At 41.4% G+C, this 66,299-nt stretch overlaps 1 long non-coding RNA gene across 1 annotated transcript; it reads right to left on the minus strand.

The window, feature by feature from the left end:
• Positions 1–31,488: 31,488 nt before the first annotated feature.
• On the minus strand, positions 31,489–60,146 carry LOC127947417 (uncharacterized). The gene is made up of 3 exons (XR_008151285.1): positions 58,493–60,146; positions 41,753–42,663; positions 31,489–32,038 (listed from the first exon to the last, which is right to left on the minus strand). It is a non-coding gene; the product is annotated as an uncharacterized LOC127947417 (long non-coding RNA).
• Between the last annotated feature and the right edge of the window lie 6,153 nt (positions 60,147–66,299).

A 66,299-nucleotide genomic window follows, 5' to 3' on the forward strand; every position in this document is an offset into this window, starting at 1 on the left:
GAGATATCGTTGACTCGACTGCACAGATACTATTTAAACTGAACTGAGCTGGGTGATGAAATCATTGAATTCAATGATGAACCGCCCTTTTGCTCTATTGACACACTATTTTCTTGTTTTGTTACAAAACTGTTTTGTTAAAAGCATAATATAATAAAGGTGACTTGACTTCACTTGACAATGCAGATTCTGAATCCAGAATTTGAAATGTTACCATCTGGAAGGACATTCAGAATGACGAGGTGTAGACTTTAGGTGTAGGTTTAAGAATTAATTTCATTCTTCTGCTATGAAGGCGCTAAACAGTATGTGTTCAGGGTTCTGTGCTCCAGGGTCACATTTGAAAAATAAAAATAAATGCATACCTGTTTTTGTCTTCTCTTCAGATTAGTTTTGTCTTCTCTTCTCTCTCATGCTGCAGTTTTTCACAAGTTCATCAAACAACCGCAGTAAGAATATTTCATCAAGCACGGTGAGTAATGGCTTCTCCTGCAATTGTTATTTGCACCTCTTGCCACATGTACAGTTTATCTATCTCTGTCGCTGATGAGGGATTCACATGTGATAAATGCAGGGAAATAGTTAGGCTGACAGAGAAGATTTCAGAATTAGATACACGCATCCAAACTTTAATTGAGGACAGTAAGAATGTTAGGGCTCTAGATACGGCTTTGGATGCGTCTAGCTCAGGGATTCCTGTACATTGTCCGGTTCCAGCAGAGCCCCTGCAGCAGGGCAACTGGGTGACGGTGAGGCAGCGTAGTCGTGGGTCAAAACACCGCTCTTCTGTTCCAATCAAAACATTAAACAGGTTCTCCCCACTCAGTGATGCACCCACTGAGAAACCTGATGAAAGTGCTCTAGTTATTGGTGATTCTATTGTACGGATCATGAATATAGAGACATCAGCCACCATAGTCAAATGTTTACCGGGAGCCAGAGCGCCTGACATCTTGGCAAATTTAAAAGTGCTGGCTAATGCTAAACGTTAATACAATAAGATTGTTATTCATGCCGGCGCTAATGATGTTCGACTTCGCCAGTCGGAGATCACTAAAAATAACTTTAAAGAGGTGTGTGAACTTGCAAGCACGATGTCAGACACTGTAATATGCTCTGGTCCCCTCCCTGCTTACCGTGGTGACGAGATGCATAGCAGATTGTCATCACTCAATGGCTGGATGTCTAAGTGGTGCCCACAGCATAACATAGGTTTCATAGACAATTGGACGAGTTTTTTGGGCAGACCTGACCTGTTTAAAAGAGATGGTCTTCATCCCTCCTGGGGTGGTGCTGCTCTTCTGTCTAGAAATATGGCAAATAGTCTTAGTGTTTATACTTGACTAACTGGGGCCCAGGTCAGGAAGCAGACAGACTGGCTAAACCGACCGTCTGCTAGCTGTCTCCCGTCACAGAGATCAGTTAATTCTCAGCACATAGAGACTCTTTCACCTAGATATCACACTATAGAGACTGTGTCTGTTCCCCGAACTAGAAAATACAAAAAACGTCCAAACCAAGTTAAGATTAACAATTTAATTGAGGTTCAACGAATAAAAAACAAATGCAATATGGATAAACAAATGATAAAGCTTGGCTTATTGAATATCAGATCCATTTCTACGAAAACACTTTTTGTAAATAATATGATAACTGATCATAATATAGATGTGCTCTGTTTGACAGAAACTTGGCTAAAACCTGATGATAACATTATTTTAAATGAGTCCACCCCCCAAGATTATTGTTATAAACACGAGCCACGTCTAAAAGGCAAAGGGGGAGGAGTTGCTTCAATTTATAACAATGTTTTCAGGATTTTTCAGAGGGCAGGCTTCAAGTATAACTCGTTTGAAGTAATGGTGCTTCATATAACATTATCCAGAGAAACAAATGTTAATGATAAATCCCCTGTTATGTTTGTACTGGCTACTGTATACAGGCCACCAGGGCACCATACAGACTTTATTAAAGAGTTTGGTGATTTTACATCCGAGTTAGTTCTGGCTGCAGATAAAGTTTAATAGTTGGTGATTTTAATATCCATGTCGATAATGGAAAAGATGCATTGGGATCAGCATTTATAGACATTCTGAACTCTATTGGTGCTAGACAACATGTTTCAGGACCTACTCATTGTCGAAATCATACTCTAGATTTAATACTGTCACATGGAATTGATGTTGATAGTGTTGAAATTATTCAGCCAAGTGATGATATCTCAGATCATTATTTAATTCTGTGTAAACTTCATATAGCCAAAATTGTAAATTCTACTTCTTGTTACAACTATCGAAGAACCATCACTTCTACCACAAAAGACTGCTTTTTAAGTTATCTTCCTGGTGTATCCGAATTCCTTAGCATATCCAAAACCTCAGAACAACTTGATGATGTAACAGAAACTATGGACTCTCTCTTTTCTAGCACTTTAAATACAGTTGCTCCTTTACGCTTAAGGAAGGTTAAGGAAAACAGTTTGACACCATGGTACAATGAGCGACGCACAGCTTCCTCACTCTCACCCACGACGCCCCCTTTCGCCAGCGGCCAAGAGGTCGCGGTTCGGAGACGCAACGCCTCTCCACGCGTCTCTGGCCAGTTCCTCCGGGAACACGAGGAGTGTGGTTGCGATGACCCAGGACGCAGTGCCTTCTGGGCCTTCCGGCACGACTCCCCATCGCTGCACCACTGCGGGTATGTCGACTGTCCCTTTGGTGCCACTTGTACGGTATCTGGGAGCGTGGCTTGCGCTGCCCAACCCGTCACGCTGGCTCATCCGGACGGTTTGAATCGGCTATGCGATTCAATTCGCCCGGCGACCCCCCAAGTTCAATGGCGTGCTCGAGACTTCGGTGGCAGTCCGGGACGCCTCTGTCTTGCGCGAGGAGATTGCTGTCCTCCTGGCGAAGGATGCAATCGAGCCGGTCCCTCCAGCCGAGATGAGAACGGGGTTTTACAGCCCTTACTTCATCGTGCCCAAGAAGAGCGGTGGCCTTCGACCTATCCTGGATCTGCGAGTCTTGAATCGGGCCCTAAAACAAGCTCCCGTTCAGGATGTTGACGCAGAAGCGCATTATCAAATGCGTCCAGCCCCAGGACTGGTTTGCAGCGATCGACCTGAAAGACGCGTACTTTCATGTCTCTATCCTCCCTCGTCACAGACCGTTCCTGCGCTTTGCTTTCGAGGGTCAGGCATGGCAGTACAAGGTCCTCCCCTTCGGGCTCTCCCTGTCCCCCCGTGTCTTCACGAAGGTCGCGGAGGGCGCCCTTGCCCCACTTTGGGAAGTGGGCATCAGGATCCTCAACTATCTCGACGACTGGCTCATTATGGCCCGGTCCCGAGAAGAGTTGTGCGATCACAGGGACTTCGTGCTTCGGCACCTCAGTCAGTTGGGGCTTCAGGTCAACCGAGAGAAGAGCAAGCTCTCCCCTGTGCAGAGAATCTCTTATCTCGGTATGGAGTTAGACTCGGTGAGTATGACGGCACGTCTCACCAGCGAGCGTGCCCACTCAGTGCTGAACTGCCTGAGTTCCTTCAGAGGCAGGACAGTGGTACCGCTGAAACACTTTCAGAGGCTCCTGGGGCATATGGCATCCGCAGCCGCAGTCACGCCGCTCGGGTTGCTTCATATGAGACCACTTCAGCACTGGTTACACTCCCGAGTCCCGAGATGGGCATGGCGCCGCGGTACACATCGTGTCACCATCACACTGATGTGTCGCCGCCTATTCAGTCCTTGGTCGGACCTTGCCTTTCTACGGGCCGGCGTGCCCTTAGAACAAGTGTCCCGGCACGTTGTTGTCACAACAGATGCCTCCAACTCGGGCTGGGGCGCAACATGCAACGGGCAGGCAGCCTCAGGGTCCTGGACAGGACCTCGACTGCTTTGGCACATCAACTGCCTGGAGTTGCTGGCAGTGCATCTAGCTTTGCGACGGTTTCGTCTGCTAGTGCTGGACAAGCACGTGTTGGTCCGCACGGACAAAACTGCGGCTGTTTCGTACATCAACCGACAAGGCGGGTTACGATCACGTCGCATGTCTCAACTCGCCCGTCATCTCCTCCTCTGGAGTCAGACGTGGCTCAAGTCGCTGCGCGCTGTCCACATCCCGGGGGAGCTCAATCGTGCAGCCGACGCGCTCTCACGACAGCTCACTTTTCCCGGGGAATGGCGACTCCATCCCCAGACGGTCCAGCTGATCTGGAGTCGATTCGGGGAAGCCCAGGTAGACCTGTTTACTTCCCACGAGTCCTCCCACTGCCAGCTGTACTATTCCCTGTCCCAGGCCCCCCTGGGCACAGATGCACTGGCACACAGCTGGCCTCGGGCTTTACGCAAGTATGCGTTTCCCCCAGTGAGCCTGCTCGCACAGACACTGTGCAAGGTCAGGGAGGACGAGGAACAGGTCCTGTTGGTTGCGCCTTACTGGCCCACCCGGACCTGGTTTTCGGAACTCATGCTCCTCGTGACAGCCCCTCCCTGGCGCATCCCCCTGAGGAGAGACCTTCTCTCTCAGGGGCTTGGCACCATTTGGCACCCGCGTCCAGATCTCTGGAACCTCCACATGTGGCTTCTAGACGGGACGCGGCAGACCTAAGTGATCTGCCCCCAGCGGTGGTAGACACTATCACTCAGGCTAGAGCCCCTTCTACGAGGCAGGCCTATGCTCTGAAGTGGAGTCTGTTCACGAATTGGTGTTCTTCTCACCGAGAAGACCCCCGGAGATGCCCGGTCAGAGTCGTGCTTTCTTTCCTGCAAGGTAGGCTGGAGCGTGGGCTGTCACCCTCCACCCTGAAGGTGTATGTGGCTGCCATTGCAGCACATCACGATGCAGTGGACGGCCGGTCCCTGGGGAGGCATGACCTGATCGTTAGGTTCCTGAGGGGTGCCAGAAGGTTACATCCTCCTAGGACACCCCTGATTCCCTCCTGGGACCTCTCTATTGTCCTGGCGGGACTTCAGAGGGGTCCCTTTGAGCCGCTGGATTCGGTTGAGCTGAAGTTCCTGTCTCTCAAGACAGCGCTCCTGATCGCGCTCACTTCCATCAAGAGGGTCGGGGACCTCCAAGCATTTTCGGTAAGTGAAGAGTGCCTTGTGTTCGGGCCGGCCTACTCTCACGTTGTCCTGAGACCCCGGCCTGGATACGTGCCCAAGGTTCCCACCACTCCCTTCCGAGACCAGGTGGTGAACCTGCAAGCGCTGCCCCTGGAGGAGGCAGATCCAGCCTTGTCGTTGCTGTGTCCCGTAAGAGCGCTTCGCATATACGTGGACCGCACCCAGAGCTTCAGAAGCTCTGAGCAGCTCCTGGTCTGCTTTGGAGGTCAGCAGAAGGGGAAGGCTGTCTCTAAGCAGAGGTTGGCCCACTGGATAGTGGACGCCATCGCCTTGGCTTACCATTCCCAAGGCGAGCCGTGCCCCCTGGGGGTGAGGGCCCACTCCACACGGAGTGTGGCCTCCTCCTATGCGTTGGCGCACGGCGCCTCTCTGGCAGACGTTTGTCGAGCTGCGGGCTGGGCGACACCTAACACCTTTGCGAGGTTTTACAACCTCCGTGTAGAGCCAGTTTCCTCCCGTGTGTTGGGTAACAGGTAATTGGCGGGAAGGGCTGGCTGGGTGTCTCGCTTGCTGCGCCATTCCCCCTAACACGGGGATGTGAGCGCCTTCTTCTCCCAGTAGAGTTCCCCGGTTGGCGTACCCTGGTCGAGCATCCTCCAGCACCCTCGGCGTCAGACTTGGCGGAGCAGTCTGTCGCCAGGCCCAGTACTGGCGTTAGCATGCCCGGAGCCGGTCAGCCCCTGTACTGGGCTAGGTGTCCATATGGCTGGGTTCCCTGCGGGTAATCCCATATGTGTATTCTTCCACGGTAAGGTTTCCCTCTTGGCAAACCCGTGTCTTCCCTTGACAGATCGCTCTGTCGGTCTCTTCTGGCAGCCGTTCCATCCCTATTCCAAGGTAGGACCTGCCTCAGAGACCCTTTCCATATGTAGTACTGCCCCCTGGGTCAGTCCATATCGGTATATCCACATGTCACCTCCCTACGGGTAGGATGTGGTCTCCGTAGCGACCTTTCCTAAAGGCTCGCTTCCCCATTGTCTTGCCAGCTGACAGAACAAATAGGGAAGATTTGAAGCAATCTTTCACTGAAGGTTGAAATCCCTTCCATTTACTTTATGTGGGCGGAACAGCAGCATGGCCTTCTCCAGCAGCGATGTACTCACCCTTTGGCCCCTTCGGTACCAAGGTCAGTGAATTTGCGCTGGGGCTTTGGGAAGGTTACGACCTTGAGCGTAGCTTTTGTGGCACGCCAAGGCTTGTCAACAATTGCAGCGCCTCAGGGTTGTGACGAGGTTCAGGTTATGGCGTTTTCCATAGGACCCCATTTGTCGGTCGACATAACTCGTAGTGACCGACAGATAGGGAACGTCTCGGTTACGTACGTAACCCTCGTTCCCTGATGGAGGGAACGGAGACGTTATGTCCCCATGCCACAACCTTGAACCATTCGCTGTTGCCGGGACACGTTCTCGGCTCCTCAGCGTAAAACCTAATGAGTGGATGCACCTGTCGCCCTATTTATACCCGCTGGCACGGGGAGTGGCTCAGGTGTGTTAATCCACTTGCCAATTTCATTGGCGTTTTCTCTTAAAATCAGAGATGATTGGCCTCCCAAGTGAGACCCCATTTGTCGGTCGACATAACGTCTCCGTTCCCTCCATCAGGGAACGAGGGTTACGTACGTAACCGAGACGGTATTTATTCAATACAGTGGCTAAATTAACGAAAAATAAAGCCTCCACAACACCACAACAGTAATGACTTTATGAAACTGCTTTACTTCTAAAATCGATACTATTAGAGATAAAATTGCAACCATTCAGCCGTCAGCTACAGTATCACATCAGACAGTGCACTATAGACCCCCTGAGGAACAGTTCCACTCATTCTCTACTATAGGAGAGGAAGAATTGTATAAACTTGTTAAATCATCTAAACCAACAACATGTATGTTAGACCCTATACCATCTAAGCTCTTAAAAGAGGTGCTTCCAGAAGTCATAGGTCCTCTTCTGACTATTATTAATTCCTCATTGTCATTAGGATATGTCCCCAAAACCTTCAAACTGGCTGTTATTAAGCCTCTCATAAAAAAACCACAACTTGACCCCAGAGAACTTGTTAATTATAGACCAATCTCGAATCTCCCTTTTCTGTCCAAGATACTAGAAAAGGTGGTATCCTCACAATTATATTCCTTCTTAGAGAAAAATGGTATATGTGAGGATTTCCAGTCAGGATTTAGACCGTATCATAGTTCTGAAATTGCTCTCCTTAGAGTTACAAATGATCTACTCTTATCATCTGATCGTGGGTGTATCTCTCTATTAGTTTTATTGGATCTTAGTGCTGCGTTTGACACAATTGACCACAACATTCTTTTGCATAGACTTGAACACTTTGTTGGCATCAGTGGAAGTGCATTAGCATGGTTTAAATTGTACTTATATGACCGCCATCAGTTCGTAGCAGTGAATGAAGATGTATCATATCGATCACAAGTGCAGTATGGAGTACCTCAAAGCTCAGTACTGGGGCTGCTACTCTTCACGCTTTATATGTTACCCTTGGGAGATATCATCAGGAAACATGGTGTTAGCTTTCACTGTTATGCTGATGATACGCAGCTCTATATTTCCTCGCAGCCCGGTGAAACACACCAATTTGAAAAACTAATGGAATGCATAGTCGATATAAAAAATTGGATGACGAGTAATTTCTTACTGCTAAATTCAGAAAAAACAGAGGTGTTAATCATAGGGCCTAAAAACTCTGCTTGTAATAACCTAGAACACTGTCTAAGACTTGATGGTTGCTCTGTCAATTCTTCGTCATCAGTTAGGAACCTAGGTGTGCTACTTGATCGTAGGGCTGTAGTACTCGAGTCCGGTCTTGGACTCGAGTCCGGACTCGAGACATTTTTCTGCCGTCTCGGACTTGTCTCTGACTCTTTGCATTTGCACTCGGACTTGTCTCGGACTTGGCCATTGGACTCGCCAAGTCTTCTAGTTGGTCTCGACCGAGTCCAGCAAAAAAAATAAATTCTCCTTCAAAACAAAAACACATTTGCATGATTTCGTGACTGAAAACGTGTGGAAAACACTAGGCGCGCCGCTCTCCTTATTTCCAAATGACTCTGTAATCTGCGCACGCGCTCCAATGCTGTTGCTGGGCAACCATGACTCGCTCTTCATGATGACGCAGAAGTTTCAGCAAAGAATAAATGGATTTCCAGCACTAAACATCCCTTGTAGTAACTCTGCTAATATATTCATTTACAAAATGGCTATCCTTGTAGAACTATGATCATCTATTTCTCCATCTTAGCTTTCAGTATTGTTCCGGGAAAGGATGTGCATGACCAGTGGTGCACTTACTGCGACCTGAAAAGTTTAGATGTTTCTAATTTAATTTCTACCTGTTAGATTGTGTTTTATTTATGTCTACACCCAGATACCCTTAAACGTACCCTTTACAATAATGAAATACTAATTATTGTTGTAGAGTATAGGGGTTGCAAGACTACTGATTTCTGCTAGTAGATTTTTTAAAGAAAAAAATGCTTGAGTTACTCGACTACTCGTGGTTCATGCTATTGTAAATGAAAACACATTCAATAGTTATTTTTTTATCAATCAACACATATTCATGTATAGCCTTATGCAACAATTACATATGTAAATTTTAAAAACTTTATAATTATGACATTACATATTTAATTTTCATGTAACAGCCAGTATTTGTATCTGTTACAATCACAACACTTTTCGTATCTGCATTCGGATACAACATCATTACAACATCAGTTACTTGATAAGACCCTTATGACTTTCTATATATTTTTTCGTTGTTATCACTGAACATGTCGTGTTAAAAACTAAAATAATTATTAATTTTTAAAATAATATTTATCATGCAAGCAGAGAGATGTCATGACAAACGTTAAGTGATCATTTGAACACGACTGGATCCATTCAATGCGCACATTTTCATTACGCAGAACAGAACACTTGAGCGAGTCTTGATGTTAATGAACTTCACCTAACAGATGTGTGTGCCGCGCAAACCAGCAAAAGGTAAAGATGCAAACATGTAGGACAAGTAGACAATGTATCAGTATCTAAGCTGATTATTAGCAGACTCTTGAACTGAATGGTTTTTGAGAGACTGAGACGCGCAACGCTGCTGTTTGATTGGTGAGTGCGCTGTGCTTATTCATTCATTTCACATCGTAGCCTAAACTTTAAATCATTGCCTTTTAAATATATACAAATAATATAACGTGTATGATGTACTGTTATAGGTAAAATTACTCTTGCAACGCTCTGATTTCTGAAAGATGCACAGAGAGGCGACAACGGCGTGTTTGATTTGCGCTCTTTTCACTCATAAAGTTTACATTCATTCACTTCTGGCGCTGATCCTCTGGCTCACCTGTTGTCTAGCAAACACCAGACTGTGTCAGCTTCAGTCGAGTATTCAGGCAGAATTATTCCTTGTCCGTTTTTCGTTTTTTAAGCCATTAACCTTGCCATTCCGAATAAAGCATTCGGCTTCAGGCACAACCCTAATTATTACATATTTTATTTTTTTACATGCAACATAGATAAGGTCATATAGTAACAGCTCCACGCAATATTGTAATTCTAAAATTCACATCGTACTTGCCAACACTTTGTATGCATTATGGTTAATGCATGCCGGAGAAGTCGATTGTTTCCGACAGTGCTCGACTAGTCTATGCAAACACTAGTATAGTATGACAAAAACGTCGCTGTATTTATGTGCGCATGCCCAGTAGAGCCAAACGCCTTGCCTCGCCTAGCTTTGCAGCGCACATTTATCATATCCCAAGCTTTGCGTGTGTCTGTGCACTGTGCCAAGGCATCAGTCATATACATCTTTGACCACAGACATAATGTCAGCAAAAGCAGCATTAAGTAAATAAAATGAAAATAAAGTACATACAAATTATTTGACCTTACAGCTCCAAACTTTGCTCTAGAGGGCCAGTGTCCTTTATGAATCTGAAATATATTTTATTTTACCTGGATATTTTCATGGGTGGGGGGCATGGGGGCCCATCAGGACTGCCTATGCATAGCAGTGTTAATTTTGACACGAAATTTTAATTTAGTTTTAGTCTTAGTCTTTTGACTATAATTCTTTTTAGTTTTAGTCAAGTTTTAGTCATCTGATTTGTTTTAATTTTAGTCTTATTTTAGTCGACTAAAATTGCTTGGTATTTTAGTCGACTAAAATTGCTTGGTATTTTAGTCGACTAAAATAAGACTAAAATCAATAACAGATTTACTAGACAATTTTTTACAGCTGGTATAGGAAACAAACTTAACCAAAATATATAAAACACAAATTCAACTTTATTTCAACACAACTGTGTCTTTATTTCGATTCAAAAGCTTTTATGCAGCAACAAACACTGTCATGATAATGTAAACAATAACTAGCTGCCAATTGACCATCAATAAAATAAAAATAAAGTTAGGTCCAGGACCTTAAAGCTTACAGCTGAGCTGAACAATAAGTGCATACATTTAAAGTAAATATTTAATAAGTTGGCAGCTAGGTGGATAAAAAAAGTAACAAGATTTTATAAGGTATTCATTTGTCAAGCAATATTGTATGTTTTAAATACTACATTATTGCTAGATTTGTATGTATAATGATAGGATGTGAACATTCATGTTTCACATGACTAATATAGAAATATTTGTGATATTGTCAACAGGTAGAACATTATAAAATATACTAAACATTAGTATTAATCAAATGTATTTATCATGATATTACGTATTAGTATTGTGCTCGCATCTAATTTGAAGAAGGGGCTATTTTACAGTACTTTTCAGTTCGTAATATTTAATGCTACAACATCTACGCACTGCACTATTCCAATTTTGCTTAGCTCAATAAACAAAAGAACATCGTTGTAAAATTACATTTCAGAAAATGTCCGGTTGGCTCGTCTGTTAATGTCTTTTCAAATTGGTTGTGTTCTTGCCACGAATGAGCGCTCTGCGTGCTTTACACTTTGTTTTGTTTTGTTCGTCGTCAAACGTGAAGTGAGCTGTGGACATTTTGTCGCTCTTTTAGACAGTAGGGACTTTAAGCAACAGCTGCGAATGGAACGGCTACAGCGACCGGAAGTTTGCCGTCACACCGCTGTAGCCAAGAACGTAAAAGTCACTAAGCAACGGTAAAACAGAACAGCGCAACGCAGCATTAATTCATTTATTGAGATCCAAAAAAATATATAATTTAAAAAAGCAGGAGAAGGATTGCTTTTGGCGTTAAATGACAATCTTTTGTCAGAAGAGGAGTTTTTAATATTGTATGATGTAAATAAGTCTAAAAACATAACATTTATTTACCTAACCTCTCACGTTGTAGCGACTCTGGCAAATCAGCTGTTCTCCCGTAGTAGACCGTTAAATTAGAACGTCACAAAGTAGCAGTTAAATTCGCGCAGGCGCAATACAACGCCAGAATGGCGTTGCCGTTCCACCAGAGGCTGTTGCTTAAAGTCCCTATCACCTCTTCGAATGCCGACTTCCCGGGAGCTCATAAAAACTGAAAACCTTCGCTTCACGTCTCAATAAGTCAGGCTCTGATTGGTTCTCTTCTCTCATGCAGTCTGTTCTTGTTTGCCGGTTCTTTTGCTCATTCCTCGCATCTCTCCCGTCTGCTGATTTGATTTTCGTCACAGTCTATTTTCGTCTCGTCCTTTATTCGTTGACGATAATGTCAATCAATTTAGTCATAGTTTTAGTCTCCATCAGTGCCTTATATTTTAGTTTTCGTTTCGTTTTCGTCAGCAAAAATATATTCGTGACGAAAATAATGACGAAAATATTTAGTCAACGAAATTAACACTGATGCATAGGACACGGGATCTTGTGTAACGCCCCTGTTAGCTTCAACCCTAATTATACACACTTGAACCATCTAATCAAGCTCTTAATCAATCAATCAATCAATCACCTTTATTTATATAGTACTTTAAACAAAATACATTGCGTCAAAGCACTGAACAACATTCATTTGGAAAACAGTGTCTCAATAATGCAAAATGATAGTTAAAGGCAGTTCATCATTGAATTCAGCTATGTCATCTCTGTTCAGTTTAAATAGTGTCTGTGCATTTATTTGCAATCAAGTCAATGATATCGCTGTAGATGAAGTGACCCCAACTAAGCAAGCCAGAGGCGACAGCGGCAAGGAACCGAAACTCCATCGGTGACAGAATGGAGAAAAAAACCTTGGGAGAAACCAGGCTCAGTTGGGGTCAGTTCTCCTCTGACCAGACGAAACCAGTAGTTCAATTCCAGGCTGCAGCAAAGTCAGATTGTGCAGAAGAATCATCTGGTTCCTTCCGGTGCTCCTCTGAGACAAGGTCTTTACAGGGGATCTGTATCTGGGGCTCTAGTTGTCCTGGTCTCCGCTTACTTTCAGGGCAGTAGAGGTCCTTTCTAGGTGCTGATCCACCATCTGGTCTGGATACGTACTGGATCCGGGTGACTGCAGTGACCCTCTGATCTGGATACAGACTGGATCTGGTGGCCACGGTGGCCACGGTGACCTCAGAATAAGACAGAAACAGACAAATATTAGCGTAGATGCCATGAGTTTTGAGAACGTAGCGGACATAGAGGAGTATAATGTAAAAGGAGCTCATTCAAATACTGAGGTGCTAAACCATTCAGGGCTTTATAAGTAATAAGCAATATTTTAAAATCTATACGATGTTTGATAGGGAGCCAGTGCAGTGTGGACAGGACCGGGCTAAAATGGTCATACTTCCTGGTTCTAGTAAGAACTCTTGCTGCTGCATTTTGGACTAGCTGTAGTTTGTTTACCAAGCGTGCAGAACAACCACCCAATAAAGCATTACAATAGTCTAACCTTGAAGTCATAAATGCATGGATTAACATTTCTGCATTTGACATTGAGAGCATAGGCCGTAATTTAGATATATTTTTGAGATGGAAAAATGCAGTTATACAAATGCTAGAAACATGGCTTTCTAAGGAAAGATTGCGATCAAGTAGCACACCTAGGTTCCTAACTGATGACGAAGAATTGACAGAGCAACCATCAAGTCTTCTAGGTGTGATAATGTTTGTGATGCGAGAGACGGCATATCTCCTATTCTAAGAAAATACCAGTGTTCTAGGTTATTACAAGCAGAGTTTTTAGGCCCTATGATTAACACCTCTGTTTTTTCTGAATTTAGCAGTAAGAAATTACTCGTCATCCAATTTTTTATATCGACTCTGCATTCCATTAGTTTTTCAAATTGGTGTGTTTCACCGGGCTGCGAGGAAATATAGAGCTGAGTATCATCAGCATAACAGTGAAAGCTAACACCATGTTTCCTGATGATATCTCCCAAGGGTAACATATAAAGCGTGAAGAGTAGCGGCCCTAGTCCTGAGCCTTGAGGTACTCCATACTGCACCTGTGATCGATATGATACATCTTCATTCACTGCTACGAACTGATGGCGGTCATATAAGTACGATTTAAACCATGCTAATGCACTTCCACTGATGCCAACAAAGTGTTCAAGTCTATGCAAAAGAATGTTGTGGTCAATTGTGTCAAACGCAGCACTAAGATCCAATAAAACTAATAGAGAGATACACCCACGATCAGATGATAAGAGCAGATCATTTGTAACTCTAAGGAGAGCAGTCTCAGTACTATGATACGGTCTAAATCCTGACTGGAAATCCTCACATATACCATTTTTCTCTAAGAAGGAATATAATTGTGAGGATACCACCTTTTCTAGTATCTTGGACAGAAAAGGGAGATTCGGGATTGGTCTATAATTAACAAGTTCTCTGGGGCCAAGTTGTGGTTTTTTTATGAGAGGCTTAATAACAGCCAGTTTGAAGGTTTTGGGGACATATCCTAATGACAATGAGGAATTAATAATAGTCAGAAGAGGACCTATGACTTCTGGAAGCACCTCTTTTAGGAGCTTAGATGGTATAGGGTCTAACATACATGTTGTTGGTTTAGATGATTTAACAAGTTTATACAATTCTTCCTCTCCTATAGTAGAGAATGAGTGGAACTGTTCCTCAGGGGGTCTATAGTGCACTGTCTGATGTGATACTGTAGCTGACGGCTGAATGGTTGCAATTTTATCTCTAATAGTATCGATTTTAGAAGTAAAGTAGTTCATAAAGTCATTACTGTTGTGGTGTTGGGAAATGTCAACACTTGTTGAGGCTTAATTTTTCGTTAATTTAGCCACTGTATTGAATAAATACCTGGGGTTATGTTTGTTTTCTTCTAAAAGAGAAGAAAAGTAATCAGATCTAGCAGTTTTTAATGCTTTTCTATAGGATATGCTACTTTCCCGCCAAGCAATACGAAATACCTCTAGTTTTGTTTTCCTCCAGCTGCGCTCAATTTTTCGGGCTGCTCTCTTTAGGGTGCGAGTGTGCTCATTATACCATGGTGGCAAACTGTTTTCCTTAACCTTCCTTAAGCGTAAAGGAGCAACTGTATTTAACGTGCTAGAAAAGAGAGAGTCCATAGTTTCTGTTACATCATCAAGTTGTTCTGAGGTTTTGGATATGCTAAGGAATTTTGTGGTAGAAGTGATGGTTCTTCGATACTTGTAACAAGAAGTAGAATTTACAATTTTGGCTATATGAAGTTTACACAGAACTAAATAATGATCTGAGATATCATCACTTGGCAGAATAATTTCAACACTATCAACATCAATTCCATGTGACAGTATTAAATCTAGAGTATGATTTCGACAATGAGTAGGTCCTGAAACATGTTGTTTAACACCAATAGAGTTCAGAATTTCTATAAATGCTGATCCCAATGCATCTTTTTCATTATCGACATGGATATTAAAATCACCAACTATTAAAACTTTATCTGCAGCCAGAACTAACTCGGATGTAAAATCACCAAACTCTTTAATAAAGTCTGTATGGTGCCCTGGTGGCCTGTGTACAGTAGCCAGTACAAACATAACAGGGGATTTATCATTAACATTGGTTTCTCTGGATAATGTTATATGAAGCACCATTACTTCAAACGAGTTATACTTGAAGCCTGCCCTCTGAGAAATCCTGAAAACGTTGTTATAAATTGAAGCAACTCCTCCCCCTTTGCCTTTTAAACGCGGCTCATGTTTATAACAGTAATCTTGGGGGGTGGACTCATTTAAAATAATTTAATCATCAGGTTTTAGCCAAGTTTCTGTCAAACAGAGCACATCTATATTATGATCAGTTATCATATTATTTACAAAAAGTGTTTTCGTAGAAATGGATCTGATATTCAATAAGCCAATCTTTATCATTTGTTTATCCATATTGCATTTGTTTTTTATTTGTTGAACCTCAATTAAATTGTTAATCTTAACTTGGTTTGGACGTTTTTTGTATTTTCTAGTTCGGGGAACAGACACAGTCTCTATAGTGTGATATCTAGGTGAAAGAGTCTCTATTTGCTGAGAATTAACTGACCTCTGTGACGGGAGGCAGCTAGCAGACGGTCGGTTTAGCCAGTCTGTCTGCTTCCTGACCTGGGCCCCAGTTAGTCAAGTATAAACACTAAGACTATGTGCCATATTTCTAGACAGAAGAGTGGCGCCACCCCAGGAGGGATGAAGACCATCTCTTTTAAACAGGTCAGGTCTGCCCCAAAAGCTCGTCCAATTGTCTATGAAACCTATGTTATTCTGTGGGCACCACTTAGACAGCCAGCCATTGAGTGATGACAATCTGCTTTGCATCTCGTCACCACGGTAAGCAGGGAGGGGACCAGAGCATATTACAGTGTCTGACATCGTGCTTGCAAGTTCACACACCTCTTTAAAGTTATTTTTAGTGATCTCCGACTGGCGAAGTCGAACATCATTAGCGCCGGCATGAATAACAATCTTACTGTATTTACGTTTAGCATTAGCCAGCACTTTTAAATTTGCCAAGATGTCAAGCGCTCTGGCTCCCGGTAAACATTTGACTATGGTGGCTGGTGTCTCTATATTCACGTTCCGTACAATAGAATCACCAATAACTAGAGCACTTTCATCAGGTTTCTCAGTTGGTGCATCACTGAGTGGGGAGAACCTGTTTAATGTTTTGATCGGAACAGAAGAGCGCTGTTTTGACCCACGACTACGCTGCCTCACCGTCACCCAGTTGCCCTGCTGCAGGGGCTCTGCTGGAACCGGACAATGTACAGGAGTCCCTGAGCTAGACGCATCCAAAGCCGTATCTAGAGCCCTAACATTCTTACTGTCCTCAATTAAAGTTTGGATGCGTGTCTCTAATTCTGAAATCTTCTCTGTCAGCCTAACTATTTCCCTGCATTTATCACATGTGAGTCCCTCATCAGCGACAAAGATAGATAAACTGTACATGTGGCAAGAGGTGCAAATAACGATAGTAGGCGAAGCCATTACTCACCGTGCTTGATGAAATATTCTTACTGCGGTTGTTGATGAACTTCTGAAAAACTGGAGCGAGAGACACACTAATCTTCCAGGTGTGTTAAGGCCAGTTGGAGCTAAACTTTTCAGGACATTGGCCATCCAGGATGTAGTTTGGAGACCCCTGTCATACAGAGTTTTTACTTTGCACATGCTTTTTGATCATTACAAATAATAATGTAAATGTATTTTCTTAGAATAGGAGATATGCCGTCTCTCGCATCACAAACATTATCAGTAGTTAAGTGTGTGGTCTTGAAGAGGACCCTTTTTTCTCTCATTTGGACTCGGTCTTGACTTGGACTCGAAAATTTTGGACTTGGACTTGACTTGGACTCGAACCTCTTTGTACTCTGTATTGACTCGGTCTCGACTAGTCCTGGACTTGGACTTGACTTGGACTCGACAAAGCTGGACTTGACTACAGCTCTACTTGATCGCAATCTTTCCTTAGAAAGCCACGTTTCTAGCATTTGTAAAACTGATTTTTTCCATCTCAAAAATATATCTAAATTACGGCCTATGCTCTCAATGTCAAATGCAGAAATGTTAATCCATGCATTTATGACTTCAAGGTTAGACTATTGTAATGCTTTATTGGGTGGTTGTTCTGCACGCTTAGTAAACAAACTACAGCTAGTCCAAAATGCAGCAGCAAGAGTTCTTACTAGAACCAGGAAGTATGACCATATTAGCCCGGTCCTGTCCACACTGCACTGGCTCCCTATCAAACATCGTATAGATTTTAAAATATTGCTTATTACTTATAAAGCCCTGAATGGTTTAGCACCTCAGTATTTGAATGAGCTCCTTTTACATTATACTCCTCTACATCCGATATGTTCTCAAAACTCAGGCAATTTGATAATACCTAGAATATCAAAATCAACTGCGGGCGGCAGATCCTTTTCCTATTTGGCGCCTAAACTCTGGAATAACCTACCTAACATTGTTCGGGAGGCAGACACACTCTTGCAGTTTAAATCTAGATTAAAGACCCATCTCTTTAACCTGGCTTACACATAACATACTAATATGCTTTTAATATCCAAATCCGTTAAAGGATTTTTAGGCTGCATTAATTAGGTAAACCGGAACCGGAAACACTTCACATAACACTGTACTTTCTACATCATTAGAAGAATGGCATCTACGCTAATATTAGTCTGTTTCTCTCTTATTCCGAGGTCACCGTGGCCACCAGATCCAGTCTGTGTCCAGATCAGAGGGTCACTGCAGTCACCCGGATCCAGTACGTATCCAGACCAGATGGTCGATCAGCACCTAGAAAGGACCTCTACTGCCCTGAAAGACAGCGGAGACCAGGACAACTAGAGCCCCAGATACAGATCCCCTGTAAAGACCTTGTCTCAGAGGACCACCAGGACAAGACCACAGGAAACAGATGATTCTTCTGCACAATCTGACTTTGCTGCAGCCTGGAATTGAACTACTGGTTTCGTCTGGTCAGAAGAGAACTGACCCCCCAACTGAGCCTGGTTTCTCCCAAGGTTTTTTTCTCCATTCTGTCACCGATGGAGTTTCGGTTCCTTGCCGCTGTCGCCTCTGGCTTGCTTAGTTGGGGTCACTTCATCTACAGCGATATCATTGACTTGATTGCAAATAAATGCACAGACACTATTTAAACTGAACAGAGATGACATAACTGAATTTAATGATGAACTGCCTTTAACTATCATTTTGCATTATTGAGACACTGTTTTCCAAATGAATGTTGTTCAGTGCTTTGACGCAATCTATTTTGTTTAAAGCACTATATAAATAAAGGTGATTGATTGATTGATTGATTGATTGATTAGAAAGTTTATTGTTTTATTGCATGGAATCTGTTTTCAAGTCTTACAAAGGGAATTCCATTTTACAAAAATATGTTCTAAGAATGTTTTGTGATCTTTCCCATTATGTTATAAAAACATAATTTCTGAATGGTCATTTTTTTAATGTTTCAACTTTATTTTTTTTCCTGGTCAGGCAGGCCTTACAGGAAAATTCCATTTTTCCAACAATATGGGAATGTTAATTAGGGGCCAAGCCCAGAGGGCTGTAGCCCCTATTGTATCTGTACGTTTTATTATTAGGGGCCAAGCCCAGAGGGCTGTAGCCCCTATTGTATCTGTACGTTTTCTTTATTAGGGGCCAAGCCCAGAGGGCTGTAGCCCCTATTGTATCTGTACGTTTTATTATTATTATTATTCTTCTTCTTCTTCTTCTTCTCGTCCAATGGGAGTCTATGGCAGCCCTATGAAGGGAACATGGGAAAATGATGAAATTTGGCACACTTGTAGAGATGACCATTATTAGTGATCTGACCAACTTTGGGGTCTCTAGGACCAACTCTACAGCGCCACCACCAGTTCAAAAATTCAACATTCAAAGGTTAATAACTCTTGAACCACTTATTCTATGAAAATAAAACTTAGTACATCTGTTTTGTCTCTTCATGGAGATTCCATTCCACACTTTACATTAAGACTCCGCCCATTACAGTAGCGGCCATTTTGAAAAGTACAGTATTCAGTCTAAACACTACTCCTCTTTCAAAATTGGTCCAATTCTTCTGAAAATTGGCTCAGATGTTCTTTGGACTGAGCCGCACAGAAATGACTGAACAGATTTTTGATTTTCGCCTTTGTTCAAAAGTTATTCAATTGTGAACTTAATGAGGTTGACCTAAAATCGGTTGAGATGCTGTATCTCGGCCAAACTTTGATCAATCGAAACCAAAATTGGTACACTTCATCTACACCATGAATTGGGGGTCCATGCCAAATTTGGGAATAGCGCCACCTATGGGTGTTGAGATACCAAAAATGCACTTTTTTGCTTATAACTTCTGAACAGTTCATCAGAAAATTATTATATTGATGTCTATGGATTCTTTAGATCATTCCGAATCTGTGGATGTCAATTTTGTCAAGACCACCAGGACCACCCGTCCGCCATTTTGAATTTTGTCATAAATTGCTATATCTTTTGATCTACTGTACATATCTTCACAAAAATCGATAGCCATCATCAACACCATGTGCCTGAGGTACCCCGGAAGTTAGAAGACAGCGCCACCTAGTGTTCAAGAGATATAACGATTCTTGCAAAACCCCTTATAACTACTGTAAATGTTGATCGATTTTTGTTATTTTTATGTCATTTTATTCCTTTGGTTATGCCGAATCTGATGATTTCTCATTTGCCATTTTCCAATATGGCGTCTGTCCGCCATATTGAATGGAATGAAATACAGTTTTTTCGCTACTCCTCCCTGAAATCTTGTTCAATTTTGTTCAAAATGTTATCAGATGAACTTCAGACTGGGCCTGACAGAAATGACTGAACAGATTTTTGATATTCACTCCCGTTACCGACGTGTACAGCTCCGAAGTTGACCGTGGCTGTGCTTGTTGATTTATGCTAGTTAGCTTAGCATGCTAATTAGCTAAAATGCTAACACGTTTCTATTGACTCTAATGGGTCTCTTGAGCTATCTGGTTAACTTTGAGCAACCTTAGCATTTTTTAGCGTAGCATGCTAATCTGGTTAAAATGCTGCTTCGGGCTTTTGAGAGTTAATTCTCACACCTTAACCTCTCTTCTGTGCCATGCAAACAGTGTGTCAACTAATGTGGCGCACTTAGCTAAGGCACTGGTCCCAAAACCGAGAGGTCGTGGGATCGAATCCGTGGTGGGTTAGTTTGATCTGATGTAACTCTCATTTTGGCCATTTTGCTCAGGCTACAGCCCTTCAGGGCTTGGCCCCGGTATCGCTGCTTGCAGCTATATTTAGGGGCCAAGCCCAGAGGGCTGTAGCCCCTATTGTATCTGTATGTTTTATTATTATTATTATTATTCTTCTTCTTCTTCTTCTTCTTGGCCAATGGGGGTCTATGGCAGCCCTATGAAGGAAACATGGGAAAATGATGAAATTTGGCACACTTGTAGAGATGACCATTATTAGTGATCTGACCAACTTTGGGGTCTCTAGGACCAACTCTACAGCGCCACCACCAGTTCAAAAATTCAACATTCAAACGTTAATAACTCTTGAACCACTTATTCTATTAAAATAAAATTTAGTACATCTATTTTGTCTCTTCATGGAGATTCCATTCCACACCTTACATTAAGACTCCGCCCATTACAGTAACGGCCATTTTGAAAAGTACAGTATTCAGTCTAAACACTACTCCTCCTTCAAAATTGGTCCAATTCTTCTGAAATTTGGCTCAGATGTTCTTTGGACTGAGCCGCACAGAAATGACTGAACAGAATTTTGATTTTCGTCTTTGTTCAAAAGTTATTTAATTGTGAACTTAATGAGGCTGACCTAAAATCGGTTGAGATGCTGTATCTCGGCCAAACTTTGATCAATCAATACCAAACTTGGTACACTTCATCTACACCATGATCTGGGGGTCCATGCCAAATTTGGGAATAGCGCCACCTATGGGTGTTGAGATACCAAAAATGCACTTTTTTGCTTATAACTTCTGAACAATTCATCAGAAAATTATGATCTTGATGTCTATGGATTCTTTAGATCATTCCGAATCTGAGGATGTCCATTTTGTCAAGACCACCTGGACCACCCGTCCGCCATTTTGAATTTTGTCAAAAATTGCTATATCTTTTGATCTACTGTACATATCTTCACAAAAATCGATAGGCATCATCAACACCATATCCAAGAGGTACCCCGGAAGTTAGAAGACAGTGCCACCTAGTGTTCAAGAGATATAACGATTATTGCAAAACCCCTTATAAGTACTGTAAATGTTGATCAATTTTTGTTATTTTTATGTCATTTTATTCCTTTGGTTATGCCGAATCTGATGATGTCTCAAGTTTCATTTTCCAATATGGCGTCTGTCCGCTATATTGAATGGAATGAAATACAGTTTTTTCGCTACTCCTCCCTGAAATCTTGTTCAATTTTGTCCAAAATTTTATCAGATGAACTTCAGACCGGGCCTGACAGAAATGACTGAACAGATTTTTGATATTCACTCCCGTTCCTGACATGTACAGCTCTGAAGTTGACCGTGCCTGTGCTTGTTGATTTATGCTAATTAGCTTAGCATGCTAATTAGCCAAAATGCTAACACGTTTCTATTGACTCTAATGGGTCTCCTGAGCTATCTGGTTAACTTTGAGCAACGTTAACATTTTTTAGCGTAGCATGCTAATCTGGCTAAAATGCTGCTTCGGGCTTTTGAGAGTTCATTCTCACACCTTAACCTCTCTTCTGTGCCATGCAAACAGTGTGTCAACTAATGTGGCGCACTTAGCTAAGGCACTGGTCCCAAACCCGAGAGGTCGTGGGATCGAATCCGGGGTGGGTAACGCCGATCCGATTGATGTTCCGTTTTGGCCGTTTTGCTTCGTCCCGCTCGTTGCTCTGGCTACAGCCCTTCAGGGCTTGGCCCCGGTATCGCTGCTTGCAGCTATATTAGCGATTGTTTTTGGTAGAATTTTCGAGCAAAAACAATCGATCACTATGCTAGCCCTATGAAGGGAACATGGGAAAATGATGAAATTTGGCACACTTCTAGAGATGGTCACCAATAGTGATCTGACCAACTTTGGAGTCTCTAAGACCAACTCTACAGCGCCACCACCAGTTCAAAAATTCAGTTTTTAAACTTTAATAACTCATGAACCCTTTGGTCTATCCAGATAGGACTTAGTACACATGATTACTCTCTTCATGGAGATTACACTCTATACCTTACATTAAGTCTCCACCCATTACAGTAATTGCTATTAAGCTAATTAAATGTTTCTGTTTAAACACTACTCCTCCTTCAAAAGTGGTTTGATTTTTCTGAAATTTGCCACAGACGATCTTCGGACCGAGCCGCACAGAAATGACTGAACAGATTTTTGATATTCGTTTTTGTTCAAAAGTTATTAAATTGTGAACATAACGAGGTCCACCCAAAATTGGTTAAGAGGCTGTATCTCGGCCAAACATTGATCAATCGAAATTAAACTTGATACACTGCATAAACACCATGATCTGAGGGTACATGCCGAATTCGGGGACAGCGCCACCTATGGGTCATGAGATAGCATAAATGCACATTTCTCCTTATAACTTTTGAACACCTTCTTCTATCAACATAAAACTTAGTACATCTCATTCCTCTCTTCACGCTGATCACATTTAATAGTTTACATTAAAATTCCTGCCATTACAGTGATGGCCATTTAGAAAAGTACAGTATTCCCTTTTTTCGCTACTCCTCCTTCAAATGTGGCCCAATTCTTCTCAAAATTTCCTCAGACGATCTTTGGACCGAGCCGCACGGAAATGACTGAATAGAATTTTTCGACCTACTGGTCAAAAAAAGAGTTATGATGCTCTGAAGTTAACACTATTGAATCGAAATTGTTCGAGAAGCTGTATCTCGGCCGTACTTTGATCAATCGCCACAAAACTTGCTACACTTCATCAACACTATGAACTGAGAATATATCCCAAAGTTGGAAACAGCGCCACCTATGGGTCGTGAGATACCAAAAATTCACATGTCTGCTTATAGCTTTTGAACAATTAGTTGGAAAATCATGATCTTGGTTTCTTTCTATTCCTCGGGTAATGCCGAATCTATGGATGTAAATTTTGCCAGGATTGACTAAACTACCTTAAAATGCTAGGCAACTTTCTTTAGTGAACTCATCCTCACACCTTAACCTCTCTTCTGTGCCATGCGAACTGTGTGTCAACTAATGTGGCGCACTTAGCTAAGGCACCGGTCCCGAGCCCCAGAGGTCGTGGGATCGAATCCGGGGTGGGTAACTTCGATCCGATGGAAGTTCCGTTTTGGCCGTTTTGCTTCGTCCCGCTCGTTGCTCTGGCTACAGCCCTTCAGGGCTTGGCCCCGGTATCGCTGCTTGCAGCTATATTAGCGATTGTTTTTGGTAGAATTTTCGAGCAAAAACAATCGATCACTATGCAAGCCCTATGAAGGGAACATGGGAAAATGATGAAATTTGGCACACTTCTAGAGATGGTCACCAATAGTGATCTGACCAACTTTGGGGTCTCTAAGACCAACTCTACAGCGCCACCACCAGTTCAAAAATTCAGTTTTTAAACTTTAATAACTCCCGAACCCTTTGGTCTATACAGATACGACTTAGTACACATGATTACTCTCTTCATGGAGATTACACTCTATACCTTACATTAAGTCTCCACCCATTACAGTAATTGCTATTAAGCTAATTAAGTGTTTCTGTTTAAACGCTACTCCTCCTTCAAAAGTGGTTTGATTTTTCTGAAATTTGCCACAGACGATCTTCGGACCGAGCCGCACAGAAATGACTGAACAGATTTTTGATATTCGTCTTTGTTCAAAAGTTATTAAATTGTGAACATAACGAGGTCGACCCAAAATCGGTTGAGATGCTGTATCTCGGCCAAACATTGATCAATCGAAACTAAACTTGATACACTTCATCTACACCATGATCTGAGGGTTCATGCCGAATTCGGGCACAGCGCCATCTATGGGTCATGAGATAGCATAAATGCACATTTTTCCTTATAACTTTTGAACAACTTCTTCTATCAAGATAAAACTTAGTACACCTGATTCCTCTCTTCACGCTGATCACATTGAATAGTTTACATTAAAATTCCTGCCATTACAGTAACCCGCATTATGAAAAGTACAGTATTCTGTTTATTCGCTACTCCTCCTTCAAATGTGGCCCAATTCTTCTCAAAATTTCCTCAGACGATCTTTGGACCGAGCCGCACAGAAATGACTGAACAGAATTTTTCGACCTACTGGTCAAAAAAAGAGTTATGATGCTCTGAAGTTAATAGTGTTGAATCGAAATTGAATGAGACGCTATATCTCGGCCGTACTTTGATCAATCGCCACAAAACTCGCTACACTTCATCAACACTATGGACTGAGAATATATCCCAAAGTTGGAAACAGCGCCACCTATGGGTCGTGAGATACCAAAATTTCACATTTCTGCTTATAGCTTTTGAACAATTAGTTGGAAAATCATGATCTTGGTGTCTTTCTATTCCTCGGGTCATGCCGAATCTATGGATGTAAATTTTGGCAGGATTGACTAAACTACCTTAAAATGCTAGGCAACTTTCTTTAGTGACCTCATCCTCACACCTTAACCTTTCTTCTGTAGCCCACTGGATGTGTAAAGACTCAGTGGTGCAGTGTGTTAAGCCGCTGGTTCTGAGCTTCTGAGGTCATGGGTTCGAATCCAGGACAGATAATGTTGTTTCTGGGTTCATGGGTTTGGATCAAGGGCAGTTAATGTTGCTTCTGTCCAAGCCTTTGCATTTCCTGAGTCTGTTTGCCTTGAATCAAAAATGTGTTTTTGGTCTTTCTCATCTAAAGTTCTGTTCAATTTCAAACTTCTCTACTTCTGAACCGATCGGTTGTCCTGACGTGCGTACCGTTTCGGCCGTTTTGCTTCGTCCCGCTCGTTGCTCTGGCTACAGCCCTTCAGGGCTTGGCCCCGGTATCGCTGCTTGCAGCTATATTAGCGATTGTTTTTGGTAGAATTTTCGAGCAAAAACAATCGATCACTATGCCAGCCCTATGAAGGGAACATGGGAAAATGATGAAATTTGGCACACTTCTAGAGATGGTCACCAATAGTGATCTGACCAACTTTGGGGTCTCTAAGACCAACTCTACAGCGCCACCACCAGTTCAAAAATTCAGTTTTTAAACTTTAATAACTCCTGAACCCTTTGGTCTAGACAGATAAAACTTAGTACACATGATTACTCTCTTCATGGAGATTACATTCTATACCTTACATTAAGTTTCCACCCATTACAATAATTGCTATTAAGCTAATTAAGTGTTTCCGTTTAAACGCTACTCCTCCTTCAAAAGTGGTTTGATTTTTCTGAAATTGACCACAGACGATCTTCGGACCGAGCCGCACAGAAATGACTGAACAGATTTTTGATATTGGTCTTTGTTCAAAAGTTATTCAATTGTGAACATAACGAGGTCGACCCAAAATCGGTTAAGAGGCTGTATCTCGGCCAAACATTGATCAATCGAAACCAAACTTGATACACTTCATCAACACCATGATGTGAGGATTCTTGCCGAATTCGGGCACAGCGCCACCTATGGGTCATGAGATAGCATAAATGCAAATTTTTCCTTATAAATTTTGAACACCTTCTTCTATCAACATAAAACTTAGTACACCTGATTCCTCTCTTCACGCTGATCACATTGAATCGTGTACATTAAAATTCCTGCCATTACAGTGAAGGCCATTAAGAAAAGTACAGTATTCTGTTTTTTCGCTACTCCTCCTTCAAATGTGGCCCAATTCTTCTCAAAATTTCCTCATACGATCTTTGGACCGAGCCGCACAGAAATGACTGAACAGAATTCTTCGACCTACTGGTCAAAAAAAGAGTTATGATGCTCTGAAGTTAATAGTGTTCAATCGAAATTGTATGAGAGGCTATATCTCGGCCGTACTTTGATCAATCGCCACAAAACTCGCTACAGTTCATCAACACTATGAACTGAGAATTCATCCCAAAGTTGGGAACAGTGCCGCCTATGGGTCGTGAGATACCAAAAATTCACGTTTCTGCTTATAACTTTTGAACAATTAGTTGGAAAATCATGATCTTGGTGTCTGTCTATTCCTCGGATCATGCCGAATCCATGGATGTAAATTTTGCCAGGATTGACTAAACTACCTTAAATTGCTAGGCAAATTTCTTTAGTGACCTCATCCTCACACCTTAACCTTTCTTCTGCAGCTCACTGGATGTGTAAAGACTCAGTGGTGCAGTATGTTAAGCCCCTGGTTCTGAGTTTCTGAGGTCATGGGTTCGAATCCAGGACAGGTAATGTTGTTTCTGAGTTCGTGGGTTCGGATCAAGGGCAGTTAATGTTGCTTCTGTCCAAGCCTTTGCATTTCCTGAGTGTGATTGCCTTCAATCAAAAGTATGTTTTTGGTCTTTCTCATCTAAAGTTCTGTTCAATTTCAAACTTCTCTACTTCTGAACCGGTCGGTTGTCCTGACGTGCGTACCGTTTTGGCCGTTTTGCCTCGTCCCGCTCGTTGCTCTGGCTACAGCCCTTCAGGGCTTGGCCCCGGTATCGCTGCTTGCAGCTATATTTAGGGGCCAAGCCCAGAGGGCTGTAGCCCCTATTGTATCTGTACGTTTTCTTTATTATTATTATTATTATTCTTCTTCTTCTCCAATGGGAGTCTATGGCAGCCCTATGAAGGGAACATGGGAAAATGATGAAATTTGGCACACCTGTAGAACTGGTCATTATTAGTGATCTGACCAACTTTGGGGTCTCTAGGCCAAACTCTATAGCGCCACCACCAGTCCAAAAATTCAACATTCAAACGTTAATAACTCTTGAACCACTAATTCTATGAAAATAAAACTTAGTACATCTATTTTGTCTCTTCATGGAGATTCCATTCCATATCTTACATTAAGACTCCGCCCATTACAGTAGCGGCCATTTTGAAAAGTACAGTATTCAGTCTAAACACTACTCCTCCTTCAAAATTGGTCCAATTCTTCTGAAATTTGGCTCAGATGTTCTTTGGACTGAGCCGCACAGAAATGACTGAACAGAATTTTTTTAACACTAGTGAAAAAAAAAGTTATGATGCTGTGAACTTACTGAGGTTGACCTAAAATCGGTTGAGATGCTGTATCTCGGCCAAACTTTGATCAATCGATACCAAACTTGGTACACTTCATCTACACCATGATCTGGGGGTCCACGCCGAATTTGGGAACAGCGCCACCTATGGGTGTTGAGATACCAAAAATGCACTTTTTTGCTTATAACTTCTGAACAATTCATCAGAAAATTATTTTCTTGATGTCTATGGATTCTTTAGATCATTCCGGATCTGTGGATGTCAATTTTGTCGAGACCACCAGGACCACCCGTCCGCCATTTTGAATTTTGACATAAATTGCTATATCTTTTGTTCTATTGTACATATCTTCACAAAAATCGATAGGCATCATCAACAACATGTGCCTGAGGTACCCCGGAAGTTAGAAGACAGCGCCACCTAGTGTTCAAGAGATATAACGATTCTTGCAAAACCCCTTATAACTACTGTAAATTTTGATCGATTTTTGATATTTTTATGTCATTTGATTCCGTGGGTTATGCCAAATCAGATGATGTCTCATTTGCCATTTTCCAATATGGCGTCTGTCCGCCATATTGAATGGATTTAAATACAGTTTTTTCGCTACTCCTCCCTGAAATCTTGTTCAATTTTGTTCAAAATTTTATCAGATGAACTTCAGACCGGGCCTGACAGAAATGACTGAACAGATTTTTGATATTCACTCCCGTTCCCGACGTGTACAGCTCTGAAGTTGACCGTGCCTGTGCTGGTTGATTTATGCTAATTAGCTTAGCATGCTAATTAGCTAAAATGCTAACACGTTTCTATTGACTCTAATGGGTCTCCTGAGCTATCTGGTTAACTTTGAGCAACGTTAGCATTTTTTAGCGTAGCATGCTAATCTGGCTAAAATGCTGCTTCGGGCTTTTGAGAGTTCATTCTCACACCTTAACCTCTCTTCTGTGCCATGTAAACAGTGTGTCAACTAATGTGGCGCACTTAGCTAAGGCACTCGTCCCAAACCCGAGAGGTCATGGGATCGAATCCAGGGTGGGTAACGTCGGTCCGATGGAAGTTCCGTTTTGGCCGTTTTGCTTCGTCCCGCTCGTTGCTCTGGCTACAGCCCTTCAGGGCTTGGCCCCGGTATCGCTGCTTGCAGCTATATTAGCGATTGTTTTTGGTAGAATTTTCGAGCAAAAACAATCGATCACTATGCCAGCCCTATGAAGGGAACATGGGAAAATGATGAAATTTGGCACACTTCTAGAGATGGTCACCAATAGTGATCTGACCAACTTTGGGGTCTCTAAGACCAACTCTACAGCGCCACCACCAGTTCAAAAATTCAGTTTTTAAACTTTAATAACTCCTGAACCCTTTGGTCTATCCAGATACGACTTAGTACACATGATTACTCTCTTCTTGGAGATTACACTCTATACCTTACATTAAGTCTCCACCCATTACAGTAATTGCTATTAAGCTAATTAAGTGTTTCCGTTTAAACGCTACTCCTCCTTCAAAAGTGGTTTGATTTTTCTGAAATTTGCCACAGACGATCTTCGGACCGAGCCGCACAGAAATGACTGAACAGATTTTTGATATTCGTCTTTGTTCAAAAGTTATTCGATTGTGAACATAACGAGGTCGACCCAAAATCGGTTAAGAGGCTGTATCTCGGCCAAACATTGATCAATCGAAACTAAACTTGATACACTTCATCAACACCATGATCTGAGGGTTCATGCTGAATTTGGGTACAGCGCCACCTATGGGTCATGAGATAGCATAAATGCACATTTTTCCTTATAACTTTTGAACACCTTCTTCTATCAAGATAAAACTTAGTACACCTGATTCCTCTCTTCACGCTGATCACATTGAATAGTTTACTTTAAAAATCCTGCCATTACAGTGAAGGCCATTAAGAAAAGTACAGTATTCCGTTTTTTCGCTACTCCTCCTTCAAATGTGGCCCAATTCTTCTCAAAATTTCCTCAGACGATCTTTGGACCGAGCCGCACGGAAATGACTGAACAGAATTTTTCGACCTACTGGTCAAAAAAAGAGTTATGATTCTCTGAAGTTAACAGTGTTAAACTGAAATTTTTTGAAAGGCTATATCTCGACCGTACTTTGATCAATCGCCACAAAACTCGCTACACTTCATCAACACTATGAACTGAGAATATATCCCAAAGTTGGAAACAGCGCCACCTATGGGTCATGAGATACCAAAAATTCACGTTTCTGCTTATAGCTTTTGAACAATTAGTTGGAAAATCATGATCTTGGTGTCTTTCTATTCCTCGGGTCATGCCGAATCTAGGGATGTAAATTTTGCCAGGATTGACTAAACTACCTTAAAATGCTAGGCAACTTTCTTTAGTGACCTCATTCTCACACCTTAACCTCTCTTCTGTGCCATGCAAACTGTGTGTCAACTAATGTGGCGCACTTCGCTAAGGCACCGGTCCCAAACCCGACAGGTCGTGGGGTCGAATCTGGGGTGGGTAACGTCGATCCGATGTAAGTTCCGTTTTGGCCGTTTTGCTTCGTCCCGCTCGTTGCTCTGGCTACAGCCCTTCAGGGCTTGGCCCCGGTATCGCTGCTTGCAGCTATATTTAGGGGCCAAGCCCAGAGGGCTGTAGCCCCTATTGTATCTGTACGTTTTATTATTATTATTATTCTTCTTCTTCTTCTTCTTCTCGTCCAATGGGAGTCTATGGCAGCCCTATGAAGGGAACATGGGAAAATGATGAAATTTGGCACACTTGTAGAGATGACCATTATTAGTGATCTGACCAACTTTGGGGTCTCTAGGACCAACTCTACAGCGCCACCACCAGTTCAAAAATTCAACATTCAAAGGTTAATAACTCTTGAACCACTTATTCTATGAAAATAAAACTTAGTACATCTGTTTTGTCTCTTCATGGAGATTCCATTCCACACTTTACATTAAGACTCCGCCCATTACAGTAGCGGCCATTTTGAAAAGTACAGTATTCAGTCTAAACACTACTCCTCTTTCAAAATTGGTCCAATTCTTCTGAAAATTGGCTCAGATGTTCTTTGGACTGAGCCGCACAGAAATGACTGAACAGATTTTTGATTTTCGCCTTTGTTCAAAAGTTATTCAATTGTGAACTTAATGAGGTTGACCTAAAATCGGTTGAGATGCTGTATCTCGGCCAAACTTTGATCAATCGAAACCAAAATTGGTACACTTCATCTACACCATGAATTGGGGGTCCATGCCAAATTTGGGAATAGCGCCACCTATGGGTGTTGAGATACCAAAAATGCACTTTTTTGCTTATAACTTCTGAACAGTTCATCAGAAAATTATTATATTGATGTCTATGGATTCTTTAGATCATTCCGAATCTGTGGATGTCAATTTTGTCAAGACCACCAGGACCACCCGTCCGCCATTTTGAATTTTGTCATAAATTGCTATATCTTTTGATCTACTGTACATATCTTCACAAAAATCGATAGCCATCATCAACACCATGTGCCTGAGGTACCCCGGAAGTTAGAAGACAGCGCCACCTAGTGTTCAAGAGATATAACGATTCTTGCAAAACCCCTTATAACTACTGTAAATGTTGATCGATTTTTGTTATTTTTATGTCATTTTATTCCTTTGGTTATGCCGAATCTGATGATTTCTCATTTGCCATTTTCCAATATGGCGTCTGTCCGCCATATTGAATGGAATGAAATACAGTTTTTTCGCTACTCCTCCCTGAAATCTTGTTCAATTTTGTTCAAAATGTTATCAGATGAACTTCAGACTGGGCCTGACAGAAATGACTGAACAGATTTTTGATATTCACTCCCGTTACCGACGTGTACAGCTCCGAAGTTGACCGTGGCTGTGCTTGTTGATTTATGCTAGTTAGCTTAGCATGCTAATTAGCTAAAATGCTAACACGTTTCTATTGACTCTAATGGGTCTCTTGAGCTATCTGGTTAACTTTGAGCAACCTTAGCATTTTTTAGCGTAGCATGCTAATCTGGTTAAAATGCTGCTTCGGGCTTTTGAGAGTTAATTCTCACACCTTAACCTCTCTTCTGTGCCATGCAAACAGTGTGTCAACTAATGTGGCGCACTTAGCTAAGGCACTGGTCCCAAAACCGAGAGGTCGTGGGATCGAATCCGTGGTGGGTTAGTTTGATCTGATGTAACTCTCATTTTGGCCATTTTGCTCAGGCTACAGCCCTTCAGGGCTTGGCCCCGGTATCGCTGCTTGCAGCTATATTTAGGGGCCAAGCCCAGAGGGCTGTAGCCCCTATTGTATCTGTATGTTTTATTATTATTATTATTATTATTATTATTATTCTTCTTCTTCTTCTTCTCGTCCAATGGGGGTCTATGGCAGCCCTATGAAGGGAACATGGGAAAATGATGAAATTTGGCACACTTGTAGAACTGGTCATTAATAGTGATCTGACCAACTTTGGGGTCTCTAGGACCAACTCTACAGCGCCACCACCAGTTCAAAAATTCAACATTCAAACGTTAATAACTCTTGAACCACTTATTCTATGAAAATCAAACTTAGTACATCTATTTTGTCTCTTCATGGAGATTCCATTCCACACCTTACATTAAGACTCCGCCCATTACAGTAGCGGCCATTTTGAAAAGTACAGTATTCAGTCTAAACACTACTCCTCCTTCAAAATTGGTCCAATTCTTCTGAAATTTGGCTCAGATGTTCTTTGGACTGAGCCGCACAGAAATGACTGAACAGATTTTTGATTTTCGTCTTTGTTCAAAAGTTATTCAATTGTGAACTTAATGAGGCTGACCTAAAATCGGTAGAGATGCTATATCTCGGCCAAACTTTGATCAATCGATACCAATCTTGGTACACTTCATCTACACCATGATCTGGGGGTCCATGCCAAATTTGGGAATAGCGCCACCTATGGGTGTTGAGATACCAAAAATGCACTTTTTTGCTTATAACTTCTGAACAATTCATCAGAAAATTATTATCTTGATGTCTATGGATTCTTTAGATCATTCCGGATCTGTGGATGTCAATTTTGTCAAGACCACCAGGACCACCCGTCCGCCATTTTGAATTTTGTCATAAATTGCTATATCTTTTGATCTACTGTACATATCTTCACAAAAATCGATAGGCATCATCAACAACATGTGCCTGAGGTACCCCGGAAGATAGAAGACAGCGCCACCTAGTGTTCAAGAGATATAACGATTCTTGCAAAACCCCTTATAACTACTGTAAATGTTGATCGATTTTTGTTATTTTTATGTCTTTTTATTCTTTTGGTTATGCCGAATCTGATGATGTCTCAATTTTCATTTTCCAATATGGCGTCTGTCCGCCATATTGAATGGAATGAAATACAGTTTTTTCGCTACTCCTCCCTGAAATCTTGTTCAATTTTGTTCAAAATTTTATCAGATGAACTTCAGACCGTGCCTCACAGAAATGACTGAACAGATTTTTGATATTCACTCCCGTTCCCGATATGTACAGCTCTGAACTTGACCGTGCCTGTGCTTGTTGATTTATGCTAGTTAGCTTAGCATGCTAATTAGCTAAAATGCTAACACGTTTCTATTGACTCTAATGGGTCTCCTGAGCTATCTGGTTAACTTTGAGCAACGTTAGCATTTTTTAGCGTAGCATGCTAATCTGGCTAAAATGCTGCTTCGGGCTTTTGAGAGTTCATTCTCACACCTTAACCTCTCTTCTGTGCCGTGCAAACTGTGTGTCAACTAATGTGGCGCACTTCGCTAAGGCACTGGTCCCAGACCCGAGAGGGCGTGGGATCGAATCCGGGGTGGGTAACGTCGGTCCGATGGAAGTTCCGTTTTGGCCGTTTTGCTTCGTCCCGCTCGTTGCTCTGGCTACAGCCCTTCAGGGCTTGGCCCCGGTATCGCTGCTTGCAGCTATATTTAGGGGCCAAGCCCAGAGGGCTGTAGCCCCTATTGTATCTGTATGTTTTATTATTATTAGGGGCCAAGCCCAGAGGGCTGTAGCCCCTATTGTATCTGTACGTTTTCTTTATTATTATTATTATTATTCTTCTTCTTCTCCAATGGGAGTCTATGGCAGCCCTATGAAGGGAACATGGGAAAATGATGAAATTTGGCACACCTGTAGAACTGGTCATTATTAGTGATCTGACCAACTTTGGGGTCTCTAGGCCAAACTCTATAGCGCCACCACCAGTCCAAAAATTCAACATTCAAACGTTAATAACTCTTGAACCACTAATTCTATGAAAATAAAACTTAGTACATCTATTTTGTCTCTTCATGGAGATTCCATTCCATATCTTACATTAAGACTCCGCCCATTACAGTAGCGGCCATTTTGAAAAGTACAGTATTCAGTCTAAACACTACTCCTCCTTCAAAATTGGTCCAATTCTTCTGAAATTTGGCTCAGATGTTCTTTGGACTGAGCCGCACAGAAATGACTGAACAGAATTTTTTTAACACTAGTGAAAAAAAAAGTTATGATGCTGTGAACTTACTGAGGTTGACCTAAAATCGGTTGAGATGCTGTATCTCGGCCAAACTTTGATCAATCGATACCAAACTTGGTACACTTCATCTACACCATGATCTGGGGGTCCACGCCGAATTTGGGAACAGCGCCACCTATGGGTGTTGAGATACCAAAAATGCACTTTTTTGCTTATAACTTCTGAACAATTCATCAGAAAATTATTTTCTTGATGTCTATGGATTCTTTAGATCATTCCGGATCTGTGGATGTCAATTTTGTCGAGACCACCAGGACCACCCGTCCGCCATTTTGAATTTTGACATAAATTGCTATATCTTTTGTTCTATTGTACATATCTTCACAAAAATCGATAGGCATCATCAACAACATGTGCCTGAGGTACCCCGGAAGTTAGAAGACAGCGCCACCTAGTGTTCAAGAGATATAACGATTCTTGCAAAACCCCTTATAACTACTGTAAATTTTGATCGATTTTTGATATTTTTATGTCATTTGATTCCGTGGGTTATGCCAAATCAGATGATGTCTCATTTGCCATTTTCCAATATGGCGTCTGTCCGCCATATTGAATGGATTTAAATACAGTTTTTTCGCTACTCCTCCCTGAAATCTTGTTCAATTTTGTTCAAAATTTTATCAGATGAACTTCAGACCGGGCCTGACAGAAATGACTGAACAGATTTTTGATATTCACTCCCGTTCCCGACGTGTACAGCTCTGAAGTTGACCGTGCCTGTGCTGGTTGATTTATGCTAATTAGCTTAGCATGCTAATTAGCTAAAATGCTAACACGTTTCTATTGACTCTAATGGGTCTCCTGAGCTATCTGGTTAACTTTGAGCAACGTTAGCATTTTTTAGCGTAGCATGCTAATCTGGCTAAAATGCTGCTTCGGGCTTTTGAGAGTTCATTCTCACACCTTAACCTCTCTTCTGTGCCATGTAAACAGTGTGTCAACTAATGTGGCGCACTTAGCTAAGGCACTCGTCCCAAACCCGAGAGGTCATGGGATCGAATCCAGGGTGGGTAACGTCGGTCCGATGGAAGTTCCGTTTTGGCCGTTTTGCTTCGTCCCGCTCGTTGCTCTGGCTACAGCCCTTCAGGGCTTGGCCCCGGTATCGCTGCTTGCAGCTATATTAGCGATTGTTTTTGGTAGAATTTTCGAGCAAAAACAATCGATCACTATGCCAGCCCTATGAAGGGAACATGGGAAAATGATGAAATTTGGCACACTTCTAGAGATGGTCACCAATAGTGATCTGACCAACTTTGGGGTCTCTAAGACCAACTCTACAGCGCCACCACCAGTTCAAAAATTCAGTTTTTAAACTTTAATAACTCCTGAACCCTTTGGTCTATCCAGATACGACTTAGTACACATGATTACTCTCTTCTTGGAGATTACACTCTATACCTTACATTAAGTCTCCACCCATTACAGTAATTGCTATTAAGCTAATTAAGTGTTTCCGTTTAAACGCTACTCCTCCTTCAAAAGTGGTTTGATTTTTCTGAAATTTGCCACAGACGATCTTCGGACCGAGCCGCACAGAAATGACTGAACAGATTTTTGATATTCGTCTTTGTTCAAAAGTTATTCGATTGTGAACATAACGAGGTCGACCCAAAATCGGTTAAGAGGCTGTATCTCGGCCAAACATTGATCAATCGAAACTAAACTTGATACACTTCATCAACACCATGATCTGAGGGTTCATGCTGAATTTGGGTACAGCGCCACCTATGGGTCATGAGATAGCATAAATGCACATTTTTCCTTATAACTTTTGAACACCTTCTTCTATCAAGATAAAACTTAGTACACCTGATTCCTCTCTTCACGCTGATCACATTGAATAGTTTACTTTAAAAATCCTGCCATTACAGTGAAGGCCATTAAGAAAAGTACAGTATTCCGTTTTTTCGCTACTCCTCCTTCAAATGTGGCCCAATTCTTCTCAAAATTTCCTCAGACGATCTTTGGACCGAGCCGCACGGAAATGACTGAACAGAATTTTTCGACCTACTGGTCAAAAAAAGAGTTATGATTCTCTGAAGTTAACAGTGTTAAACTGAAATTTTTTGAAAGGCTATATCTCGACCGTACTTTGATCAATCGCCACAAAACTCGCTACACTTCATCAACACTATGAACTGAGAATATATCCCAAAGTTGGAAACAGCGCCACCTATGGGTCATGAGATACCAAAAATTCACGTTTCTGCTTATAGCTTTTGAACAATTAGTTGGAAAATCATGATCTTGGTGTCTTTCTATTCCTCGGGTCATGCCGAATCTAGGGATGTAAATTTTGCCAGGATTGACTAAACTACCTTAAAATGCTAGGCAACTTTCTTTAGTGACCTCATTCTCACACCTTAACCTCTCTTCTGTGCCATGCAAACTGTGTGTCAACTAATGTGGCGCACTTCGCTAAGGCACCGGTCCCAAACCCGACAGGTCGTGGGGTCGAATCTGGGGTGGGTAACGTCGATCCGATGTAAGTTCCGTTTTGGCCGTTTTGCTTCGTCCCGCTCGTTGCTCTGGCTACAGCCCTTCAGGGCTTGGCCCCGGTATCGCTGCTTGCAGCTATATTTATTATTATTATTCTTCTTCTTCTCCAATGGGAGTCTATGGCAGCCCTATGAAGGAAACATGGGAAAATGATGAAATTTGGCACACTTGTAGAGATGACCATTATTAGTGATCTGACCAACTTTGGGGTCTCTAGGACCAACTCTACAGCGCCACCACCAGTTCAAAAATTCAACATTCAAACGTTAATAACTCTTGAAACACTAATTCTATGAAAATAAAACTTAGTACATCTGTTTTGTCTCTTCATGGAGATTCCATTCCATACCTTACATTAAGACTCCGCCCATTACAGTAGCAGCCATTTTGAAAAGTACAGTATTCAGTCTAAACACTACTCCTCCTTCAAAATTGGTCCAATTCTTCTGAAATTTGGCTCAGATGTTCTTTGGACTGAGCCGCACAGAAATGACTGAACAGAATTTTTATTTTCGTCTTTGTTCAAAAGTTATTCAATTGTGAACTTAATGAGGCTGACCTAAAATCGGTTGAGATGCTGTATCTCGGCCAAACTTTGATCAATCGAAACCAAACTTGGTACACTTCATCTACACCATGATCTGGGGGTCCATGCCTAATTTGGGAATAGCGCCACCTATGGGTGATGAGATACTAAAAATGCACTTTTTTGCCTATAACTTCTGAACAGTTCATCAGAAAATTATTATCTTGATGTCTATGGATTCTTTAGATCATTCCGAATCTGTGGATGTCAATTTTGTCAAGACCACCAGGACCACCCGTCCGCCATTTTGAAATTTGTCATAAATTGCTATATCTTTTGATCTACTGTACATATCTTCACAAATATCGATAGGCATCATCAACTCCATATCCCGGAGGTACCCCGGAAGTTGGAAGACAGCGCCACCTAGTGTTCAAGAGATATAACGATTCTTGCAAAACCCCTTATAACTACTGTAAATTTTGATCGATTTTTGATATTTTTATGTCATTTGATTCCGTGGGTTATGCCAAATCAGATGATGTCTCATTTGCCATTTTCCAATATGGCGTCTGTCCGCCATATTGAATGGATTTAAATACAGTTTTTTCGCTACTCCTCCCTGAAATCTTGTTCAATATTGTTCAAAATTTTATCAGATGAACTTCAGACCGGGCCTGACAGAAATGACTGAACAGATTTTTGATATTCACTCCCGTTCCCGACGTGTACAGCTCTGAAGTTGACCGTGCCTGTGCTGGTTGATTTATGCTAATTAGCTTAGCATGCTAATTAGCTAAAATGCTAACACGTTTCTATTGACTCTAATGGGTCTCCTGAACTATCTGGTTAACTTTGAGCAACGTTAGCATTTTTTAGCGTAGCATGCTAATCTGGCTAAAATGCTGCTTCGGGCTTTTGAGAGTTAATTCTCACACCTTAACCTCTCTTCTGTGCCATGCAAACAGTGTGTCAACTAATGTGGCACACTTAGCTAAGGCACTCGTCCCGAACCCGAGAGGGCGTGGGATCGAATCCGGGGTGGGTAACGTCGATCCGATGTAAGTTCCGTTTTGGCCGTTTTGCTTCGTCCCGCTCGTTGCTCTGGCTACAGCCCTTCAGGGCTTGGCCCCGGTATCGCTGCTTGCAGCTATATTAGCGATTGTTTTTGGTAGAATTTTCGAGCAAAAACAATCGATCACTATGCAAGCCCTATGAAGGGAACATGGGAAAATGATGAAATTTGGCACACTTGTAGAGATGACCATTATTAGTGATCTGACCAACTTTGGGGTCTCTAGGACCAACTCTACAGCGCCACCACCAGTTCAAAAATTCAGTTTTTAAACTTTAATAACTCCTGAACCCTTTGTTCTAGACAGATAAAAATTAGTACACATCATTACTCTCTTCATGGAGATTACACTCTATACGTTACATTAAGTTTCCACCCATTACAGTAATTGCTATTAAGCTAATTAAGTGTTTCCGTTTAAACGCTACTCCTCCTTCAAAAGTGGTTTGATTTTTCTGAAATTTACCACAGACGATCTTCGGACCGAGCCGCACAGAAATGACTGAACAGATTTTTGATATTCATCTTTGTTCAAAAGTTATTAAATTGTGAACATAACGAGGTCGACCCAAAATCGGTTAAGAGGCTGTATCTCGGCCAAACATTGATCAATCGAAACTAAACTTGATACACTTCATCAACACCATGATCTGAGGGTCCATGCCGAATTCGGCCACAGCGCCACCTATGGGTCATGAGATAGCATAAATTCACATTTTTCCTTATAACTTTTGAACACCTTCTTCTATCAAGATAAAACTTAGTACACCTGATTCCTCTCTTCACGCTGATCACATTGAATAGTTTACATTAAAATTCCTGCCATTACAGTGAAGGCCATTAAGAAAAGTACAGTATTCCGTTTTTTCGCTACTCCTCCTTCAAATGTGCCCCAATTCTTTTCAAAATTTCCTCAGACGATCTTTGGACCGAGCCGCACAGAAATGACTGAACAGAATTGTTCGACCTACTGGTTAAAAAAAGAGTTATGATGCTCTGAAGTTAATAGTGTTCAATCGAAATTGTATGAGAGGCTATATCTCGGCCGTACTTTGATCAATCGCCACAAAACTCGCTACAGTTCATCAACACTATGAACTGAGAATATATCCCAAAGTTGGGAACAGCGCCACCTATGGGTCGTGAGATACCAAAGACTCACATTTCTGCTTATAACTTTTGAACAATTAGTTGGAAAATCATGATCTTGTCGTCAGTCTATTTCTCGAAACATGCCGAATCCATGGATGTAAATTTTGCCAGGATTAACTAAACTAACTGCCTGACATTAAGAATTGTGTCCTAAGTTTCTATATCTTTTCAACCCATGGAAAGATTTCTACTATAATCGGTAGGGATTATTAAAACCATGTTCTGGACATATCTCAGAAGTCTGAATTACAATTTACTCAACTTTCCATATCATGCTGCTTAAATTGCTAAGCAACTTTCTTCAGTGACCTCATTCTCACACCTTAACCTCTCTTCTGTGCCATGCGAACTGTGTGTCAACTAATGTGGCGCACTTAGCTAAGGCACTGGTCCCGAACCCGAGAGGTCGTGGGATCGAATCCGGGGTGGGTAACGTCGATCCGATGTAAGTTCCGTTTTGGCCATTTTGCTTCGTCCCGCTCGTTGCTCTGGCTACAGCCCTTCAGGGCTTGGCCCCGGTATCGCTGCTTGCAGCTATATTTAGGGGCCAAGCCCAGAGGGCTGTAGCCCCTATTGTATCTGTATGTTTTATTATTATTATTATTATTATTCTTCTTCTTCTCCAATGGGAGTCTATGGCAGCCCTATGAAGGAAACATGGGAAAATGATGAAATTTGGCACACTTGTAGAGATGACCATTATTAGTGATCTGACCAACTTTGGGGTCTCTAGGACCAACTCTACAGCGCCACCACCAGTTCAAAAATTCAACATTCAAACGTTAATAACTCTTGAAACACTAATTCTATGAAAATAAAACTTAGTACATCTGTTTTGTCTCTTCATGGAGATTCCATTCCATACCTTACATTAAGACTCCGCCCATTACAGTAGCAGCCATTTTGAAAAGTACAGTATTCAGTCTAAACACTACTCCTCCTTCAAAATTGGTCCAATTCTTCTGAAATTTGGCTCAGATGTTCTTTGGACTGAGCCGCACAGAAATGACTGAACAGAATTTTTATTTTCGTCTTTGTTCAAAAGTTATTCAATTGTGAACTTAATGAGGCTGACCTAAAATCGGTTGAGATGCTGTATCTCGGCCAAACTTTGATCAATCGAAACCAAACTTGGTACACTTCATCTACACCATGATCTGGGGGTCCATGCCTAATTTGGGAATAGCGCCACCTATGGGTGATGAGATACTAAAAATGCACTTTTTTGCCTATAACTTCTGAACAGTTCATCAGAAAATTATTATCTTGATGTCTATGGATTCTTTAGATCATTCCGAATCTGTGGATGTCAATTTTGTCAAGACCACCAGGACCACCCGTCCGCCATTTTGAAATTTGTCATAAATTGCTATATCTTTTGATCTACTGTACATATCTTCACAAATATCGATAGGCATCATCAACTCCATATCCCGGAGGTACCCCGGAAGTTGGAAGACAGCGCCACCTAGTGTTCAAGAGATATAACGATTCTTGCAAAACCCCTTATAACTACTGTAAATTTTGATCGATTTTTGATATTTTTATGTCATTTGATTCCGTGGGTTATGCCAAATCAGATGATGTCTCATTTGCCATTTTCCAATATGGCGTCTGTCCGCCATATTGAATGGATTTAAATACAGTTTTTTCGCTACTCCTCCCTGAAATCTTGTTCAATATTGTTCAAAATTTTATCAGATGAACTTCAGACCGGGCCTGACAGAAATGACTGAACAGATTTTTGATATTCACTCCCGTTCCCGACGTGTACAGCTCTGAAGTTGACCGTGCCTGTGCTGGTTGATTTATGCTAATTAGCTTAGCATGCTAATTAGCTAAAATGCTAACACGTTTCTATTGACTCTAATGGGTCTCCTGAACTATCTGGTTAACTTTGAGCAACGTTAGCATTTTTTAGCGTAGCATGCTAATCTGGCTAAAATGCTGCTTCGGGCTTTTGAGAGTTAATTCTCACACCTTAACCTCTCTTCTGTGCCATGCAAACAGTGTGTCAACTAATGTGGCACACTTAGCTAAGGCACTCGTCCCGAACCCGAGAGGGCGTGGGATCGAATCCGGGGTGGGTAACGTCGATCCGATGTAAGTTCCGTTTTGGCCGTTTTGCTTCGTCCCGCTCGTTGCTCTGGCTACAGCCCTTCAGGGCTTGGCCCCGGTATCGCTGCTTGCAGCTATATTTAGGGGCCAAGCCCAGAGGGCTGTAGCCCCTATTGTATCTGTACGTTTTCTTTATTATTATTATTATTATTATTATTATTCTTCTTCTTCTCCAATGGGAGTCTATGGCAGCCCTATGAAGGGAACATGGGAAAATGATGAAATTTGGCACACTTGTAGAGATGACCATTATTAGTGATCTGACCAACTTTGGGGTCTCTAGGACCAACTCTACAGCGCCACCACCAGTTCAAAAATTCAACATTCAAACGTTAATAACTCTTGAACCACTTATTCTATGAAAATAAAACTTACTACATCTGTTTTGTCTCTTCATGGAGATTCCATTCCATATCTTACATTAAGACTCCGCCCATTACAGTAGCGGCCATTTTGAAAAGTACAGTATTCAGTCTAAACACTACTCCTCCTTCAAAATTGGTCCAATTCTTCTGAAATTTGTCTCAGATGTTCTTTGGACTGAGCCGCACAGAAATGACTGAACAGATTTTTGATTTTCGTCTTTGTTCAAAAGTTATTCCATTGTAAACTTAATGAGGTTGACCTAAAATCGGTTGAGATGCTGTATCTCGGCCAAACTTTGATCAATCGAAACCAAACTTGATACACTTCATCTACACCATGATCTGGGGGTCCATGCCAAATTTGGCAATAGCGCCACCTATGGGTGATGAGATACCAAAAATGCACTTTTTTGCTTATAACTTCTGAACAATTCATCAGAAAATTATTTTCTTGATGTCTATGGATTCTTTAGGTCATTCCGAATCTGTGGATGTCAATTTTGTCAAGACCACTAGGACCACCCGTCCGCCATTTTAAATTTTGTCATAAATTGCTATATCTTTTGATCTACTGTACATATCTTCACAAAAATCGATAGGCATCATCAACACCATATCCAAGAGGTACCCCGGAAGTTAGAAGACAGTGCCACCTAGTGTTCAAGAGATATAACGATTATTGCAAAACCCCTTATAACTACTGTAAATGTTGATCGATTTTTGTTATTTTTATGTCATTTTATTCCTTTGGTTATGCTGAATCTGATGATGTCTCAATTGTCATTTTCCAACATGGCGTCTGTCCGCCATATTGAATGGAATGAAATACAGTTTTTTCGCTACTCCTCCCTGAAATCTTGTTCAATTTTGTCCATAATTTTATCAGATGAACTTCAGACCGGGCCTGACAGAAATGACTGAACAGATTTTTGATATTCGCTCCCGTTCCTGACATGTACAGCTCTGAAGTTGACCGTGCCTGTGCTTGTTGATTTATGCTAATTAGCTTAGCATGCTAATTAGCTAAAATGCTAACACGTTTCTATTGACTCTAATGGGTCTCCTGAGGTATCTGGTTAACTTTGAGCAACGTTAGCATTTTTTAGCGTAGCATGCTAATCTGGCTAAAATGCTGCTTCGGGCTTTTGAGAGTTCATTCTCACACCTTAAGCTCTCTTCTGTGCCATGCGAACTGTGTGTCAACTAATGTGGCGCACTTCGCTAAGGCACCGGTCCCGAACCCGAGAGGTTGTGGGATCGAATCCGGGGTGGGTAACGTCGATCCGATGGAAGTTCCGTTTTGGCCGTTTTGCTTCGTCCCGCTCGTTGCTCTGGCTACAGCCCTTCAGGGCTTGGCCCCGGTATCGCTGCTTGCAGCTATATTAGCGATTGTTTTTGGTAGAATTTTCGAGCAAAAACAATCGATCACTATGCAAGCCCTATGAAGGGAACATGGGAAAATGATGAAATTTGGCACACTTGTAGAGATGACCATTATTAGTGATCTGACCAACTTTGGGGTCTCTAGGACCAACTCTACAGCGCCACCACCAGTTCAAAAATTCAGTTTTTAAACTTTAATAACTCCTGAACCCTTTGTTCTAGACAGATAAAAATTAGTACACATCATTACTCTCTTCATGGAGATTACACTCTATACGTTACATTAAGTTTCCACCCATTACAGTAATTGCTATTAAGCTAATTAAGTGTTTCCGTTTAAACGCTACTCCTCCTTCAAAAGTGGTTTGATTTTTCTGAAATTTACCACAGACGATCTTCGGACCGAGCCGCACAGAAATGACTGAACAGATTTTTGATATTCATCTTTGTTCAAAAGTTATTAAATTGTGAACATAACGAGGTCGACCCAAAATCGGTTAAGAGGCTGTATCTCGGCCAAACATTGATCAATCGAAACTAAACTTGATACACTTCATCAACACCATGATCTGAGGGTCCATGCCGAATTCGGCCACAGCGCCACCTATGGGTCATGAGATAGCATAAATTCACATTTTTCCTTATAACTTTTGAACACCTTCTTCTATCAAGATAAAACTTAGTACACCTGATTCCTCTCTTCACGCTGATCACATTGAATAGTTTACATTAAAATTCCTGCCATTACAGTGAAGGCCATTAAGAAAAGTACAGTATTCCGTTTTTTCGCTACTCCTCCTTCAAATGTGCCCCAATTCTTTTCAAAATTTCCTCAGACGATCTTTGGACCGAGCCGCACAGAAATGACTGAACAGAATTGTTCGACCTACTGGTTAAAAAAAGAGTTATGATGCTCTGAAGTTAATAGTGTTCAATCGAAATTGTATGAGAGGCTATATCTCGGCCGTACTTTGATCAATCGCCACAAAACTCGCTACAGTTCATCAACACTATGAACTGAGAATATATCCCAAAGTTGGGAACAGCGCCACCTATGGGTCGTGAGATACCAAAGACTCACATTTCTGCTTATAACTTTTGAACAATTAGTTGGAAAATCATGATCTTGTCGTCAGTCTATTTCTCGAAACATGCCGAATCCATGGATGTAAATTTTGCCAGGATTAACTAAACTAACTGCCTGACATTAAGAATTGTGTCCTAAGTTTCTATATCTTTTCAACCCATGGAAAGATTTCTACTATAATCGGTAGGGATTATTAAAACCATGTTCTGGACATATCTCAGAAGTCTGAATTACAATTTACTCAACTTTCCATATCATGCTGCTTAAATTGCTAAGCAACTTTCTTCAGTGACCTCATTCTCACACCTTAACCTCTCTTCTGTGCCATGCGAACTGTGTGTCAACTAATGTGGCGCACTTAGCTAAGGCACTGGTCCCGAACCCGAGAGGTCGTGGGATCGAATCCGGGGTGGGTAACGTCGATCCGATGTAAGTTCCGTTTTGGCCATTTTGCTTCGTCCCGCTCGTTGCTCTGGCTACAGCCCTTCAGGGCTTGGCCCCGGTATCGCTGCTTGCAGCTATATTAGCGATTGTTTTTGGTAGAATTTTCGAGCAAAAACAATCGATCACTATGCTAGCCCTATGAAGGGAACATGGGAAAATGATGAAATTTGGCACAATTCTAGAGATGGTCACCAATAGTGATCTGACCAACTTTGGAGTCTCTAAGACCAACTCTACAGCGCCACCACCAGTTCAAAAATTAAGTTTTTAAACTTTAATAACTCATGAACCCTTTGGTCTATCCAGATAGGACTTAGTACACATGATTACTCTCTTCATGGAGATTACACTCTATACCTTACATTAAGTCTCCACCCATTACAGTAATTGCTATTAAGCTAATTAAATGTTTCTGTTTAAACACTACTCCTCCTTCAAAAGTGGTTTGATTTTTCTGAAATTTGCCACAGACGATCTTCGGACCGAGCCGCACAGAAATGACTGAACAGATTTTTGATATTCATTTTTGTTCAAAAGTTATTAAATTGTGAACATAACAAGGTCGACCCAAAATCGGTTAAGAGGCTGTATCTCGGCCAAACATTGATCAATCGAAATGAAACTTGATACACTGCATAAACACCATGATCTGAGGGTACATGCCGAATTCGGGGACAGCGCCACCTATGGGTCATGAGATAGCATAAATGCACATTTCTCCTTATAACTTTTGAACACCTTCTTCTATCAACATAAAACTTAGTACATCTCATTCCTCTCTTCACGCTGATCACATTTAATAGTTTACATTAAAATTCCTGCCATTACAGTGATGGCCATTTAGAAAAGTACAGTATTCCCTTTTTTCGCTACTCCTCCTTCAAATGTGGCCCAATTCTTCTCAAAATTTCCTCAGACGATCTTTGGACCGAGCCGCACGGAAATGACTGAACAGAATTTTTCGACCTACTGGTCAAAAAAAGAGTTATGATGCTCTGAAGTTAACACTATTGAATCGAAATTGTTCGAGAAGCTGTATCTCGGCCGTACTTTGATCAATCGCCACAAAACTTGCTACACTTCATCAACACTATGAACTGAGAATATATCCCAAAGTTGGAAACAGCGCCACCTATGGGTCGTGAGATACCAACAATTCACTTTTCTGCTTATAACTTTTGAACAATTAGTTGGAAAATCATGATCTTGGTGTCTGTCTATTCCTCGGGTAATGCCGAATCTATGGATGTAAATTTTGCCAGGATTGACTAAACTACCTTAAAATGCTAGGCAACTTTCTTTAGTGAACTCATCCTCACACCTTAACCTCTCTTCTGTGCCATGCAAACTGTGTGTCAACTAATGTGGCGCACTTAGCTAAGGCACCGGTCCCGAGCCCCAGAGGTCGTGGGATCGAATCCGGGGTGGGTAACGTCGATCCGATGGAAGTTCCGTTTTGGCCGTTTTGCTTCGTCCCGCTCGTTGCTCTGGCTACAGCCCTTCAGGGCTTGGCCCCGGTATCGCTGCTTGCAGCTATATTAGCGATTGTTTTTGGTAGAATTTTCGAGCAAAAACAATCGATCACTATGCCAGCCCTATGAAGGGAACATGGGAAAATGATGAAATTTGGCACACTTCTAGAGATGGTCACCAATAGTGATCTGACCAACTTTGGGGTCTCTAAGACCAACTCTACAGCGCCACCACCAGTTCAAAAATTCAGTTTTTAAACTTTAATAACTCCTGAACCCTTTGGTCTATCCAGATACGACTTAGTACACATGATTACTCTCTTCATGGAGATTAATCTCTATACCTTACATTAAGTCTCCACCCATTACAGTAATTGCTATTAAGATAATTAAGTGTTTCCGTTTAAACGCTACTCCTCCTTCAAAAGTGGTTTGATTCTTCTGAAATTTGCCACAGACGATCTTCTGACCGAGCCGCACAGAAATGACTGAACAGATTTTTGATATTCGTCTTTGTTCAAAAGTTATTCAATTGTGAACATAACGAGGTCGACCCAAAATCGGTTAAGAGGCTGTATCTCGGCCAAACATTGATCAATCGAAACCAAACTTGATACACTTCATCAACACCATGATCTGAGGGTTCATGCCGAATTTAGGCACAGCGCCACCTATGGGTCATGATATAGCATAAATGCACATTTTTCCTTATAACTTTTGAACACCTTCTTGTATCAAGATAAAACTTAGTACACCTGATTCCTCTCTTCACGCTGATCACATTGAATAGTTTACATTAAAATTCCTGCCATTACAGTGAAGGCCATTAAGAAAAGTACAGTATTCCATTTTTCTGCTACTCCTCCTTCAAATGTGGCCCAATTCTTCTCAAATTTTCCTCAGATGATCTTTGGACTGAGCCGCACGGAAATGACTGAACGGAATTTTCCGACCTACTGGTCAAAAAAAGAGTTATGATGCTCTGAAGTTAATAGTGTTGAATCGAAATTGTATGAGAGGCTATATCTCGGCCGTGCTTTGATCAATCGCCACAAAACTTGCTACACTTCATCAACACTATGAACTGAGAATATATCCCAAAGTTGGAAACAGCGCCACCTATGGGTCATGAGATACCAAAAATTCACGTTTCTGCTTATAGCTTTTGAACAATTAGTTGGAAAATCATGATCTTGGTGTCTTTCTATTCCTCGGGTCATGCCGAATCTATGGATGTAAATTTTGGCAGGATTGACTAAACTACCTTAAAATGCTAGGCAACTTTCTTTAGTGACCTCATCCTCACACCTTAACCTTTCTTCTGTAGCCCACTGGATGTGTAAAGACTCAGTGGTGCAGTATGTTAAGCCGCTGGTTCTGAGCTTCTGAGGTCATGGGTTCGAATCCAGGACAGTTAATGTTGTTTCTGAGTTCATGTGTTCGGATCAAGGGCAGTTAATGTTGCTTCTGTCCAAGCCTTTGCATTTCCTGAGTGTGTTTGCCTTGAATCAAAAATATGTTTTTGGTCTTTCTCATCTAAAGTTCTGTTCGATTTCAAACTTCTCTACTTCTGAACCGATCGGTTGTCCTGACGTGCGTACCGTTTCGGCCGTTTTGCTTCGTCCCGCTCGTTGCTCTGGCTACAGCCCTTCAGGGCTTGGCCCCGGTATCGCTGCTTGCAGCTATATTAGCGATTGTTTTTGGTAGAATTTTCGAGCAAAAACAATCGATCACTATGCTAGCCCTATGAAGGGAACATGGGAAAATGATGAAATTTGGCACACTTCTAGAGATGGTCACCAATAGTTATCTGACCAACTTTGGAGTCTCTAAGACCAACTCTACAGCGCCACCACCAGTTCAAAAATTCAGTTTTTAAACTTTAATAACTCATGAACCCTTTGGTCTATCCAGATACGACTTAGTACACATGATTACTCTCTTCATGGAGATTACACTCTATACCTTACATTAAGTCTCCACCCATTACAGTAATTGCTATTAAGCTAATTAAGTGTTTCTGTTTAAACACTACTCCTCCTTCAAAAGTGGTTTGATTTTTCTGAAATTTGCCACAGACGATCTTCGGACCGAGCCGCACAGAAATGACTGAACAGATTTTTGATATTCGTTTCTGTTCAAAAGTTATTAAATTGTGAACATAACGAGGTTCACCCAAAATTGGTTAAGAGACTGTATCTCGGCCAAACATTGATCAATCGAAATTAAACTTGATACACTGCATAAACACCATGATCTGAGGGTACATGCCGAATTCGGGGACAGCGCCACCTATGGGTCATGAGATAGCATAAATGCACATTTCTCCTTATAACTTTTGAACACCTTCTTCTATCAACATAAAACTTAGTACATCTCATTCCTCTCTTCACGCTGATCACATTTAATAGTTTACATTAAAATTCCTGCCATTACAGTGATGGCCATTTAGAAAAGTACAGTATTCCCTTTTTTCGCTACTCCTCCTTCAAATGTGGCCCAATTCTTCTCAAAATTTCCTCAGACGATCTTTGGACCGAGCCGCACGGAAATGACTGAATAGAATTTTTCGACCTACTGGTCAAAAAAAGAGTTATGATGCTCTGAAGTTAACACTGTTGAATCGAAATTGTTCGAGAAGCTGTATCTCGGCCGTACTTTGATCAATCGCCACAAAACTTGCTACACTTCATCAACACTATGAACTGAGAATATATCCCAAAGTTGGAAACAGCGCCACCTATGGGTCGTGAGATACCAAAAATTCACATGTCTGCTTATAGCTTTTGAACAATTAGTTGCAAAAACATGATCTTGGTGTCTTTCTATTCCTCGGGTCATGCCGAATCTATGGATGTAAATTTTGCCAGGATTGACTAAACTACCTTAAAATGCTAGGCAACTTTCTTCAGTGACCTCATTCTCACACCTTAACCTCTCTTCTGTGCCATGCAAACTGTGTGTCAACTAATGTGGCGCACTTCGCTAAGGCACTGGTCCCAGACCCGAGAGGGCGTGGGATCGAATCTGGGGTGGGTAACGTCGATCCAATGTAAGTTCCGTTTTGGCCGTTTTGCGTCGTCCCGCTCGTTGCTCTGGCTACAGCCCTTCAGGGCTTGGCCCCGGTATCGCTGCTTGCAGCTATATTTATTAGGGGCCAAGCCCAGAGGGCTGTAGCCCCTATTGTATCTGTACGTTTTATTATTATTATTATTCTTCTTCTTCTTCTTCTTCTCGTCCAATGGGAGTCTATGGCAGCCCTATGAAGGGAACATGGGAAAATGATGAAATTTGGCACACTTGTAGAGATGACCATTATTAGTGATCTGACCAACTTTGGGGTCTCTAGGACCAACTCTACAGCGCCACCACCAGTTCAAAAATTCAACATTCAAAGGTTAATAACTCTTGAACCACTTATTCTATGAAAATAAAACTTAGTACATCTGTTTTGTCTCTTCATGGAGATTCCATTCCACACTTTACATTAAGACTCCGCCCATTACAGTAGCGGCCATTTTGAAAAGTACAGTATTCAGTCTAAACACTACTCCTCTTTCAAAATTGGTCCAATTCTTCTGAAAATTGGCTCAGATGTTCTTTGGACTGAGCCGCACAGAAATGACTGAACAGATTTTTGATTTTCGCCTTTGTTCAAAAGTTATTCAATTGTGAACTTAATGAGGTTGACCTAAAATCGGTTGAGATGCTGTATCTCGGCCAAACTTTGATCAATCGAAACCAAAATTGGTACACTTCATCTACACCATGAATTGGGGGTCCATGCCAAATTTGGGAATAGCGCCACCTATGGGTGTTGAGATACCAAAAATGCACTTTTTTGCTTATAACTTCTGAACAGTTCATCAGAAAATTATTATATTGATGTCTATGGATTCTTTAGATCATTCCGAATCTGTGGATGTCAATTTTGTCAAGACCACCAGGACCACCCGTCCGCCATTTTGAATTTTGTCATAAATTGCTATATCTTTTGATCTACTGTACATATCTTCACAAAAATCGATAGCCATCATCAACACCATGTGCCTGAGGTACCCCGGAAGTTAGAAGACAGCGCCACCTAGTGTTCAAGAGATATAACGATTCTTGCAAAACCCCTTATAACTACTGTAAATGTTGATCGATTTTTGTTATTTTTATGTCATTTTATTCCTTTGGTTATGCCGAATCTGATGATTTCTCATTTGCCATTTTCCAATATGGCGTCTGTCCGCCATATTGAATGGAATGAAATACAGTTTTTTCGCTACTCCTCCCTGAAATCTTGTTCAATTTTGTTCAAAATGTTATCAGATGAACTTCAGACTGGGCCTGACAGAAATGACTGAACAGATTTTTGATATTCACTCCCGTTACCGACGTGTACAGCTCCGAAGTTGACCGTGGCTGTGCTTGTTGATTTATGCTAGTTAGCTTAGCATGCTAATTAGCTAAAATGCTAACACGTTTCTATTGACTCTAATGGGTCTCTTGAGCTATCTGGTTAACTTTGAGCAACCTTAGCATTTTTTAGCGTAGCATGCTAATCTGGTTAAAATGCTGCTTCGGGCTTTTGAGAGTTAATTCTCACACCTTAACCTCTCTTCTGTGCCATGCAAACAGTGTGTCAACTAATGTGGCGCACTTAGCTAAGGCACTGGTCCCAAAACCGAGAGGTCGTGGGATCGAATCCGTGGTGGGTTAGTTTGATCTGATGTAACTCTCATTTTGGCCATTTTGCTCAGGCTACAGCCCTTCAGGGCTTGGCCCCGGTATCGCTGCTTGCAGCTATATTTAGGGGCCAAGCCCAGAGGGCTGTAGCCCCTATTGTATCTGTACGTTTTCTTTATTATTATTATTATTATTCTTCTTCTTCTCCAATGGGAGTCTATGGCAGCCCTATGAAGGGAACATGGGAAAATGATGAAATTTGGCACACCTGTAGAACTGGTCATTATTAGTGATCTGACCAACTTTGGGGTCTCTAGGCCAAACTCTATAGCGCCACCACCAGTCCAAAAATTCAACATTCAAACGTTAATAACTCTTGAACCACTAATTCTATGAAAATAAAACTTAGTACATCTATTTTGTCTCTTCATGGAGATTCCATTCCATATCTTACATTAAGACTCCGCCCATTACAGTAGCGGCCATTTTGAAAAGTACAGTATTCAGTCTAAACACTACTCCTCCTTCAAAATTGGTCCAATTCTTCTGAAATTTGGCTCAGATGTTCTTTGGACTGAGCCGCACAGAAATGACTGAACAGAATTTTTTTAACACTAGTGAAAAAAAAAGTTATGATGCTGTGAACTTACTGAGGTTGACCTAAAATCGGTTGAGATGCTGTATCTCGGCCAAACTTTGATCAATCGATACCAAACTTGGTACACTTCATCTACACCATGATCTGGGGGTCCACGCCGAATTTGGGAACAGCGCCACCTATGGGTGTTGAGATACCAAAAATGCACTTTTTTGCTTATAACTTCTGAACAATTCATCAGAAAATTATTTTCTTGATGTCTATGGATTCTTTAGATCATTCCGGATCTGTGGATGTCAATTTTGTCGAGACCACCAGGACCACCCGTCCGCCATTTTGAATTTTGACATAAATTGCTATATCTTTTGTTCTATTGTACATATCTTCACAAAAATCGATAGGCATCATCAACAACATGTGCCTGAGGTACCCCGGAAGTTAGAAGACAGCGCCACCTAGTGTTCAAGAGATATAACGATTCTTGCAAAACCCCTTATAACTACTGTAAATTTTGATCGATTTTTGATATTTTTATGTCATTTGATTCCGTGGGTTATGCCAAATCAGATGATGTCTCATTTGCCATTTTCCAATATGGCGTCTGTCCGCCATATTGAATGGATTTAAATACAGTTTTTTCGCTACTCCTCCCTGAAATCTTGTTCAATTTTGTTCAAAATTTTATCAGATGAACTTCAGACCGGGCCTGACAGAAATGACTGAACAGATTTTTGATATTCACTCCCGTTCCCGACGTGTACAGCTCTGAAGTTGACCGTGCCTGTGCTGGTTGATTTATGCTAATTAGCTTAGCATGCTAATTAGCTAAAATGCTAACACGTTTCTATTGACTCTAATGGGTCTCCTGAGCTATCTGGTTAACTTTGAGCAACGTTAGCATTTTTTAGCGTAGCATGCTAATCTGGCTAAAATGCTGCTTCGGGCTTTTGAGAGTTCATTCTCACACCTTAACCTCTCTTCTGTGCCATGTAAACAGTGTGTCAACTAATGTGGCGCACTTAGCTAAGGCACTCGTCCCAAACCCGAGAGGTCATGGGATCGAATCCAGGGTGGGTAACGTCGGTCCGATGGAAGTTCCGTTTTGGCCGTTTTGCTTCGTCCCGCTCGTTGCTCTGGCTACAGCCCTTCAGGGCTTGGCCCCGGTATCGCTGCTTGCAGCTATATTAGCGATTGTTTTTGGTAGAATTTTCGAGCAAAAACAATCGATCACTATGCCAGCCCTATGAAGGGAACATGGGAAAATGATGAAATTTGGCACACTTCTAGAGATGGTCACCAATAGTGATCTGACCAACTTTGGGGTCTCTAAGACCAACTCTACAGCGCCACCACCAGTTCAAAAATTCAGTTTTTAAACTTTAATAACTCCTGAACCCTTTGGTCTATCCAGATACGACTTAGTACACATGATTACTCTCTTCTTGGAGATTACACTCTATACCTTACATTAAGTCTCCACCCATTACAGTAATTGCTATTAAGCTAATTAAGTGTTTCCGTTTAAACGCTACTCCTCCTTCAAAAGTGGTTTGATTTTTCTGAAATTTGCCACAGACGATCTTCGGACCGAGCCGCACAGAAATGACTGAACAGATTTTTGATATTCGTCTTTGTTCAAAAGTTATTCGATTGTGAACATAACGAGGTCGACCCAAAATCGGTTAAGAGGCTGTATCTCGGCCAAACATTGATCAATCGAAACTAAACTTGATACACTTCATCAACACCATGATCTGAGGGTTCATGCTGAATTTGGGTACAGCGCCACCTATGGGTCATGAGATAGCATAAATGCACATTTTTCCTTATAACTTTTGAACACCTTCTTCTATCAAGATAAAACTTAGTACACCTGATTCCTCTCTTCACGCTGATCACATTGAATAGTTTACTTTAAAAATCCTGCCATTACAGTGAAGGCCATTAAGAAAAGTACAGTATTCCGTTTTTTCGCTACTCCTCCTTCAAATGTGGCCCAATTCTTCTCAAAATTTCCTCAGACGATCTTTGGACCGAGCCGCACGGAAATGACTGAACAGAATTTTTCGACCTACTGGTCAAAAAAAGAGTTATGATTCTCTGAAGTTAACAGTGTTAAACTGAAATTTTTTGAAAGGCTATATCTCGACCGTACTTTGATCAATCGCCACAAAACTCGCTACACTTCATCAACACTATGAACTGAGAATATATCCCAAAGTTGGAAACAGCGCCACCTATGGGTCATGAGATACCAAAAATTCACGTTTCTGCTTATAGCTTTTGAACAATTAGTTGGAAAATCATGATCTTGGTGTCTTTCTATTCCTCGGGTCATGCCGAATCTAGGGATGTAAATTTTGCCAGGATTGACTAAACTACCTTAAAATGCTAGGCAACTTTCTTTAGTGACCTCATTCTCACACCTTAACCTCTCTTCTGTGCCATGCAAACTGTGTGTCAACTAATGTGGCGCACTTCGCTAAGGCACCGGTCCCAAACCCGACAGGTCGTGGGGTCGAATCTGGGGTGGGTAACGTCGATCCGATGTAAGTTCCGTTTTGGCCGTTTTGCTTCGTCCCGCTCGTTGCTCTGGCTACAGCCCTTCAGGGCTTGGCCCCGGTATCGCTGCTTGCAGCTATATTTAGGGGCCAAGCCCAGAGGGCTGTAGCCCCTATTGTATCTGTACGTTTTATTATTATTATTATTCTTCTTCTTCTTCTTCTTCTCGTCCAATGGGAGTCTATGGCAGCCCTATGAAGGGAACATGGGAAAATGATGAAATTTGGCACACTTGTAGAGATGACCATTATTAGTGATCTGACCAACTTTGGGGTCTCTAGGACCAACTCTACAGCGCCACCACCAGTTCAAAAATTCAACATTCAAAGGTTAATAACTCTTGAACCACTTATTCTATGAAAATAAAACTTAGTACATCTGTTTTGTCTCTTCATGGAGATTCCATTCCACACTTTACATTAAGACTCCGCCCATTACAGTAGCGGCCATTTTGAAAAGTACAGTATTCAGTCTAAACACTACTCCTCTTTCAAAATTGGTCCAATTCTTCTGAAAATTGGCTCAGATGTTCTTTGGACTGAGCCGCACAGAAATGACTGAACAGATTTTTGATTTTCGCCTTTGTTCAAAAGTTATTCAATTGTGAACTTAATGAGGTTGACCTAAAATCGGTTGAGATGCTGTATCTCGGCCAAACTTTGATCAATCGAAACCAAAATTGGTACACTTCATCTACACCATGAATTGGGGGTCCATGCCAAATTTGGGAATAGCGCCACCTATGGGTGTTGAGATACCAAAAATGCACTTTTTTGCTTATAACTTCTGAACAGTTCATCAGAAAATTATTATATTGATGTCTATGGATTCTTTAGATCATTCCGAATCTGTGGATGTCAATTTTGTCAAGACCACCAGGACCACCCGTCCGCCATTTTGAATTTTGTCATAAATTGCTATATCTTTTGATCTACTGTACATATCTTCACAAAAATCGATAGCCATCATCAACACCATGTGCCTGAGGTACCCCGGAAGTTAGAAGACAGCGCCACCTAGTGTTCAAGAGATATAACGATTCTTGCAAAACCCCTTATAACTACTGTAAATGTTGATCGATTTTTGTTATTTTTATGTCATTTTATTCCTTTGGTTATGCCGAATCTGATGATTTCTCATTTGCCATTTTCCAATATGGCGTCTGTCCGCCATATTGAATGGAATGAAATACAGTTTTTTCGCTACTCCTCCCTGAAATCTTGTTCAATTTTGTTCAAAATGTTATCAGATGAACTTCAGACTGGGCCTGACAGAAATGACTGAACAGATTTTTGATATTCACTCCCGTTACCGACGTGTACAGCTCCGAAGTTGACCGTGGCTGTGCTTGTTGATTTATGCTAGTTAGCTTAGCATGCTAATTAGCTAAAATGCTAACACGTTTCTATTGACTCTAATGGGTCTCTTGAGCTATCTGGTTAACTTTGAGCAACCTTAGCATTTTTTAGCGTAGCATGCTAATCTGGTTAAAATGCTGCTTCGGGCTTTTGAGAGTTAATTCTCACACCTTAACCTCTCTTCTGTGCCATGCAAACAGTGTGTCAACTAATGTGGCGCACTTAGCTAAGGCACTGGTCCCAAAACCGAGAGGTCGTGGGATCGAATCCGTGGTGGGTTAGTTTGATCTGATGTAACTCTCATTTTGGCCATTTTGCTCAGGCTACAGCCCTTCAGGGCTTGGCCCCGGTATCGCTGCTTGCAGCTATATTTATTATTATTATTATTCTTCTTTTCGTCCAATGGGGGTCTATGGCAGCCCTATGAAGGGAACATGGGAAAATGATGAAATTTGGCACACTTGTAGAGATGACCATTATTAGTGATCTGACCAACTTTGGGGTCTCTAGGACCAACTCTACAGCGCCACCACCAGTTCAAAAATTCAACATTCAAATGTTAATAACTCTTGAACCACTTATTCTATGAAAATAAAACTTACTACATCTGTTTTGTCTCTTCATGGAGATTCCATTCCATATCTTGCATTAAGACTCCGCCCATTACAGTAGCGGCCATTTTGAAAAGTACAGTATTCAGTCTAAACACTACTCCTCCTTCAAAATTGGTCCAATTCTTCTGAAATTTGGCTCAGATATTCTTTGGACTGAGCCGCACAGAAATGACTGAACAGAATTTTTTGAACACTAGTGAAAAAAAAAGTTATGATGCTGTGAACTTACTGAGACTGACCTAAAATTGGTTGACATGCTGTATCTCGGCCAAACTTTGATCAATCGATACCAAACTTGGTACACTTCATCTACACCATGATCTGGGGGTCCATACCAAATTTGGGAATAGCGCCACCTATGGGTGTTGAGATACCAAAAATGCACTTTTTTGCTTATAACTTCTGAACAATTCATCAGAAAATTATTTTCTTGATGTCTATGGATTCTTTAGATCATTCCGGATCTGTGGATGTCAATTTTGTCGAGACCACCAGGACCACCCGTCCGCCATTTTGAATTTTGTCATAAATTGCTATATCTTTTGATCTATTGTACATATCTTCACAAAAATTGATAGGCATCATCAACAACATGTGCCTGAGGTACCCCGGAAGTTAGAAGACAGCGCCACCTAGTGTTCAAGAGATATAACGATTCTTGCAAAACCCCTTATAACTACTGTAAATGTTGATCGATTTTTGATATTTTTATGTCATTTGATTCCGTGGGTTATGCCAAATCAGATGATGTCTCATTTGCCATTTTCCAATATGGCGTCTGTCCGCCATATTGAATGGATTGAAATACAGTTTTTTCGCTACTCCTCCCTGAAATCTTGTTCAATTTTGTTCAAAATTTTATCAGATGAACTTCAGACCGGGCCTGACAGAAATGACTGAACAGATTTTTGATATTCACTCCCGTTCCAGACATGTACAGCTCTGAACTTGACTGTGCCTGTGCTTGTTGATTTATGCTAGTTAGCTTAGCATGCTAATTAGCTAAAATGCTAACACGTTTCTATTGACTCTAATGGGTCTCCTGAGGTATCTGGTTAACTTTGAGCAACGTTAGCGTTTTTTAGCGTAGCATGCTAATCTGGCTAAAATGCTACTTCGGGCTTTTGAGAGTTCATTCTCACACCTTAACCTCTCTTCTGTGCCGTGTGAACTGTGTGTCAACTAATGTGGCGCACTTAGCTAAGGCACCGGTCCCGAACCCGAGAGGTCGTGGGATCGAATCCGGGGTGGGTAACGTCGATCCGATGTGAGTTCCATTTTGGCCATTTTGCTTCGTCCCGCTCGTTGCTCTGGCTACAGCCCTTCAGGGCTTGGCCCCGGTATCGCTGCTTGCAGCTATATTTAGGGGCCAAGCCCAGAGGGCTGTAGCCCCTATTGTATCTGTATGTTTTATTATTATTATTATTATTATTCTTCTTCTTCTCCAATGGGAGTCTATGGCAGCCCTATGAAGGAAACATGGGAAAATGATGAAATTTGGCACACTTGTAGAGATGACCATTATTAGTGATCTGACCAACTTTGGGGTCTCTAGGACCAACTCTACAGCGCCACCACCAGTTCAAAAATTCAACATTCAAACGTTAATAACTCTTGAAACACTAATTCTATGAAAATAAAACTTAGTACATCTGTTTTGTCTCTTCATGGAGATTCCATTCCATACCTTACATTAAGACTCCGCCCATTACAGTAGCAGCCATTTTGAAAAGTACAGTATTCAGTCTAAACACTACTCCTCCTTCAAAATTGGTCCAATTCTTCTGAAATTTGGCTCAGATGTTCTTTGGACTGAGCCGCACAGAAATGACTGAACAGAATTTTTATTTTCGTCTTTGTTCAAAAGTTATTCAATTGTGAACTTAATGAGGCTGACCTAAAATCGGTTGAGATGCTGTATCTCGGCCAAACTTTGATCAATCGAAACCAAACTTGGTACACTTCATCTACACCATGATCTGGGGGTCCATGCCTAATTTGGGAATAGCGCCACCTATGGGTGATGAGATACTAAAAATGCACTTTTTTGCCTATAACTTCTGAACAGTTCATCAGAAAATTATTATCTTGATGTCTATGGATTCTTTAGATCATTCCGAATCTGTGGATGTCAATTTTGTCAAGACCACCAGGACCACCCGTCCGCCATTTTGAAATTTGTCATAAATTGCTATATCTTTTGATCTACTGTACATATCTTCACAAATATCGATAGGCATCATCAACTCCATATCCCGGAGGTACCCCGGAAGTTGGAAGACAGCGCCACCTAGTGTTCAAGAGATATAACGATTCTTGCAAAACCCCTTATAACTACTGTAAATTTTGATCGATTTTTGATATTTTTATGTCATTTGATTCCGTGGGTTATGCCAAATCAGATGATGTCTCATTTGCCATTTTCCAATATGGCGTCTGTCCGCCATATTGAATGGATTTAAATACAGTTTTTTCGCTACTCCTCCCTGAAATCTTGTTCAATATTGTTCAAAATTTTATCAGATGAACTTCAGACCGGGCCTGACAGAAATGACTGAACAGATTTTTGATATTCACTCCCGTTCCCGACGTGTACAGCTCTGAAGTTGACCGTGCCTGTGCTGGTTGATTTATGCTAATTAGCTTAGCATGCTAATTAGCTAAAATGCTAACACGTTTCTATTGACTCTAATGGGTCTCCTGAACTATCTGGTTAACTTTGAGCAACGTTAGCATTTTTTAGCGTAGCATGCTAATCTGGCTAAAATGCTGCTTCGGGCTTTTGAGAGTTAATTCTCACACCTTAACCTCTCTTCTGTGCCATGCAAACAGTGTGTCAACTAATGTGGCACACTTAGCTAAGGCACTCGTCCCGAACCCGAGAGGGCGTGGGATCGAATCCGGGGTGGGTAACGTCGATCCGATGTAAGTTCCGTTTTGGCCGTTTTGCTTCGTCCCGCTCGTTGCTCTGGCTACAGCCCTTCAGGGCTTGGCCCCGGTATCGCTGCTTGCAGCTATATTTAGGGGCCAAGCCCAGAGGGCTGTAGCCCCTATTGTATCTGTACGTTTTCTTTATTATTATTATTATTATTATTATTATTCTTCTTCTTCTCCAATGGGAGTCTATGGCAGCCCTATGAAGGGAACATGGGAAAATGATGAAATTTGGCACACTTGTAGAGATGACCATTATTAGTGATCTGACCAACTTTGGGGTCTCTAGGACCAACTCTACAGCGCCACCACCAGTTCAAAAATTCAACATTCAAACGTTAATAACTCTTGAACCACTTATTCTATGAAAATAAAACTTACTACATCTGTTTTGTCTCTTCATGGAGATTCCATTCCATATCTTACATTAAGACTCCGCCCATTACAGTAGCGGCCATTTTGAAAAGTACAGTATTCAGTCTAAACACTACTCCTCCTTCAAAATTGGTCCAATTCTTCTGAAATTTGTCTCAGATGTTCTTTGGACTGAGCCGCACAGAAATGACTGAACAGATTTTTGATTTTCGTCTTTGTTCAAAAGTTATTCCATTGTAAACTTAATGAGGTTGACCTAAAATCGGTTGAGATGCTGTATCTCGGCCAAACTTTGATCAATCGAAACCAAACTTGATACACTTCATCTACACCATGATCTGGGGGTCCATGCCAAATTTGGCAATAGCGCCACCTATGGGTGATGAGATACCAAAAATGCACTTTTTTGCTTATAACTTCTGAACAATTCATCAGAAAATTATTTTCTTGATGTCTATGGATTCTTTAGGTCATTCCGAATCTGTGGATGTCAATTTTGTCAAGACCACTAGGACCACCCGTCCGCCATTTTAAATTTTGTCATAAATTGCTATATCTTTTGATCTACTGTACATATCTTCACAAAAATCGATAGGCATCATCAACACCATATCCAAGAGGTACCCCGGAAGTTAGAAGACAGTGCCACCTAGTGTTCAAGAGATATAACGATTATTGCAAAACCCCTTATAACTACTGTAAATGTTGATCGATTTTTGTTATTTTTATGTCATTTTATTCCTTTGGTTATGCTGAATCTGATGATGTCTCAATTGTCATTTTCCAACATGGCGTCTGTCCGCCATATTGAATGGAATGAAATACAGTTTTTTCGCTACTCCTCCCTGAAATCTTGTTCAATTTTGTCCATAATTTTATCAGATGAACTTCAGACCGGGCCTGACAGAAATGACTGAACAGATTTTTGATATTCGCTCCCGTTCCTGACATGTACAGCTCTGAAGTTGACCGTGCCTGTGCTTGTTGATTTATGCTAATTAGCTTAGCATGCTAATTAGCTAAAATGCTAACACGTTTCTATTGACTCTAATGGGTCTCCTGAGGTATCTGGTTAACTTTGAGCAACGTTAGCATTTTTTAGCGTAGCATGCTAATCTGGCTAAAATGCTGCTTCGGGCTTTTGAGAGTTCATTCTCACACCTTAAGCTCTCTTCTGTGCCATGCGAACTGTGTGTCAACTAATGTGGCGCACTTCGCTAAGGCACCGGTCCCGAACCCGAGAGGTTGTGGGATCGAATCCGGGGTGGGTAACGTCGATCCGATGGAAGTTCCGTTTTGGCCGTTTTGCTTCGTCCCGCTCGTTGCTCTGGCTACAGCCCTTCAGGGCTTGGCCCCGGTATCGCTGCTTGCAGCTATATTTATTATTATTATTATTATTCTTCTTCTTCTCCAATGGGAGTCTATGGCAGCCCTATGAAGGGAACATGGGAAAATGATGAAATTTGGCACACTTGTAGAGATGACCATTATTAGTGATCTGACCAACTTTGGGGTCTCTAGGACCAACTCTACAGCGCCACCACCAGTTCAAAAATTCAACATTCAAACGTTAATAACTCTTGAACCACTAATTCTATGAAAATAAAACTTAGTACATCTATTTTGTCTCTTCATGGAGATTCCATTCCATATCTTACATTAAGACTCCGCCCATTACAGTGGCGGCCATTTTGAAAAGTACAGTATTCAGTCTAAACACTACTCCTCCTTCAAAATTGGTCCAATTCTTCTGAAATTTGGCTCAGATGTTCTTTGGACTGAACCGCACAGAAATGACTGAACAGAATTTTTGGAACACTAGTGAAAAAAAAAGTTATGATGCTGTGAACTTACTGAGGTTGACCTAAAATCGGTTGAGATGCTGTATCTCGGCCAAACTTTGATCAATCGAAACCAAACTTGATACACTTCATCTACACCATGATCTGGGGGTCCATGCCAAATTTGGGAACAGCGCCACCTATGGGTGTTGAGATACCAAAAATGCACTTTTTTGCTTATAACTTCTGAACAATTCATCAGAAAATTATGATCTTGATGTCTATGGATTCTGTAGATCATTCCGAATCTGTGGATGTCAATTTTGTCGAGACCACCAGGACCACCCGTCCGCCATTTTGAATTTTGTCATAAATTGCTATATCTTTTGATATATTGTAAATATCTTCACAAAAATCGATAGGCATCATCAACACCATATCCCGGAGGTACCCCGGAAGTTGGAAGACGGCGCCACCTAGTGTTCAAGAGATATAACGATTCTTGCAAAACCCCTTATAACTACTGTAAATGTTGATCGATTTTTGATATTTTTATGTCATTTGATTCCGTGGGTTATGCCGAATCAGATGATGTCTCATTTGCCATTTTCCAATATGGCGTCTGTCCGCCATATTGAATGGATTGAAATACAGTTTTTTCGCTACTCCTCCCTGAAATCTTGTTCAATTTTGTTCAAAATTTTATCACATGAACTTCAGACCAGGCCTAACAGAAATGACTGAACAGATTTTTGATATTCACTCCCGTTCCCGACGTGTACAGCTCTGAAGTTGACCGTGCCTGTGCTGGTTGATTTATGCTAATTAGCTTAGCATGCTAATTAGCTAAAATGCTAACACGTTTCTATTGACTCTAATGGGTCTCCTGAGCTATCTGGTTAACTTTGAGCAACGTTAGCATTTTTTAGCGTAGCATGCTAATCTGGCTAAAATGCTGCTTCGGGCTTTTGAGAGTTAATTCTCACACCTTAACCTCTCTTCTGTGCCATGCAAACAGTGTGTCAACTAATGTGGCGCACTTAGCTAAGGCACTGGTCCCAAACCCGAGAGGTCGTGGGATCGAATCCGGTGTGGGTAACGTCGATCCGATGGAAGTTCCGTTTTGGCCGTTTTGCTTCGTCCCGCTCGTTGCTCTGGCTACAGCCCTTCAGGGCTTGGCCCCGGTATCGCTGCTTGCAGCTATATTTAGGGGCCAAGCCCAGAGGGCTGTAGCCCCTATTGTATCTGTACGTTTTATTAGGGGCCAAGCCCAGAGGGCTGTAGCCCCTATTGTATCTGTATGTTTTATTATTATTATTATTATTATTATTATTCTTCTTCTTCTTCTTCTTCTTCTTCTTCTTCTCGTCTAATGGGAGTCTATGGCAGCCATATGAAGGGAACATGGGAAAATGATAAAATTTGGCACACTTGTAGAACTGGTCATTATAAGTGATCTGACCAACTTTGGGGTCTCTAGGCCAAACTCTATAGCGCCACCAGCAGTCCAAAAATTCAACATTCAAACGTTAATAACTGTTGAACCACTAATTCTATGAAAATAAAACTTAGTACATCTATTTTGTCTCTTCATGGAGATTCCATTCCATATCTTACATTAAGACTCCTCCCATTACAGTAGCAGCCATTTTGAAAAGTACAGTAATCAGTCTAAACAATACTCCTCCTTCAAAATTGGTCCAATTCTTCTGAAATTTGGCACATAAAATCTTTGGACTGAGCTGCACAGATTTGACTGAACAGAATTTTTTGAACACTAGTGACAAAAAAGTTATGATGTTGTGAACTTACTGAGGTTGACCTCAAATCGGTTGAGATGCTGTATCTCGGCCAAACATTGATCAATCAATACCAAACTTGGTACACTTCATCTACACCATGATCTGGGGGTCCATGCTAAATTTGGGAACAGCGCCACCTATGGGTGTTGAGATACCAAAAATGCACTTTTTAGCTTATAACTTCTGAACAATTCATCAGAAAATTATGATCTTGATGTCTATGGTTTCTGTAGATCATTTCGAATCTGTGGATGTCAATTTTGTCAAGACCACCTGGACCACCCGTCCGCCATTTTGAAATTTGTCAAAAATTGCTCTAACTTTTGAACTACTGTACAAATCTTCACAAAAATCGATAGGCATCATCAACACCATGTGCCGGAAGTACCCCGGAAGTTGGAAGACAGCGCCACCTAGTGTTCAAGAGATATAACGATTCTTGCAAAACCCCTTATAACTACTGTAAATGTCGATCGATTTTTGTTATTTTTATGTCATTTTATTCCTTTGGTTATGCCGATTCTGAGGATGTCTCAATTGTCATTTTCCAACATGGCGTCTGTCCGCCATATTGAATGGAATGAAATACAGTTTTTTCGCTACTCCTCCCTGAAATCTTGTTCAATTTTGTTCAAAATTTTATCAGATGAACTTCAGACCGGGCCTGACAGAAATGACCGAACAGAGTTTTGATATTCACTCCCGTTCCAGAGATGTACGGCTCCGAAGTTGACCGTGCCTGTGCTTGTTGATTTATGCTAATTAGCTTAGCATGCTAATTAGCTAAAATGCTAACACTTTTCTATTCACTCTAATGGGTCTCTTTAGCAATCTAACTTTGACAATGTTTGCATTCACTCTAATGGGTCTCTTGAGCAATCTGGTTAACTTTGACAATGTTAGCATTTTTTAGCGTAGCATGCTAATCTGGCTAAAATGCTACTTCGGGCTTGTGAGAGAGATCATTCTCACACCTTAACTTCTCTTCTGTGCCGTGTAAGTTGTGTGTCAACTAATGTGGCACACTTAGCTAAGGCGTTGGTACTGAACCTGTGAGGTTGTGGGTTCGAAACCTGTATGGGAAAAGTTTAAAATTGGGTATAAAGTTGTCATTTCAATTCCTTTATTACATGGGTAAGAGCTGTACTAAAGTTTCTTAATATGGGATCAAAAATAAGTGTGTTTTTGTAACTTCATTCTGCGTTCGTTCTCATCAGACCTTCTGATTTCACCTTATCTGTAATTCTGAATCTATCTGTTCTGTAAAAAGTGCTGAAAAAGTTGCTTGAAAAACCCTTAAAAGCCAAAGAGCAATAAGGGCTTGGCCCCAGAAAGGCTGCTTGCAGCTTTAATTATTATTATTATTATTATTCTTCTTCTTCTTCCTCTCCAATGGGAGTCTATGGCAGCCCTATGAAGGGAACATGGGAAAATGATAAAATTTGGCACACTTGTAGAGATGACCATTATTAGTGATCTGACCAACTTTGGGGTCTCTAGGACCAACTCTACAGCGCCACCACCAGTTCAAAAATTCAACATTCAAACGTTAATAACTCTTGAACCACTAATTCTATGAAAATAAAACTTAGTACATCTATTTTGTCTCTTCATGGAGATTCCATTCCACACCTTACATTAAGACTCCGCCCATTACAGTAGCGGCCATTTTGAAAAGTACAGTATTCACTCTAAACACTACTCCTCCTTCAAAATTGGTCCAATTCTTCTGAAATTTGGCTCAGATGTTCTTTGGACTGAGCCGCACAGAAATGACTGAACAGAATTTTTTGAACACTAGTGAAAAAAAAAGTTATGATGCTGTGAACTTACTGAGGTTGACCTAAAATCGGTTGAGATGCTGTATCTCGGCCAAACTTTGATCAATCGATACCAAACTTGGTACACTTCATCCACACCATGATCTGGGGGTCCACGCCAAATTTGGGAACAGCGCCACCTATGGGTGTTGAGATACCAAAAATGCACTTTTTTGCTTATAACTTCTGAACAATTCATCAGAAAATTATTTTCTTGATGTCTATGGATTCTTTAGATCATTCCGGATCTGTGGATGTCAATTTTGTCGAGACCACCAGGACCACCCGTCCGCCATTTTGAATTTTGTCATAAATTGCTATATCTTTTGATCTACTGTACATATCTTCACAAAAATCGATAGGCATCATCAACAACATGTGCCGGAGGTACCCCGGAAGTTAGAAGACAGCGCCACCTAGTGTTCAAGAGATATAACGATTATTGTAAAACCCCTTATAACTACTGTAAATGTTGATCGATTTTTGTTATTTTTATGTCATTTTATTCCTTTGGTTATGCCGAATCTGATGATGTCTCAACTGTCATTTTCCAACATGGCGTCTGTCCGCCATATTGAATGGAATGAAATACAGTTTTTTCGCTACTCCTCCCTGAAATCTTGTTCAATTTTGTTCAAAATTTTATCAGATGAACTTCAGACCGGGCCTGACAGAAATGACTGAACAGATTTTTGATATTCACTCCCGTTCCCGACGTGTACAGCTCCGAAGTTGACCGTGCCTGTGCTGGTTGATTTATGCTAATTAGCTTAGCATGCTAATTAGCTAAAATGCTAACACGTTTCTATTGACTCTAATGGGTCTCCTGAGCTATCTGGTTAACTTTGAGCAACGTTAGCATTTTTTAGCGTAGCATGCTAATCTGGCTAAAATGCTGCTTCGGGCTTTTGAGAGTTCATTCTCACACCTTAACCTCTCTTCTGTGCCATGCAAACAGTGTGTCAACTAATGTGGCGCACTTAGCTAAGGCACTGGTCCCGAACCCGAGAGGTCGTGGGATCGAATCCGGGGAGGGTAACGTCGATCCGATGGATGTTCTGTTTTGGCCATTTTGCTTCGTCCAGCTCGTTGCTCTGGCTACAGCCCTTCAGGGCTTGGCCCCGGTATCGCTGCTTGCAGCTATATTTTTGAATGTTCTCGGAAACAAGATTTAAAAATGTTGGTTAAACATCCAACTAAAATGTTTCAAAAAAAACATTTCATAGATGATGTATAAATAAGGTTTTTGTGCTAATGTTTTGAGATTTTGATATTAAACCTTTGAACAAATGTTCTGTGATGGTACGTTTGTTCAGAACTTTAAGAGACCCTCGCAGAGAATGTGAGCTGGCTAATGATGAAAGCTTCACCATGGCAACAGCAGAGCGGTGTCCCGTTCATCATCAAATAAAGTTATTATGTAAACATTTGTAAAAAATGTCAGTCAGGCATTATGGGATACAAGTTACAACATCTCATAAAGACAGATACTGTTCAGAGCTTCAGAAATGACAAACAGAAGATAGATGTGTAATGCGTTTATTCATTCAATATTATTACAAATATTATATTTATAGGATAAAATATCATCCATTGAAACTTGATAAAAATGAGACACAAGTGTCACGTTCGGCATTGCAGGAACGAGGCGAGAGAACCAAATGCAGGTATGAAGCTTGTTTAATAAAGGTAATCCAAACGGGTAGTCAAGCAAAGCAGGGTCAAAACCAGGATATCCAAAACAGAACATAAACAGGACACGAACACAGGGCAAGGCAAGGCAAGGCAAGGCAAGGCAAGGCAAGGCAAGGCAAGGCAAGGCAAGGCAAGGCAAGGGTGACGGACATGTAACGCACTGACATCAAACAAGGACTCCGTAACAAAGACAGAAACAACCCAGGTA

The sequence above is a fragment of the Carassius gibelio genome, chromosome A25, assembly GCF_023724105.1.
Source record: "Carassius gibelio isolate Cgi1373 ecotype wild population from Czech Republic chromosome A25, carGib1.2-hapl.c, whole genome shotgun sequence".
Lineage (NCBI taxonomy): Eukaryota > Metazoa > Chordata > Actinopteri > Cypriniformes > Cyprinidae > Carassius > Carassius gibelio.